Here is a 72,089-nt window from a genome sequence, read left to right as displayed (position 1 = left end):
CAACAATGGAAATCATGTGAAGGAAGTGCACGGGGGTGTAGACATTATTCAGCATAACCTTGATATCATCTGACTATAGGAGTACATTATATATTGGTGGTGTGGTGGAGATACATCTCTGCCAAAGGAGAATTGTGACCCAATATATCAATGCAGCTGCAAAGAAAGCACAACAGCGGATATATTTCATTACGGATCTGGTGTGTATTCTAAAGCAAATTTCTACAGATGTACCATGGAGGAGAGTATTCTAGCTGGTTGCATCACCATCTGGTATGGGGGGAGCGGTGTTGAGAGGCTACTGTACAGGATCAAAGTAAGCTGCAGAGCATTGTAAACTTAGTCAGCTCTGTCCTGGGCTCTCGCCTCTATAGTGTCCAGGACATCTTCAAAGAGCAATGCCTCAGAAAGGCAGTGTCAATCAGTAAGGACCTCATCACCCAGGCCGTGCTCTCTTCTCAGGAAGGAGGTATAGAAGCCTGAAGGTACACACTCAGTAATTCTGAAACAGCTTCTACTCCTCTGCCATCCGATTTCTGAACGGACATTGAACCTGAGAACACTAACTCATAACTTTTTTTGTCCTACTTATTTAATTTAACTATTTAATACTTACTGTAATTCACGGGTTTTATTACTGTACTGCTGCCACAAAAACAACAAATTTCACAACATGCATTATGCCAGTGATATTAAACCTGATTCTGACTCTGAATATAATGAAATACCCTCCCTGAAACAACTCCAAAGATGTTTTGGTGATGCTCTGTCATGATGTTATTAAGAGACCAGGAGAGCTGAGGTTGCGAGGTCTCCATCGGTCAGGGTTAACCATGGATATTGCACCCTAGCTGTCTAGGTACACGAGCCAGGGCAGCACAATATGGAGAGCAAGCTGTTGCCCATGTGGGAAGCTCCCCCTCTCCGTGCATCTGATGAATCCAAGGGAACAGCATGGACCGATACAGATTGGCACCAGCAGCATCGCAGGAGTCACCAGTCACCATTGAACTCAGTGTGGGTCTGCCTTAGGGACTCCAGCTCCGGATTTCACCGACAATAACCTGTAGAAATCAGATGGATGGCGCAGTGAAAACTGATTAGGAGGGAGTTGTCCTATCATCATCAATTTCAAACTGCTCAGGACAACATGGACACTCTGGTGAAGCCAGTGAGGCTTTTCTATAAATCTGACATCTCTCTACAAGAAAGCCTTAGCATTGCTCTGGTCAAAAGCAAAATTTAAGAGGTAAATTGTGATAATTCTCCTATTAAAACAGTTTGCTGAATTATCTATATTCATAAGTGAAGAATGGTCATTTTGGGGGAGATTTCAAGAAGGGAGCAAACACGAGGAAATCTGCAGATGCTGGAAATTCAAACAACAACGGGTCTCGGCCCGAAACATCGACAGCGCTTCTCCCTATGGATGCTGCCTGGCCTGCTGTGTTCCACCAGCATTTTGTGTGTGTTGTTGTTTCAAGAAGGGAGTTGATTTTGTGATCGAAACATAGAAACATAGAAAACTCACAGCACAATACAGGCCCTTCGGCCCACAAAGCTGTGCCAAACATGTCCTTACCTTAGAAATTACCTAGGGTTACCCATAGCCCTCTATTTTTCTAAGCTCCAGGTGCCTGTCCAGGAGTCTCTTAAAAGACCCTATCGTATCCGCCTCCACCACCGTCACCAGCAGCCCATTCCACACACTCACTACTCTATGTCTCAGCATAAACCAGAATAAAGGGAACTGAAAGACAGCATTTTAAGTTTGCAGAGTGATCCTATAAAAAGTAGTGGATACAGACCAGTGCAGCACAGGTAAAGCTCTCCCCACCATTGAGCGCATCTACATGAAATGCCATAACAGGGAAGCGGCACCCATCATCAGAGATCCTCTCCACCCAATTCATGCTCCTTTCTCACTGCTGCCATCAGGAAAAGGGTACGGGAGCCTCAGGACCCACACCACCAGGTTGAGGAACAGTTACTACTCCTCACAAACATCAAGCTCTTCAAACAAAGATGATAATTTCAGTCAACTTCACTTGCCCATCTTTGAAATGTACCCACAATGGCTTGCACTCAAGGACTTTTCATCACATGTTCTCAATATTTATTGTTTGTTTATTTATATTATTGTTTTTTATTTTTGTATTTGCACAGTTTGTTGTCTTCTGCACACTGGTTGTACACCCAAGCTTGGCAGTCTTTCATTGATTCTGAATTGAATTGAATTGACTTTATTACTTACATCCTTCATATACATGAGGGGTAAAAATCTTTATGTTATGTCTCCATCTAAAGGTACAATGTGCAATTTACAGTAATTTTTAATAAATAGTATATACAACAATATAACATAGAAGTACAGCTGTGTCAGCATGAATTAATCAGTCTGATGGCCTGGTGGAAGAAGCTGTTTTGGAGCCTGTTGGTCCTGGATTTTATTCTGCAGTACCATTGCCCGGATGGTAGCAACTGGAACAGTTTGTGGTTGGGGTGACTTGGGTGCCCGATGATCTTTCAGGCCCTTTTTACAAAGACAGATGTGTAAATGTCCTGAATAGTGGGAAGATCACATCTACAGATGCACTGGGCTGTCCGCACCACTCTCTGCAGAGTCCTGCGATTGAGGGAAGTACATTTCTCATACCAGGCAGTGATGCAGCCAGTCAGGATGCTCTGAATTGTGCTTCTGTAGAATGTTCTTAGAACTTGGGGGCCCACACCAAACTTCTTCAACCATCTGAGGTGAAAGAGGTACTGTTGTGCCTTTTTCACCACACAGCTGTGTCCAGTGTGGGTGGTAGCATGCTGCAGATGTAATTCTGTTATAAATATTATTCTATAGATTTGTTGAGAATGCCCACAGGTAAATGAAACTCAGCATTGTATATTGTGACATACATATATGCTGATAATAAAATTTACTTTGGACTCTGATAGGCGATTTTGCACCAGGTCTCTGCAGGGCCATGATAGAGCTCGAAATATAGCCCTGCATTGCCCTCTGGTGTTTCTATTAGGGAGTAGCCCTTCCACAACTCTGACAGCGAAGGAAAATGTACCTTCATGGATTTCTGCAGCTGACGTATAACCACTTCAAGGTCTGATATGCTGTGCATTCAGAGTTGCTTTTCTACACACCACTATTGTAACGCCTGATTATTTGAGTTACTGACTCTTTCCTGTCATCTTGAAGCGGTCTGGCCATTCTCCTCTGACCTCCCTCATTAACAAGGTGTTTTCTCCCACAGGACAGCTGCTCGGTGTTTTTTACATACCATTCTCTATAAACTCTAAGGACCGTATTGTAGTCAGCAGTTTCTGCGATGTTCAAACCATCCTGTCTGGCACCAATGATCAAGGTCGCCGAGATCACATTTCTTCTCCTTCCTAATGTTGGTCTGAACCTCTTGACCATGTCTGCATGCTTTCATGCCTGGAGTTGCTGTCACATGATTTGCGAATTAGATATTTGAATTAATGAGTAGGTGTACAGGTCTGCCTGATTAAGTGGCCACTGAGTGTACGTGATGTGAGTGTAATTAACCTGGAAATTTTGCCACATGCATTCATTTTTGAGATACTTGTCAGCCTACAAAGATCCAGATTTGCCAGTCAGGAAGCAAGAACCCAAAATGCTTACCAGAAATGTATCAAACACTATTTTAAGTGAACTGAATGTACCTATAGGGTACTGGGAGATCACATCAGGAATATTCAAATATAATGATAATGTAGGCGGTGAGCTACACGCAGCGCTGCAATAACGACACGGAGTCGGTGAGCTGCAGTTACAAAAGAGGTTTATTCAAACTTCGCAGCCTCGCTTTAAAGCCTTCCTGATCCCGCCCTCCCTGGGCGGGAATGCTGTAGGGGGCGCGTATTCACAGTCCCATCAGTTAGTCTTTTATCAATTATGGTATTGTCTGCACTGTTGTAACTAAATGTTAACTATAACTATGTGGTTTTGTGTAGGTTTTCGGTTTGTTGGGTGGTAGTGCTGGTCTCTTGACTTAGTGTGTCTGGGTAGTCTTGTTTTGTCTGATGGTTTTGGAGCTCCTTTCCGGGGAACGTGCTAAGACGGTAACGCGATATTGATACGCAGCAGCCTTTCCGGACTCTGGATTGGGGAATACCAAACATTATGTGGTTTTTCTTGTGTGGTCTGTTTTGTTGCGTGCTTTTTTGTGATATCATTCCGGAGAATGTTGGATCATTTTTTAACTGCATTGCATTTGTGGTTTCTAAATGACAATAAACTGAATCTGAATCTGAATTTGCTACCCTGAGGTGTGAATAAATCCCCAGGGTCTGTCAAGGTCCTTCCTCGGACCCTGTGGGAGGCAAGTGCAGAAATTGCCAGGGCCCTGGCAGAGTGAGTTATTTAAAATATTCTTAACGACAGGAGAGGTATCGGAGGATTGGAGGATAGCCAATGTTATTCCGCTGTTTAAAAAAGGCTCTAAACATAAACCAGGGAATTATAGGCAAGTGATTCTGGCATCAGTTGTGGGGAAGTTATTCTATGGGACTGGATATACTGTATAAGTATTTGGATAGACACGGACTGATTAAGAATAGTCAGCATGGCTTCATGCATGGTAGGTCAGGTCTAACTAGTTTTACAGAGTTGTTTGAAGAAGTTACCAGGAAACTGGATGAAGGCACGGCAGTGGATGTTGTCTACTATTGACTTTAGTAAAGCATTTGATGAGGTACCCCATGGGAGGCTGGTCAAGAAGGTTCAGTCGCTCGGCATTCAGGATGAGGTAGTAAATTGGATTAGGCATTAGCTTTGTGGGAGAAGCCACAGAGTGGTAGTAGAGGATTGCCTCTCTGACTGGAGGCCTGTGACTAGTGGGGTGCTGCAGAGATCGGTGCTGGGTCCATTGTTGTTTGTCATCTATCTCAATGATCTTGATGATAATGTGGTTAACTGGATCAGCAAATTTGTAGATGACTCCGAGATTGGGGGTGTAGTGGGGTGGGGGCACAGTAAGGGCGACTTTCAAAGTTTGCAGAGGGATCTGCATCAGCTGAAAAATTGGCTGTTCAAATTTAATGCAGACCGGTGTGAGGTTTTGCACTTCAGTAGGACCAACCAGGGGAGGTCTTACACAGTGAACAATAGGACACTGAGGAGTGTGGTAGACAAAGGAATCTGGGAATACCGGTCCATAATTTGTTGAAAGTAATGTCACAGGTACATAGGGTCATAAAGAAAGTTTTTGGCCCAGAGCCCTTCAAGAATGAATGAACAGAGATGGGATGTTATGTTGAAGTTGTGTAAGATGTTGGTGAGGCCTAATTTGGAGTATTGAGTGCAGTTTTCGTCACCTACCTACAGGAAAGATGTAAACAAGGTTGAAAGAGTACAGAGAAAATATACAAGGATGTTGCTGGGACTGGAGGACCTGAGTTATAAGGAAAGATTGAATGAATAGGTTAGGATTTTATTCCTTGGAATGTAGAATATTGAGTGGAGATTTGATAGAGGTATACAAAATTATGAGGGGTATAGATAGGGTAAATGCAAGCAGGCTCTTTCCACATAAAATGTGCAGTGGTGGCTGAAAATTAAGAGGATCATGAACTTTATCTGCCATACACACTTATAGCCCGCCAAAGACATATATACAGGAAGGTGCTGGAAAAAGGCCAGCAATATCATGAAGGATCCCACCACCCTGCTCATGGACTCTTTGTCCCACTCCCATCAGGGAAGAGGCTTCGCAGCATCCACATCGGGGCCACCAGACTCAAAAACAGTTATTTCCCCCAAGCAGGAAGGCCGATCAACACCCACACCCAGTGAACCACCCCACCACCACTACTTTACCATTTCCTGTCAGAGACACCTTATGTACAGACACTCCTTTACCGAGTGTCACTTTATAGACGGAAAATCAGTCTGTGAGTAAATCTGATGTGTTTTAAAATTAATTCTGTCTTTATTGTGTGCTTAATGCTGCAATGGATCCAGAGTGACAATCATTTTGTTTTCCTTTACACTCATCTACTGAAGAATGATAATAAATAATTCTGAATCTTGAATGTTTTAGGAAGTTTTTGTGGTGCTTTGGCACCACATGCAGTAAAAACAACAATGTTCAACAATGATAAAAAATGATATAAAATAAGGTTGAGGTTGAGATATGGAATAAAATGTACATAAACACACAAATACCAGTGTGTATTTATCAAGTTCAAGTTTATTGTCATCTGACTGTATGTATCTACAACCAAACAAAACAATGTTCTACCCACAAAACATAGTGCACCCACAAAATATACACTGTATCACATACAGCACGTAAACCAAAATATTACCATAATTAAGATATAAAGTCCCTCATGCACCCATTGGGACAAAGCACCTGCATCAATGTTCCAGCTCCCCGGCCGGTACTTCAGGCTGAAATCTTTGTCAGCCTCACTCATCAGGATCTGGTAATATCCACTCCTCAAGTCCAGCACACTGAACCACTTCGCACTGTTACGAACCCCGTGACTGGGTCACTTACCAGCAAAGATAGAGAGGTCCGTTGAAGTCTGACGGTGCTATTTTTAAACGATTTTATTTATAAAGGGACACAAAAGTAAGGTTAATACAAACATTCAGATAATATACGTCGTCAATACTCAATCTAAAGCGCGGGTATAGTAATAATCATCAATAAGAAGTAGCTCTATCGTTTTGTCTAGGGGTAAAAATATTGTCCGATGGAAATATAAAAGTCTTTCGAGTTCATGCAGGATTTTAGCCGTTTGGGGACCGCTGGGTTTCACTTGTTGGAGAGAGAGAGATTTTTGGTGAGAAAAGAAACTTGCCAGTCTGTGGGACACAAACTGTTGAATCGGGAACGTGGGTTCCCCGTTGTCAGTTCGAAGTCCTTTTCGGTGTTATCAGCCACCCGTTCCCCAAGCAAGGGGAAATGAACCACACGTGGCTTCCGAATAGCTTCCCGTTACCACAGGAGCGATGAGCGATGGTGTCTCCTTCTGGTGTGTCGCTAAGGTACTGCCTCCTGCAGCCTCTTTTTATCTTGACTTGCAGAGTTGTAGATGTCAATCAAGGTGGGGTGATACAATCCCCACCCCACATTGCCCAAGGGTGTCCACGTAGCCCTGATAGCTGGTACATAGCATAGGGTCGCAATCCACAAAGGTGTCTCCAAGAAACAATGGTCAAAATCCGTTGCATTGTCTTTCTGAGGATTCTCTCTCATTTCCTGGGTCCAAGACCCGAATTAATAGCGATCTTGCGATTCTCAGGAAGGAGGGGGCTGGGATCATAACAGCACCACTCAGGCAGGCCAGGGCATCTTCAATCCTCGGGACAGTATACTGGTCAGGGATGGTACGCCTGTTCAGAGTCCTATAGTCCACACACATCTGTACATTCACATTCTTCTTTTAGGTCACTACTTTTGAGGATGCATAGGGGCTTTGGGACTTGTGATGATCCCAGCTTCCTTTCTCCTTTACCATAGCATTGGAGAGGGATAGGTACAGACAAGTTAGGATAGTGTTTAATTGGAGTAAGGGGAAATATGAGGCAATCAGGCAGGAACTTGGAAGCATAAATTGGGAAAAGATGTTCTCAGAGAATATGTATGGAAGAAATGTGGCAAATGTTCTGGGGATATTTGTATGGAGTTCTGCACAGGTACATTGCAATGAGACAGGGAAAGGATGGTAGGGTACAGGAATCATGGTGTACAAAGGATGTTGTAAATCTAGTCAAGAAGAAAAGAAGAGCTTACAAAAGGTTCAAAAAGCTAGGTAATGATAGAGAGTTAGAAGATTATAAGCCTAGCAGGAAGGAGCTCATGAAAGAAATTAGGAGAGCCAGGAGGGGCCATGAGAAAGCCACGGTGGACAGGATTAGGGAAAACCCCAAGGCATTCTACAAGAATGTGAAGAGCAAGAGGATAAGACATGAGAGAATAGGACCAATCAAGTGTGACAGTGGAAAAGTGTGTATGGAACCAGAGGAGATAGCAGAGGTACTTAATGAGTACTTTGCTTCAGTATTCACTATGGAAAAGGATCTTGGCGATTGCAGGGATAGCTTAACAGCAGGTTGAAAAGTTTGAGCATGTAGATATTAAGAAAGAGGATGTGCTGGAGCTTTTGGAAAGCATCATATTGGATAAGTTACCGGGACCGAATGAGATGTACCCCAGGCTACTGTGGGAGGCGAGATAGGAGGTTGCTGAGCCTCTGGCAATGATCTTTGCATCATCAATGGAGATGGGAGAGGTTCCAGAGGATCAGAGGATTGCAGATGTTGTTCCCTTATTCAAGAAAGGGAGTAGAGATAGCCCAGGAAATTATAGACAAGTGAGTCTTACTTCAGTGGTTGGTAAGTTGATGGAGAAGATCCTGAGAGGCAGGATTTATGATCATTTGGAGAGGCATAATATGATTAGGAATAGTCAGCATGGCTTTGTCAAAGGCAGGTCATGCCTTATGAGCCTGATTGAATTTTTTGAGGATGTGATTAAACACATTGATGAAGATAGAGCACTACATGGAGTGTATCTGGATTTCAGTAAGGCATTTGATAAGGTACCCCATGCTAGGCCTTATTAAGAAAGACAGGAGGCATGGGAACCAAGGGGACCTTCCTTTGTGGATCTAGAACTGGCTTGCCTTCAGAAGACAAAGAGTGGTTGTAGACGGGTCATATTCTGCATGGAGGTTGGTCACCAGTGGTGTGCCTCAGGGATCTGTTCTGGGACCCCCACTCTTCGTGATTTTTATAAATGACCTGGATGAAGAAGTGGAGGGATGGGTTCATAAATTTGCTGATGACACAAAGGTTGGAGGTGTTGTGGATAGTGTGGAGGACTGTCAGAGGTTACAGCAGAACATTTGGTAGGATGCAAAACTGGGCTGAGAAGTGGCATATGGAGTTCAACCTAGATAACTGTGAAGTGGTTCATTTTGGTAGGTCAAATATGATGGCAGAATATAGTATTAATGGTAATGGAGCCTCACCTCGCCTTGCCTGGAGCCTCGCCTCGCCTTGCCTGGAGCCTCACCTCACCTGGAGTCTTGCCTTCACTGCTGTCAAGTTCAACCACCGGAGCAAGATAAGGAACTGTCTTTTGTTGTTTTGAACTGTCTCTGTGTCCACGTCTTTGCTAGGTAGGTCTGGCCGTTTGACGCTACCTAGTGTTGGGAATTGTCTGCGTCCACGCCTTCGCTATGTAGGTCCGGCTGTCTGCCACTACCTTGTGTTGGGAACCGTCTCGTTGTATTCTGCATTCTGTGTATGAGTCCCGGCGCTACATCCTGTTTCCAACAAGGGGTCCCAGCTCTGTGTTCCATGTTCCCGTCTCTTGCTCGACTAAGGCTCTGCGTTCCTGTCTCTTCCTCAACCAAGTCAAGGCTTTGGGGTCTTGTCCAGTCCTAGCCACATCCAAGAACCTTGTCCTGTCCAAGCCACGGCTTTGTGTTCTCGTCTTGTCCATTTGCCTTGCCCAGCCCAGTGCTGGGGTTTCCTCGTCCTGTGCTGGGGCTCACTTGTCCTGTCCAGGAGTCTCACGTCCAGTCTTGTTGCCTCTCCTTGTCCTGTGGCCACCTCTTGTCCTCGCCTGGATCCGGAGTCTGAGCCCGAGTTAAGACCCAGGTTCTGGGTCCTTGTCCAGTCTCTGGCTCAGAGTCCAAGCCCAGGCTTCTAGATCCCAGTTCCTTGTCCTGGTTCCGCTATCCTAGTCAAGTCCTAGCCCAGGCCCGGAATCCTTGTCTCGTCCAGGGCTTGTGTCATGTCCAGTGTCCTTTCTTCTCCACTTTCCTTGCTTCCTTCTCGTGCCTAGTCCTGTTCCTGGTCGTTCAGTGTCTGTGTCTTGCATTTGGGTCCACTCCTAACACCCCCTGTATGACAGCTGCACAGGTTGACTCTGTGGTTAAGAAAGCATACGGTGCATTGGCCTTCATCAGTCATGGGATTGAGTTTAGGAGTCGAGAAGTAATGTTGCAGCTATATAGGACCTTGGTCAGACCCCACTTGGAGTATTGTACTCAGTGCTGGTCGCTTCACTATAGGAAGGATGTGGAAACCATAGAAAAGGTGCAGAGGAGATTTACAAGGATGTTGCCTGGATTGGGGAGCGTGCCTTATGAGAATAGGTTGAGTGAACTTGGCCTTTTTTCCTTGGAGTGATGGAGGATGAGAGGTGACATGATAGAGGAGTATAAGATGAGGAGGGGCATTGATCGTGTGGATAGTCAGAGGCATTTTCCCAGGGTGGAAATGGCTAGCATGAGAGGGCACAGTTTTAAAGTGCTTGGAAGTAGGTACAGAGGAGATACCAGGGGTAAGTTTTTTACGCAGAGTGGTGAGTGCGTGGAATGGGCTGCCGGAGACGATGGCGGAGGCGGGTACGATAGGGTCTTTTAAGAGACTCCTGGACAGGTATATGGAGCTCAGAAAAATAGAGGGCTATGGGTAACCCTAGGTAATTTCTAAGGTAAGGACATGTTTGGCACAGCTTTGTGGGCCGAAGGGCCTGTATTGAGCTGTAGGTTTTCTATGTTTCTAATTTACACAAATGTTGCCAAATGTCTTCCACCTCTGCAGGGGTCAGCCTCCGTGATCCCTTTCTAAACGGGATGTCCTCGGTCACCTGGATAGTGTGACGAGTGCTCTTGGAACAACCCACATTAAACTTGTCAGTGGAAAAGACACCTTCCAGCTTCAACAGCCTCTCTACCAACCTCCTCTTCAAAACTGCAGGAACCGGGGAGTCCCCGAAGTTGAATGACTCAGCGGTCAACTTTCCCCCTTTTTCCAATAGTTTCTCCCCGGCTTGTCTCCCAGTGACACTAGACATTACCGTCACCAGGAACAGATGCACCAGGGGCACCCCCCACTTGAAGGTGACCTCACTCTTCGTGGTGTTCCTGACAATCAGTGCCATCCTGCTCGCCTGAACAACTGAGGGCTTCTGCAGTTTGAGCCTCACCAGTACCCCAGCAGGAAATCCCAACTCCCCCTTGTGGCCTTCTGTTGTGTCCACTAATAGAGCCTCACCCTCAGGCACTCCGGAAATCTGGTGATCCCCATCACTCTTGCTACTTCCCCTGACCGTACCACCATTGGCTTTGACTGGGTGAACCACACAGTCCCTTGTCTAAATTCGGTGTCTGCCCAATGCAGCCAGCATTCCCTCAAAAGCTGCTCGAAACACCGAATGCACAGACAATGTTCCCAGAAAGCTCTTGCCAGCCTTCTCCTTGCAGGCTCCCATGAGCCTCCTCACAAGAGGGGTGTTGGTCCCCACCAGAATTGAAACGCTGCCCTTCTCAACACCGTCCGTCACTAATGAATCAAGGAAGTCAGACACTCCCACATTGGCCTACAAGAACTCCAGCTTCACTGACAAATGACCATCGTATAGATAATCACCAGCATTAAGGCCCCAGATCTCCAGTGCCCTGAATGGGGTCAACGGTAAATACTTCAGTTGTAAAATGAACAGTACAACATGACCTGTGACCTGGTGTCGAGTATGGCTTTAGCATAAAGACCCTCTATCCGTAGTGACACACTGGAGCGTGGTCCCACTAAGCCTTCAGGAACAGGGTCTTTCGCTTTCGGGGATTCCTTGGTACATTGCTGGGAACGTGCTCCCCCGGAGACACCAGACCGTTCCTTCACTGGGTCTCTTCTAAGTTTTCTCAACAACTCTCTCTGCTCGGGTACCAGGGGGCTCACTCTCCTTCTGATGTGACACCAGCAGCCAGCAGCTCTCCGCATTGTTCATTCCCTTAGGGGATTCGCACCCCACATCTGCTCCACCATATTTTGGGGGGTCAAACCCACCGATAACATCTGAAACACCTCAGTTCTCAACTCTGCCACAATCTCCTCTACCACTCCCTGGGGTAGGCTATCTGTGGTCACTTCACCGCAGGGGACCACTACCGAGGACTGTACCCTGCAGACGGCTTCTCGCACCTCTGACGCATTCTCCTCTTCCCATACCTCTCTGATCAGCTCAACAAAAGAGGGAGGGGGACTGTTGGAGACCCCAAGCGATCAGGTTCTGGGACTGGGTACCCCTGGCTATCTGGTCCATTCTTAACTAATCCACCTCAGCCGCCCGAATGACCCCTCTGCACTGCAAGCAATTTAGCTGCCTCTCTAGCCGAAAAATATAAGCAGAAAGTTTCTCCCCCTTCTCCTGATGCATGTTCAGAAACCCCGCCATGAGCTCCATTGGGCTTCCAAAAGCATTGTCCAGTGCTCGCATGTAATCACTCGTTGCTAAGGGATACGGCAACCTGATGGCTCTCACGTCAGCAGCCGACCCACGCAAATCCTCAACCAATGTCTGTCGCTTTACGTCATCAGAGCACTGAGAGGTCTGCTCTGCCCAAGCCTCATACTCCTCTTACCCTTTAGGGGTGGGTGTAATTCCAGAGAATAGGCGGAACCTACCATAGCTGGGACTTTGAACCTGAGCATTTTCCATTTATTCACCAGAGAGGTAAGGGCGATACTAACTCAGAATTCTCACTCTCCCCTGGGGAACAGGGACTAATTAGACATTTCAAATCCAACCACTCCTTCCCCTCAGACCTCAGAAAAGACAAAATTCTGTCTTTGAAATCGCCACCTCCAGCCACATTAGCGTTGGACTGCATTAAAACGAGAGCTGCACCCGCCATTTTATCAAACCTCTGCCCACATTGCAACTTCAACAGTACTTAACAAGCAAATTAACAATTCATCTGGAGTACGAATATCTACCCCACTGGTTCAATGCTCAGGGTAATCACACAGCATCCAACGGAATCAGTCCCAGATGAGCCCTCACAATTGTAACACTCCAGCCCGGCCAAACTTGAGAAATCTTGTTTGGGTGGATGCTGTGTGATGTGTTCCCCTTTTACAAATCAGTACCATGAAATTACAAACAGTACACAATATGCAATTAAATGATGGAGCTTTATAATTCTTAATTTGACTATAGGTTAGTAAAGAAACAAAAAAAGAAAAAGGGCCCTTTCTCATGAAACAGTCTAATGCATGTTGGAGCTCACTGTTAGTTCTCCATCGATTTTCCCCTCGTGTGTTGACTCCCGATCCCATTCCAAGTCCACTCCGTCCTGCAGACTACGACTTCCCTGGTCTGGCATCTTCTCTCTCCATCTTCCACCGATCAAAAGATCCCAAAACCTTCGTTCAGGCACACAAGAAAGAAAACATCTCCCATCATTGGCCAGTGCACATTCCACAGTGACATTATCTCTAGTCATAAGCGAGACACTGCTGCTACAGGGAAACCATTACATTAGCATGAAACATTACAGCGCATTACACTTGTAACAAATATGTAATTTGATAATAAATTTCCTTTGAATTTGAAACTTTGATCTGTGGGAGGAAACAAATTGTCTGGACTGGTGCAGCAATTCCCGCCGCTGTCTGTATGTTCTTCCTGTGACCACATGGGTTTCATCTGAGTGCTCCAGTTTCCTCCCAGTGCAAAGCCATACCAGTTGGTAAGTGAAGGGGATTGCTGGGCAGCACAGCTTCCATTTGGCCTGTACCCCATCCTTCATGCTCTTCCACACTCTTAGTGACAGCCCTGCCACCTCACCTTGCCTCAGTTCTGCACAAAAAATGTGGTTAACTAAGTATTTAGCTGTTTTCCTTGTTTCTTTAGCCACCAGCCAGAAGTCCCTGAGACTCACCAGCGCCATTAATATGTTGTAACCAGGTTAGATCCTCAGAGATATTGACACCCAGAAACCTGAAATTGCTCACTCTCTTCACTTCAGATCTCTCTATAAGGATTGGTCTGTGTTCCCTCATTTTACCTTTTCTTAAGTCCACAATCAGTTCTTTGGTCTTACTAACATTGAAGTTGGGGTAGATTCAACTACTTAACTATACAACAGAGCAATTAGCCACAATAAGTTGCTCCTTGGGTGGCAGTGTGAAGATACGTCTCTACCAAAGGAGGTGTAAGGCTCTCCTTCCCTTCGCTAGCCTGCAGGTCTCCCTTGGGCAAGGTGTAGCTCCTGCTCAACTACCCCTCCTCCCCTCCAGATCAGGGTCCGGTGAAGTCATGGGAGCAGGCGGTGGATGGTCATAATGGCAGCTGGTGCATATCACAAGTCCTGGTTATGTGACCACTGACGCCGGGCAGACAGTCTCTGAAGAGTAATGGCTGGGGTCACTGTCTTGTGAAGACACTGCCCAGAAGAAGGCAAACCACTTCTGTAGAAAAATTTGCCAAGAACAAAGTCACGGGACTTTGATCGCCTACATCACAGGACTAGGCACATAATGATGATGAAGGAATGGTGAAATCCAGGTGTGGTTGATGAGAATGTGGGGAGAATAAAAACAAAAGATTAATGTAGCTTAAAAACTAATGATTAGATAGCTGCTCTATGAACTTTGAAGATTAGTGAAATGCTAGTTGACGAACTGAACTGCCTTTCTCCAAACCAGAACCCTCTCGTGACCTCTGATCACAGTACTGATATAATCAGCCTTTATCTTGCTGCCACATGACTCGTCTGTATTGCAACAGCCAAACTGTAAACATCACAGGAGCGGACAGCGGAGAGTTTTACAGACTGTCAGCCAATCAAAGTACAAACCAGCTTTGCAAATTTTTTCAAGTAACACACACAAAATGCTGGTGAAACACAGCAGGCCAGGCAGCATCTATAGGAAGAAGCACTGTCAACATTTCAGGCCGAGACCCTTCGTCAGGACTAACTGAAAGGAAAGATAGTAAGAGATTTGAAAGTAGGAGGGGGAGGGGAAAATGCAAAAATGATAGAAGACCGGAGGGGGTGGGGTGAAGCTGAGAGCCAGAAAGGTGATTGGCAAAAGGGATACAGAGCTAGAGAAGGGAAAGGATCATGGGACGGGAGGCCTAGGGAGAAAGAAAGGGGGAGGGGAGCACCGGAGGGAGATGGAGAACAGGCTGAGTGATGGGCAGAGAGGGAGAGAGGGATCCTGGCACTTATCCTTGTAAGTGGAACAAGTGCTACACCTGCCCTTACACTTCCTCACTCACCACCATTCAGGGCCCTAGACAGTCCTTCCAGGTGAGGCGACACTTCACCTGTGAGTTGGCTGGTGTGGTATACTGTGTCTGGTGCTCCCGTTGTGGCCTTTTATATATTGGTAAGACCCGACGCCGACTGGGAGACCGTTTCGCTGAACACCTACGCTCGGTCCACCAGAGAAAGCAGGATCTCCCAGTGGCCACACATTTTAATTCCACGTCCCATTCCCATTCTGATATGTCTATCCATGGCCTCCTCTACTGTCAAAATGGATCCAAACTCAGGTTGGAGGAACAACATCTTATATTCTGTCTGGGTAGCCTCCAACCTGATGACATGAACATTGACTTCTCTAACTTCTGTTAATGCCCCCCTCCCCTTCTTACCCCATCCCTGATATATTTAGTTTTTCTCCCCCTTCCCCTTTTTGTTCTCTCTCTCTGCCCATCACTCTGCCTGTTCTCCATCTCCCTCTGGTGCTCCCCTCCCATCCCATGATCCTTTCCCTTCTCTAGCTCTGTATCCCTTTTGCCAATCACCTTTCCGGCTCTCAGCTTCACTCCACCCCCTCTGGTCTTCTCCTATCATTTCGCATTTCCCCCTCCTCCTCCTATTTTCAAACCTCTTACTATCTTTCCTTTCAGTTAGTCCTGACGAAGGGTCTCTGCCTGAAATGTCGACAGTGCTTCTCCCTATAGATGCTGCCTGGCCTGCTGCGTTCCACCAGCATTTTGTGTGTGTTGTTTGAATTTCCAGCATCTGTAGATTTCCTCATGTTTGCAAATTTTTTCCTCGCGTTTCTCTTAAACAATATAACCGCACAGAGGAACTTCAGGGTAAACGATGAAGGCTGGACATATTTTGTTTTCCCGTGCCGATTCAACATAAAATTCATCACAATCTTTTAATAAAAAGGGTTAATAAACAATAGTGCCAAACTAAATCAGGATAGAAGCCGTTCAGAATAAACACATCTAGATACTCATTAACTCTCTTACACTGAACTATTCTAAGAAAAGATTTGTGCACATTAAATATTAATCTATCTTACTCCTTACACCGTGCCGGTATTTCCAGTTCACTTTCACAGGACAAGTGGAAGACAAATGTTCCTGGTTCTGAACTGTTGATTGACACGCCGCCATTACTAGACTGGGCGGTCTGTCCTGTTTACAGGGATTGATATAAAGCGGCGCTGTTATTAGGACTTAATTGAATTCGAGTAAGATTTTTCCCCCCGCCTGGGAGGTTCTTTTTGGACGAACACGGAGAATGCTGCAATCGGTAGTTAGTCGCTTGTTCAGGATCTCGCGAGTGAGGAGATACTCCGCTGCTGCGGCGATTCCAGCTCCGACTACCCACCCGGATATTTACTTCAACAAGGTAATGGAGGGCAGTCCTGGGCATAGCAGTAAGGGAATATTGTTTGTACTCGTTTAAAAATCAATGTGACGTGTTAAAACTTGGGTGGAATGTTATAAAATGATTACAACGTATTATGCGGTAATAATATATTGTCACAAAACAAATACAGAGCATGTGCTCGTGTGGGTGAATTTCAAATTGTTATGTCTTCTTGAAGATTCTGGCCAGCTATTACTGTATCAAAAAGGGATGTTGTTGGTTTTGAACTGAAATAGAGATGGATAAATCCTGAAGGAAGCAGCGAGAACGTAGGGAAGAAATGGCGGGTCTCATGGCAACGAGTTTATTTACCCGTGGGTGAAGTATTGGAACGCTAGAGATGGCTAATGTGCGTTTATTCCAAAAAAGCTGCATAAACAAACAATCCAGAGAAATATAGGTGGGTGAACTTTGCATCCGTGTTGAGATAGTTACAGGAAAGCATACTGGGAGACTAGATTTATTTTGAAAGGCAAGAAGAGATTAAGGAAAAGTTCAATATTTACTTTTAGTATCAGAGAATGTAAACATAGAAACACTACAGCACAAGGCAGGCCCTTAGGCCCACAATGCTGTGCCAAACATGTACTTACTTTAGAAATTACCTAGGGTTACCCATAGCCCTCTATTTTTCTAAGCTCCTTGTACCTATCCCGGAGTCTCTTAAAAGACCCTATCGTATCCACCTCACCACCATTGCCAGCAGCCCATTCCACGCACTGACCACTCTCTGCGTAAAAACCTTAACCCTGACATCTCCTCTGTACCTACTTCCAAGCACCTTAAAACTGTGCCCTGTTGTGATTGCCATTTTAGCCCTGGGAAAAAGCCTCTGACTATCCACACAATCAATGCCTCTCATCATCTTATACACCTCTATCAGGTCACCTCCCATCCTCTGTTGCTCCAAGGAGAAAAAAGCCAAGTTCACTCAACCTATTCTCGTAAGGCATGCTCCCCAATCCAGGCAACATCCTTGTAAATCTCATCTGCACCCTTTCTATAGTTTCCACATCCTTCCTGTAGTGAGGTGACCAAAACTGAGGACAATACCCCAAGTGGGGTCTGACCAGGGGCCTATACAGCTGTAACATTACCTCTTGGCTCTTAAACTCACTCTCACGGTTGATGAAGGCCAATGCACATATGTGGCTTTCTTAACCACGGAGTCAACCTGCACAGCAGCTTTGAATGTCATATGGTCTTGGACCCCAAGACCCCTCTGATCCTCCACACTGCCAAGAGTCTTACCATTAATACTATATTCTGCCATCATATTTGACCTACCAAAATGAACCACCTCACACTTATCTGGGTTGAACTCCATCTGCCACATTTCAGCCCAGTTTTGCATCCTATCAATGTCCCACTGTAAGCTCTAACAGCCCTCCACACTATCCACAACACCCCCAACCTTTGTGTCATCAGCAAATTTACTAACCCATCCCTCCACTTCCTCATCCAGGTCATTTATAAGAATCACAAAGAGAAGCGGTCCCAGAACAGATCCCTGAGGCAAGCCACTGGTCACCGACCTCCATGCAGAATATGACCCATCTACAACCACTGCTTGCCTTCTGTGGGCAAGCCAGTTCTGGATCCACAAAGCAATATCCTCTTGTATCCCATGCCTCCTTACTTTTCTCAATAAGCCTTGCATGGGGTGCCTTATCGAATGCCTTGCTGAAATCCATATACACTACATCTAGTGCTCTATCTTCATCAATGTGTTTAGTCACATCCTCAAAAAATTAAATCAGGCTCATAAGGCACGACCTGCCTTTGACAAAGCCATGCTGACTATTCCTAATCATATTATGCCTCTCCAAATATTCATAAATCCTGCCTCTCAGGATCTTCTCCATCAACTTACCAACCACTGAGGTAAGGCTCACTGGTCTATAATTTCCTGGGCTATCTCTACTCCCTTTCTTGAATAAGGGAACAACATCTGCAATCCTCCAATCCTCCAGAACCTCTCCCATCCCCACTGATGATGCAAAGATCATTGCCAGAGGCTCAGCAATCTCCTCCCTCACCTTCCATGCATCTCATCTCATCTTGCCCCAGAGACTTATCCAACTTGATGCTTTCCAAAAGCTTCAGTGCATCCTCTTTCTTAATGTCTATTTGCTCAAGCTTTTCATTCTGCTGTAAATCATCCCTACAATCGCCAAGGTCCTTTTCTGTAGTGGATACTTTTATTGTCACCAGACAATTGATACTAGAGTGTACAATCATCACAGCGATATTTGATTCTGCGCTTCGCACTCCCTGAAGTACAAATCGAAGTAAATATAATAAGAATTTAAATTATAAATCATAATTGGAAAATTGAAAAGGGAAAGTAAGGTAGTGCAAGTTAGGTCCAGATATTTGGAAGGTACAGCCCAGATCCAGGTCAGGATCTGTTCAGCAGTCTTATCACAGTTGGAAAGAAGCTGTTCCCAAATCTGGCCGTACGAATCTTCAAGCTCCTGAACCTTCTCCCGGAGGGAAGAGGGACAAAAAGTGTGTTGTCTGGGTGGGTCATGTCCTTGATTATCCTGGCAGCACTGCTCCAACAGCGTGTGGTGTAAAGTGAGTCCAAGGATGGAAGATTGGTTTGTGTGATGTGCTGGGCTATGTTCACGATCTTCTGTAGCTTCTTCCGGTTTTGGACAGGACAACTTCCATACCAGGTTGTGATGCACACTAGTAGAATGCTTTCTACGGTGCATCTATAAAAATTAGTGAGGGTTTTGGGGGACAGGCCAAATTTCTTCAGCTTTCTCAGGAAGTAAAGGCGCTGGTGGGCCTTCTTGGCAGTGGACTCTGCTTGGTTAGACCAAGTCAGGTCATTTGTGATGTTCACCCCGAGGAACTTAAAGTCTTTGACCTGTTCCACCTGCACACCACTGATGTAGATGGGGTCGCGCAGTCCGCTACTCCTTCTGAAGTCAACGACCAATTCCTTCATCTTGCTGACATTCAGGGATAGGTTATTGTCTTCGCACCATGCCACCAGGTTCTTAATTTCCTCTCTGTACTCAGACTCATCATTACCGAAGATACGGCCTACAATTGTGGTGTCATCAGCAAACTTATATATTGAGTTCGATGGAAACTTGGCTACACAATCATGGGTGTACAGTGAGTACAGCAGGGCGCTGAGTACACAGCCTTGTGGGGTACGGTGCTCAGAGTGATTGTAGAGGAGAGCTTGTCCCCTATTTTTACAGCCTGGGTCCTGTCTGTGAGGAAGTTGAAGATCCAGCTGCAGATCTGAGTGCTAAGACCCAGGTTCCAGAGCTTAGGAATCAGTTTATTTGGAATGATGGTATTAAAGTCAGAGCTGTAGTCAATGAAAAGGGGCCTGATACTGAAGCAAAGTACTCATTAAGTACCTCTGCTAATTCCTCCAGTTCCATACACACTTTCCACTGTCACGTTTGATTGGTCCTATTCTCTCACGTTTTATCCTCTTGCTCTTCACATACTTGTAGAATGCCTTGGGGATTTCCTTAATCCTGCCAAGGCCTTTTCATGGCCCCTTCTGGCTCTCCTTATTTCTTTCTTAAGCTCCTTCCTGCTAGCCATATAATCTTCTAGATCTCTATAAATACCTAGTTTTTTGAAACTTTCATAAGCTTTTCTTCTTGACTAAATTTTCAACAGCCTTTGTACACAATTGTTCTTGTACCCTACCATCCTTTCCCTTCTCATTGGAACGTACCTATGCAGAACGCCACGCAAATATCCCCAGAACATTTGCCACATTTCTGCTGTACATTTCCCTGAGAACATCTGTTTCTAATTTATGCTTCCAAGTTCCTGCCTGTTAGGTTCATTTCTGGATGCAGCGACGGACTGTGTTAAGTGACAATGGTTTTCCGAAGTACTCCCGAGCCCAGGTGGCTATAATTGTCACAGTAGCATGTCGGTTTCTTAGGCAGTGCCGCCTGAGGGCTCGAAGATCACGCGCATTCAACAGTGGTTTCCGACCTTGCCCTTTACGCACTGAGATGTCTCTGAATCTTTTCACAATATTATGTACTATAGATGTTGAAAGACCTAAATTCTCTGCAATCTTGCGTTGGGAAATGTTCCTTTTGAACTGACTAACAATTCTCTCATGAATTTTGGCACAAAGGGGTGAGCCATGACCCATCCTTGCTTGCAAAGACTGAGCCTTTGATGGACGCTACTTTTATACCCAGTCATGATACCTCACCTGCTACCAATTAGCCGGCTTAATGTGGAGTCTTCCAGACCGGTGTTACTTGAATATTCTGTGCACTTTTCAATCTTATTTTAACTCTGTCCCAACTTTTGTTGAGTGTGTTGCAGCCATCAAATTCTAAATTTGTGTATATTTACAAAATACAATTAAGTTGGTCAGTAAAACTATTGAAAATCCTTTCTTTGTACTTTTGTCAGTTAAATAAAGGTTCACGTGAATTAACATATCACAGATTTTTGTTTTTATTGCATTTTGGAAAATATCCCAACTTTTCTGGAAATGGGGTTTGTAAATACGGGTCCAGGTAGCAACTAAAGTCACCCCCAATCAATATGTGGCTTGAATCGTTATCTGGGATAAGTCAAACACCTTATGGAAAAAACCTGGATCGTCTGAGTTCCATTGTAACGGGAAGTGAATTGATATGCCCAGTTAAAATTATAAACCTGCCATTTGGATCGATTGTGGATGAGTGAAAATGAAAAGACAGTCTTACGGAAGAAAATGGCAACGCCTCTGGCTTTGGAACTGAAAGGTGCCTGATAGACCTGTGAAATCCAATTAGCCCTGAATTTCCCATGCTGAGTGGCTTTAATGTGAGTTTCTTGTAAGAATATAATGTCAGATTTCAGTGACTTCAAATGTGCAAAAACTTTACCTTGCTTTATTGGGTGACCTAAACTGTGCACATTCCAAGATACCAAGGATATGGAGTCAAGAATATTATTTGTGGTACCTTTTGCATTATAATGAAACGCAAACTTAACATTCAGTCTGGCAGCCAGCAAAAACCAACAAAAAATAACATGAACAGTTAAAGAATATATGAACAAAACCCCCACTCATTGCTTCCCCAAATGAAGCAGAGTTGCCCTCATCCTAATCTGGGACCACTGGATAAAAGTAGAGGAAAACACCTCCAACTAACAGCCCCTCATTAGCACACATAGTAAAGAACAAATTGAGGATAGAAAAAAGAACTGCCATAATTAAAGTCTGCTCAGAGCACGTTTAGACTCTCTTCATTTATGTTGTGAAAAAGTCTACAAAAGTCTTGGTTTCAGCCGGGTTGCTGAATACTTTTACTTGCCCTTGGTGATGAACATGGCTGGGAAACGTGGCAAATGCCGGACCTCCTTCTCCCTCCGCAGTTGCAGCACCTCACAGAAACTCCGCCGTTGCTCCATAACCTCTGCGGTGTAGTCGGGGTAGATTAAGATTCGATGACCTCCGTAATCCATTGAGTGTTGCCTCCCAAGCCACAGAATCTTTTCTTTCTCCTGTGCGAAATGCACCCATGCAATTATCGTACGGGGCCTTGAGCCTTCTGGTGATTTGGGCTGTTGTGTGCGGTGTGCTCTATCGATAACGACCGGCTTGGTGAAGTTATCATCCCCCAGCAGCTTGGGGATCAGGTTAGCGACAAATGCAGTTGGCCTCCCTTTCTCCTCACCTTCTGGGACGCCAACAATCTTTGTTATTGCGTCTGGATCTCCCTTCCAGATCTGAAAGCTTGGCCCGCAGTCTTTTATTTTCTTGCTGCAGCTCAGTGACTGAAGTTTCCACGACGTGGATTCGCTGCTGGTGCTCAGCGGTCTGATTTTCGGTGTTCAACACTCTCTCAGTGAGCGCTTGCTGGGCGGACAACAGACTCTGGAAACTGTGCTCAAACTTGTCAAACCGCTCATTGAAGGACTGCAAGAGCTTGTTTAACACTTTCTGCCAAGTAAGAGGAAGCTCGTCTTCCTTTTCGGCTGACGACATTTCTGGAGGGTTCTTGCTAGCTTGGACCCGGCTAACATTAGCTGCAGCATTGCCTCGCAGGTGAGCGGCTCCCTTCCCACCTTCTGCTGTTTTACTGGACATGTTCATGTTACACTTTTTGGTGGCGTAAAAGAGAAACAAACAACGGAGATCTTGCAACAAAAACTGAGAGTCAAGCATTCAAAAAGGCAGTTTTAACTGGTAAAGTTTGGTGTGCCATGGGGAGCCGGAAAAAACACGTCTCTACTGCACTCATCTCACTAGCACCCCCCAAGTTGTGGAGAAATTGAATGTTTTCCCCAGAGTGAAGGAGGTTGATGGATGACCATAGAGATTTATAAAATTATAAAGTTGCAGTCTATTTCTCATGGTAGGCAAGTTTAGGTGGAGGGGTGGAGATACGTCTCTACCAAGGAGTGTAAGGTGCCCTTTCCCTCCGCAAGTCTTCAGGTCACCCTTGGGTGTAATCAAGCACTGTATTTACAATATTACTTAAATATTAAATACTGATATATTAAATACACAACACCTTGATTTATTGGTTAGCACTATGTATGAGGTAGAGAAAGGAAGCTGGTTCCCAGCCATTCCATTGGAAGTGTTCTTCTAGATGTCTGGTCATCAAAATTGTGGTTGATTCTCTCCTTCAGTTCTAGATAACTTGAATATATTAAAGTTCATGTTCATTATCATGGGGACATATACAGGACATGAATGCCATGAAAATTAACTTTTATTTTACAGTGTAAATGAAGCAGATATAAATAAAACTCTATTTGGTAAGATCATAGTTCATCTGGTCTTGACCTTGGCATCCAAAATTTTACCAGAATTTAGTGTTGAGTATACTAAATAACTGAGTCTGCTCGAATAATACAATGCCACAAACTGTTCCAGCTGCTATCATCCGGGAAACGGTACCACACCATTAAAGCTAGGACCAAAAGGCTCCAGGACAGCTTCTTCCACCAGGTCATCAGACAGATTAATTCACACTGACACAATTGTATTTCTAAGCTATATTGTTTCTATTGCATATCTTACTGTACATACAATTTATTACAAATTAATTTAGACATTGCACATTCAGATGGAGATATAACATAAAGATTTTTACTCCTCTATGTGAAGGATGTAAGAAATGAAGTCAATTCAATTCAGTTCAATAGGGAATTTGATCTTTACAATCCTTGTCTGAGGCCTAGTTCATCACAAGTAAAGCTCTCCCCACCATTGAGTACATCTACATGAAATGCAGTCACAAAAATCCATTATCAGGGACCCCCATCACCCAGGACATGCTCTCTTCTCGCTGCTGCCATCAGGAACAAGGTACAGTAGCCTCAGGACTCAAACCACCGGGTTCAGCATCAGTTATTGCCCCCTGATCATCAGGCTCTTGAATCAAAGGGAATGATTTCACTGGCCCCGTCATTGAAATGTTTCAAGGATCTTCACCTCATGTTCTTGATATTTTCTTTTTCTTTCTTTCCTTCTTTCCTTAAGTTGGTGCGGTCATTCATTGATCCTGTTATGGTTATTATTCTGTAGATTTATTGTGTATACCTATAAGGATATGAATCTCAGAGTGACATATACGTACTTTCAGAATAAATTTACTTTGAACTTTGAAATTGCCAATCTCTTTACTTTTGTTCTTGGTTCACAGATTCAAAGGAATATTTTTGACTAAACAAACAATGATCCAATACAGTATATTTCTAACTCTTTTGTTGGAATCTTGTTTCCACCAAGAAGTTTGTATAAATTCGCCAAAAGAATTTGAAGATGAATCAAAGCCTGTCACCTCCATATAAACTTACATTTGGTTAGAATATTTAACTCTTTACTGGAGAAACAGCACAATTTTGTCTTTTTCTGCACTTGTCTTCAGCGCACAAGAACACACTAAAAAGTTGTAGCATCTGACTGGTTCTGAAGAGTTATTTAGCTGTTCAGCTGATTTTTACATAATTTGTTAAGTATAGGTTAAAAAGGTGTAAAATAATCGAACACCAACTTGACCTTTTTCAATTGGCTTCCTCTCGATGTCCTGAAGAAGTTTTTGAGTATATTCGAAGATTCATGAGGAGGTTGTTTTCTGCATTCTATGTTTTATTTTAAACTGCGTGATAAAAGTTGTTCTGGAGCAATCGAACTGTCATAGATTTGGCATTCGCGGTAATGTTTGATCGCATACCAAATGTCAAATTTGTTCTTTGTCTAGCACATACTATACTGGAGACAGAAATGATAAATTTAGGAAACTCTTCCAAGTTTTGTGCTGTTTGGTTTCTGTATCCCATGCTCAACAAGAGGTGTGTATCCTTTTTTTCCTCTATTGCAGATCTTCATTAACAATGAGTGGCATGATGCAGTCAGTAAGAAAACGTTCCCAACCATCAATCCCTCCACAGGAGAAATCATCTGTCAAGTTGCTGAAGGAGATAAGGTAATTTGTTTTTTATATATATTTGACATTGAAGATCGAACATAAAAATGTACAGCACAGGAGCAGATCATGCGGCCCACGATGTTGTGTGAACCAGCTAAAAAGCAAATGAAAACATCCAAACACTAATCTTTCCTGCACCCACAATGTCCATATGTCTCATCTTTCCTATATCCATGTGCCAATCCAAGCATCTCTTAAAAGCCTCTAAATGTACTTTCCTCTACCACTATACCAGGCAGCATATTCCAGGCATCCATCACTCAGGGTAATAAACTTACTACTCGCGTCCCCCTTGAACCTGCCCCCTCTCACCTTCAATGCATGTCCTCTGGTATTAGACATTTTAGCTGTGGGAAACAGATACTCTCTGTCCATTCTATCTCTGCCTCTCATAATCTTGTAAACCTCTATCAGATCTTCCCTCAGCTTCTGACACTCCAGAGCAAATAACCTGAGTTTATCCAGCCTCCCTTGTTAGCACATGCCCTCTAAACCGGGCAGCGTCCTGGTAAACCGTTTCTGCACCCTCTCCGAAGACTCAACATCCCTCCTGTAGTGGTACGACCATCTGTATACAGTACTCCATTGTGTCCAAACCAGAGTTTTATAAAGTTGCAAATAGCTTAAGCCTTTCATTTAAACCAGGGGTCCCTAACTATATCATTAACCAAGGGGTCCTTGGTCCCTAGTTTGGGAACACCTGATTTAAACTGAACGCTTCCTATGTCCTTTGCATATTGAATTCTGTTAAGAAAGTACAGAATTATGGAAAAAATGATTATTCCTACCAAATACTAGTTGAATCCAGCAAATTCCCTCTGATGCCTTACATTGTAATAGTGAGATATATGAAACACAGGGGAACCTACAGGAGAGCCTAATGAATTTGAGTACCGAGCTAAACAGACCAGTAGTTTTTGAAAGCATCTCTCATAAGATGCTGGTGGAACTCAGCAGGACAGGTAGAATCTATGGAAAAGAGTATAGTGGATGTTTTGGGTCAAGACCATTTAACAATATGATGAATTTGGAAGCTTTGCTGGAACAACATACCCTGATAATTAGATATATCTAGAAGCTGGTAGTGCTATGAACACTGCTTTTCTTCCCTTCCTGTTTGTTTAGAAGTTTGAGGCAGCATTGAATTGAGATTTGACCTACAAATTGTGGTATGTTGATTTGAACAGGAATGAATACAATGTTCACCTGGACTGGGGTTCCTACTGTTTGTTGTATCCACTGACCTCGACGTTCATGCAGGAGCTGTAGATGTCAGCCCCTACAAATCAGCACAGCCATTTGTCACCCAGTCTGAGCCAGGTGATTTGCTGCTCACATCAAAATGGCGTATGAAGTTACTGGGAGACCCTAGTCGGTTACAAAACAGTCAGGCTGTACAGTGAAGCTGTTAATTGAGAATTAAGAACTTTAATCTGTGGTCATCATTCATCTTCTATTTATGGCTCCAGATGCAATTAAGAAACCATTGCCATCTTCTCGCAGTTCTGTTACTGAGATAAATCTGCAGATGTTCTGCTGAACACTGAAGTTCCCTTTGTTCTCTGCAACTTAAAAGCATGTTTGTTTTCTAACTTCTCCTTGTTCTGTTAAAATGTTGTTTCTCTCTCCACAGTTGCTGAGGGGAAACTACAGGTCTAAGCTTGCCATCACTTATTGGGTAACTGTTGGAATTCGTTATTGAATGGCAATGGGACTTTGGAAACATAGGCAGAGTCAAGCAAGCAGTGAAATAGTCATGTCTGGATCATCAAAAGTCATTAAGGTCCCATTCAAAAAAAGAAGTATGGAGGTGTGGGTCACGTGATCCTTGGGTCTGTTCAAATCTATTCCACACTGGGTAGAATGGTGGTTGATCTTGTGTCTCATATCCCCCTTGTTGCTTAGTCTCTGATTCCAGAATTATCCAAAGTTCTGGTCATTCCCAACCAAACTCAATTGTGGTCATTGACATTCCTCTGTTGCTGACAGTTCCAAAGATGTATAACTCTCTGGTGAAGGGGTCTTCTATCCTAAATGTAGGGAGGAGGTCCTGACAACAAGACGACAGGGAGTTAGAAAGGAAGTTGAGAAGCAGGACCACAAAGGGATTGGAGCAGGGGGCAGGGATTCAGATTTCTGGAGCATTGGGACCTCTTTTGGGGCAGGTGTGACCTGTACAAAAAGGACAGGTTGCATTTGAATCCCAGGGGGACCAATATCCTGGCAGGGAGATTTGCAAAGGCTATTGGGGAAAGTTTAAACTAGAATTGCTGGGGGGTGGGAACCAAACTGAAGAGACGGAGAAAGAGGCAGTTGGCTCACAAATAGAGAAAGCTTGGAGTCAGTGCAAAAGGGATAAGCAGGTGATAGAGAGGAGATGCACTCAGGTCGATGGTTTGAGATGTGTCTATTTTAATGCAAGGAGTATTATGAACAAAGCGGATGAGCTTAGAGCGTGGATCAGTACTTAGAGCTATAATGTTGTGGCCATTACGGAGACTTGGATGGCTTAGGGGCAGGAATGGTTACTTTGAGTGCCAGGCTTTAGATGTTTCAGAAAGGACAGGGAAGGAGGCAAAAGAGGTGGGGGCGTGGCACTCTCGATCAGAGAAGGTGTCACGGCTGCAGAAAAGGAGGAAGTCATGGAGGGATTGTCTACGGAGTCTCTGTGGGTGGAAATTAGGAACAGAAAGGGGTCAATAACTCTACAGGGTGTTTCTTATAGACCACCCAATAGTAACAGGGACATCGAAGAGCAGATAGGGAGGCTGTACTTAATCTACTTAATCTCTCAGTGGGAGAGCATTTTGGAAATAGTGATCACAATTCTATCTCCTTTGCCATAGCATTGGAGAGGGATAGGAACAGACAAGTTAGGAAAGTGTTTAATTGGAGTAAGGGGAAACATGAGGCTATCAGACAGGAACTTAGAAGCATAAATTGGAAACAGATGTTCTCAGGGTTGTACGGAAGAAATCTGGCAAATGTTCAGAGGATATTTTCATGGAGTTCTGCATAGGTACATTCCAATGAGACAGGGAAAGGATGGTGGGGTACAGGAACCATGGTGTACAAAGGCTGTTGTAAATCCAGTCAAGAAGAAAAGAAGAGCTTGTGAAAGGTTCAGAAAACTAGGTAATGGTAGAGATATAGAAGATTATAAGGCTAGCAGGAAGGAGCTTAAGAATGAAATTAGGAGAGCCAGAAGGGGCCATGAGAAGGCCTTGGCGGACAGGATTAAGGAAAACCCCAAGGCATTCTCCAAGGATGTGAAGAGCAAGAGCATAAGACGTGAAAGAATAAGACCAGTCAAGTGTGACAGTGGAAAAGTGTGTATGGAACCGGAGGAGATAGCAAAGGTACTTAATGAATACTTTGCTTCAGAAAAGGATCTTGGCGATTGTAGGGATGACTTACAGCGGACTGAAAAGCTTGAGCATGTAGATACTAAGGAAGAGGATGTGCTGGAGCTTTTGGACAGCATCAAGTTGGATAAGTCGCCAGGACCAAACCAGATGTACCCCAGGCTACTGTGGGAGGTGAGGGAAGAGATTGCTGAGCCTCTAGCAATGATCTTTGCATCATCAATGGGGATGGGAGAGATTCCGGAGGATTGAAGGGTTGCGGATGTTGTTCCCTTATTCAAGAAAGAGAGTAGAGATCGCCCAGGAAATTATAGACCAGCGAGTCTTACTTTAGTGGTTGGTAAGTTGATGGACAAGATCCTGAGAGGCAGGATTTATGAACATTTGGAGAGGCATAATATGATGAGGAACAGTCAGCATGGCTTTGTGAAAGGCAGGTCATGCCTTACGAGCCTGATTGAATTTTTTGAGGATATAATTAAACATATTGATGAAGGTAGAGCAGTAGATGGAGTGTATATGGATTTCATCAAGGCATTTGACAAGGTACCCCATGCAAGGCTTATTGAGAGAATAAGGAGGCATGGGATCCAAGGGGACATTGCTTTGTGGATCCAGAAGTGGTTTGCCTACAGAAGGCCAAGAGTGGTTGTAGACAGGTCTTATTCTACATGGAGATCGGTGACCAGTGGTGTGCCTCAGGGATCTGTCCTGGGACCACTTCTCTTCGTGATTTTTATAAATGACCTGGATGAGGAAGTGGAGGATTGGGCTAGTAAATTTGCTGATGACACAAAGGTTGGGGGTGTTATGGATAGTGTGGAGGGCTGTCAGAGGTTACAGCAGGACATTTGGTAGGATGCAAAACTGGGCTGAGAAGTGGCAGATAGAGCTCAACCCAGATAAGTGTGAAGTGGTTCATTTTGGTAGGTCAAATATGATGGCAGCATGTAGTATTAATGGTAAGACTCTTTGCAGTATGGAGGATCAGAGGGATCTTGGGGTCTGAGTCCATAGGACACTCAAAACTGCTGTGCAGGTTGACTCTGTGGTTAAAAAGGCATACGGTGCATTGGCCTTCATCAACCATAGGATTGAGTTCAAGAGCTGAGAGATAATGTTGCAGCTATATAGGTCCCTGGTCAGACCCCACTTGGAGTACTGTATTCAGTTCTGGTCACCTCACTACAGGAAGGATGTGGAAGCCATAGAAAGGATGCAGAGGAGATTTACAAGGATGTTGCCTGGATTGGGTAGCACACCTTTTGAGAATAGGTTGGGTGAACTTGGCCTTTTCTCCTTGGAGCAACAGAGGATGAGAGGTGACCTGAAAGAGGTGTATAATATGATGAGAGGCATTGATCGTGTGGATCGTCGGAGGCTTTTTCCCCGGGGCTGAAATGGCTAACACGAGAGGGCATAGTTTTAATGTGCTTGGAAGTAGGTACAGAGGAGAAACCAGGGGTAAGTTTTTACGCAGAGAATGGTGAGTGTGTGGAATGGGCTGCCGGTGATGGTGGTGGAGGCAGATACGATAGGGTCTTTTAAAAGACTCCGGGATAGGTACATGGAGCTTCGAAAAATAGAGGGCTATGGGTAACCCTAGGTAATTTCTAATGTAAGGACATGTTTGGCACAGCTTTGTGGGCCAAAGGGCCGCTGTAGGTTTACTATGTTTCTATCCCTTATTTAAGACTATGATCTCCCCTAGTTCTGCCCTTCCAGATGAAGAAAACAGCTTCTTGGCATCTACTTTGTCTATTCCTTCCAGAATCTCTGAGAGGAGATCTAATCTATCATTCTTTTAAATTTAAGTGGATAAAGGCCAAGTTATCCAATCATTATTCATTGGAGAATTCCCATGCTCCAAGAAGCAGTTTTCTAAAAGTTCACAGCACTGATTCCAATCCTTGTCCAAGTTAGCCTGTATAATGTTAGCAATGTTTCCATATTTTAGGCTGAAGGGCAATAGACTATGATGAAATAATCATATTAAGTCCCTTTTTAGCCAAAGTTAACATATTAGGTTGATTTTAAGATCTCAACTGTTTCCAACCTATATGAAAGATTTTGCATAAAAGACTGAGTATTTTTATCTGTTTAAGCACTATCTATGGTTGTCGGGTGGCGGGGTGGAGATGCGTCTTTACGAAAGGAGATGCAACGTGCTCCTTCTCTCCACTAGTCTGCAGGTCACCCTGGGGTAAGGTGTATCACCTGCTCAGCCACCCCCCCCCCCCCCCCACCCCAGTCAGGGTCACGTGAAGGCATGGGAGCAGGTGGTGGATGGTCGTATGAGCCACTGGTGCACATCACAAGTCCTGGTTATGCGACCACTGACACCAGGCAGACCATCTCTGAAGAGTATTGATAATGGCTGGAGTCACCCTTCTTGTAAAGACACTGCCCAGAAAAAGGCAATGGCAAACCACTTCTGCAGAAAAATTTGCCGAGAATAATTGTGGTCTGAGGCTATGATTGCCCACATCATACAACATAACACATATTGATGAGGGCGATATGGGTTTTTAAGAGAATTGAGGACAAGAAGAATTAGTGATACGGTGGTGAGGCTTGATGGATCTCAATGGTAAGTGGCGTTAGGAGTGGCAAGAAAGAATGAACACAACTGTGTCTGTGACTATCGCTAGAAAATTACTTTGCATTTTCAGTTTTGATTAACTGTGGGTATTTGTATTGAATATTGTCAGACGTTGTGATTAATCTGCCCACAGGCTGACGTGGATAAAGCAGTGAAGGCAGCGAAAGATGCATTTAAATTTGGATCACCGTGGCGATTAATGGATGCATCACACAGAGGGCTGCTTTTACACCGCTTAGCTGACCTCATTGAACGTGATAAAGCATACTTAGCTGTAAGTACTTTGCATAGGACCCACGTTGTATTCTTTATGCTGTCATGTTTAGAAGCTTTGTCCATACATCTAATGCTACTTTAATGTCACTTCAGGTGCATTAACCTGTCTTGGTTTTGTGTAGCTTCCTGAATTCATCAATACCATCTGATTTTTGAGAGTAGCTTTTGTTTGTGGGGAATGATTTTTTATTTGTTTTCTTTATATCTCTATATAGAGGAAGACCAGGAGAACTGAATGTGTTTAGTAATATTATAATTGCATAAATGGACAGCAAATAAGAGGCCTTTTGACGGATTCATCCATCATGGTGCTTGTTTTACCCACAACATCAGCATAGTCTTTTTTTTCTTTCTTCCTCATTAGTTCCTCATAAATGTCCTCCATGCTGATAGATTCAAAGTACATTTATTATCCAAGTATGCATACAGAAACCTGTGAATGTGTGGGTTTCCTCCACATGTTCCGGTTTCCCCCCACAGTCCAAAGACCTATTGCTTGGTTGATAATGGGTCATTGAAAATTGTCCCGCGATTAGGCTAGGAGGAAATTGGGGGATTGATGAGTGGCACGACTCTTAAGTTCCGGAAGGGCCTGTTCCACACTGTATCTCAATATAGTAATTTAAATTAAATTAAATTTAAAATACAGCTCCGAGATCTGTCCTCCTGCAAGCAGCCACGAAACAAAGAAAAGACTGAACACCCAACACGTGAGAAGAAGAATGTAACAATAAAAGGAGTGGCACCAAGCGTGTAACAATATTAATGCTCTTGTCAGATAATCAAGCCAGGTATTTAGCAATGATATCTCAGCTCCGCACAACCAGCACCACTGGCATCGTCGTTGCTGTCACCAGGTTACTCTTCATCCACAGACCAGAATTCTCTTTCCACTGGATGCACAAATACATCCCAAAAGCAAAAAGAAAAATGCCAATCTTGGAAATATGAAGCTAAATCACAGGATGCCTAAAGCATTCGCAAGATGAGTGCAATCTATGAGGAAACAGTCAATGTTTTGTCAAGGACTTTTCATCAGAACTAGAAAAGCTATAAAACGACCATGTTTTTCACTGAAGGTAGGGGTGGGAAAAACGGGGGGCCAGGGATTTGATAGGGTGCACATCAAGTTGTTAACGTAATAATTACTTCTTAAAAACTTGCAACAGAAAAGGAAACTCTAACACTTAAACACAGGTACGGTTATATCAGGGGAGAGAAACTACAAGGATGATGACCTAGGTAATAAGTTTGGAGGACTGCACTGTGCTCAGATGGGTAATGAGGTAGAATTCCACTTCCTTGCCTAGGACGGTATTGGAGCAAGAGAGAAGGCTGAAGTGTAATCAAAAATAAATGGCAAGGTGACTGGAGGAGCTCTGCAAAACATTATTTTTCCCAATGTAGAGAGGATTGAGCAGCTGGTGCACATCACAAGTCCTGGTTATGTGACCACTGACTAAAGATGACTTAGCCAATGTAAATTGTCCCGTGATTATGTTAGGGTTGATCATGTTTGTTGGGGGTTGTTAGGGTGGCTTGGCTCAAAGGGCCACTAAAATAAAAACTGTTTGCTGTTCTCTGTCATACCTCCATCTCTCCATGCTCTTAAATGCTCTTCAAAGCCAGTGTCCAACATTTGGTTTTCTGTAGTAATAATTTCCACAACTCAGTGTCAAACTTTCTAAATCTTTGTTTAATGGAAGATCTGTTAAGTAACAATTCATAATGTTGGAGGTGCTAAATACACACATGTTAATATTGACTGAAGTTGAGTTACTGATCCCACCAACTCTGTCACAGAGATACTCTTGTACTCATTTCAGTTCATTCGTGATTTCATTGCTCCAATCACTCTTTAAATATCTGCATCTTTCAGGACTTCTCAAAACCACTGCTGCCCATGTTCTAAGTTGTACCAGCCCATTCTCTCGTTGTGCGACTTGTTCTTTTTTTTCTTTCCCATGTTGGGTGTTTGATGTTTTCTTCGAACTGGTTCTTTGTATCATAGTTGTCTGGGGAAATCTTAGGGTTGTATACTGCATACATATTTTGATAATAAATGTACTTTGAATCTTTGTCAATTCCTATTGACTCCAAATCATACAAAGGCTCAAATTGAAAAAAAATTCGAATCCATCTTTGCAAATTCTTAAATAACCTTAGAACCATAGAACACTACAGCACAGTACAGGCCCTTCAGCCCTCCAAGTTGTGCCGACCCATATAAGCCTTAAAAAAAAGTACTAAACCCACTCTACCCCATAACCCTCCATTTTTCTTTCATCCATGTGCCTGTCCAAGAGGCTCTTAAATACCCCTAATGTTTTAGCCTCCACCACCATCCCTGGCAAGTCATTCCAGGCACTCACAACCCTCTATGTTTATTTAAAAAAAACTTACCCTTGATGTCTCCCCTAAACTTCCCTCCCTTAATTTTGTACATATGCCCTCTGGTGTTTGCTATTGGTATCCTGGGAAACAGGTATTGACTATCCACCCTATTTATGCCTCTTATAATCTTGTAGGCCTCTCTCTGGCCAAGCTGTACTAAACTTTCCTCGTGTGGTGGAGAGTCAAAATATTTTAGTGACATTTACACGTGAAGCATCCCCCTAAATGCAATTTTGCTGCAAGATTCAGGAAGGTATTAAAGTCAAAGCTGGTCTAATTCAATTCCCATTTGAGTAGTTTACATATATTAATAAGATGATTTCATTCCTCATGTCTGGGCTGAGTAAAGTAAAAGATTGTAATGCAAAGAGCATGAACTCATTGCACAATCAGAAGTACAACATTTAATGATTAATGATTTAATCTACCTTTGATAAATCAGTAACAGTAATCAAATTTTGATAAATTACAAAGCAGTTTAAAACTACAAGCACTTTAAAATTGCTTTTCAATTATAGTTCAGTTACTTGAGAAGAGCATGTAATATTAATAAAGATGCAGAATGTGCTGTATGTAGTTGCCAGCATAGAGACATTCACAGGAAAGCTATGCAAATACTTAAATATCAATTTATGGGACATGGCATCACAGGAAAGACGAGTGCTTCTCACCCATCCTTAACGTCTTTGAAAAGACTGTGGCAAGTTGTCTTCTTCAACAGCTGCTTCTCTTTAGGTGACGGCATTCCCGTGGAGTTTGGGGCAGGGTGTTACAGGATTGAGGCCCACATGATAAAGAAATAGCAATATATCTCCAAGTCAGATGGTCTGGGATTTGGAGGAACCCGCCAAGTGATGGTGTTTCAGTATGTCTGCAGCCAAGATTCTTCTTCGTGGTGGAGATGAAAGGCTAGGGGTTGTTGTTCAGAGTAACTAAGGTTAGTAATTGGCGACTGATTAGATCTGTAGGAAAGTGACAGTAGAAGCAAAAGGTGAATTGATGAGCATGTAGAACAGAATAAGCTGCAGAGCTGCAGGGAAATTATTCTGATGGGATTGTTCTGCTAGTACTAATATTGCCCTGTCAGTATTAGATAGTATCCTCACATCAACCATTACTGTCTAGTTTGGAGCAGCATCCTCTCACAATGAATGAAAACTACGGCGAGTCGTCAGGTCAGCAGAAAAGGTCACTGGCTGCAGTCCACCACTTGCAACTTCCAGTGAGGGTAGTACATCTAAGCTGTCAAGGAAAAGCATTAGTATGGGATATGAAATTCCTAGGATTTCACGGAACTAGTCATCCAAAACTTCATTGAACTGGCTAGTGAAGCAGGATTAGAGGATGTTAATGATGGGGATGTTGAAGAGTTCCTGCATACTCATGATGAGACCCTTAACAACGAAGAGCTTCGAGAATTGGCAGAGCAATTCATCCTCACTGAATCTTGAGGACACAGATGGAGAGGAGGAAACTCCAGCAAGAAACCTCACCACAGAATTCCTCAGCACTGCATCACTACGATCACACAAATCATTCACCAGTTCATCAATAATGACCCTGACTGGGAGCCAAGCAATGAGGCAGAGATGTTCTTGACACAATTTCCTGCTGTTGAGAACTACTTCATGAAAGGAAACAGACAGACATACTTTATTGATCCCGAGGGAAATTGGGTTTCCTTACAGTCACACCAACCAAGGCAGGTAAATCTTGACACCTACTTGAAGAGGAAGCCAAAATTGGAGGAGGACCTACAGCCTGGTCGCTCCTGTAAGATGCAACCACCGCCCACTTCCCTCTGCAGCTGCTGCGATGTGTTGCTGCTCCACTATGTACAGGTTAGGCCTGTTTGCCTGTTGTTACTCCACGAATTACTGTGCATACATAAAATGTATCTCAGGTTTGATTTTTGTAATCAGTCACACATGTCTATTTAAATAATATTATAATGACCCCACATAGCGCTCCACCTCCGAGGAAGGCATCCTCCGCATTAAGTGGAGTGAGGTCTCGTCCACACTGAAACAGCATTTTCCTCCCCCGAAAATGGAGCTTTTCTAAAATGCTCTCCAGAGTATGTAGATCTGAAAAATCACCAGCTGGGCGGTGTGGTGTGTACGGGATAACCGGAGCTTTTTAAAAACGCCGTCACGACGTGCCAGAACAGATGGTGGCGGCAGCACGGCATTTCATTGTTTTCTTGAACTAAGAGGAGGAAACGGAAATAGTATACAGTTCCTTCTTCGCTGTTTTCTGTAGTTGTGTCCTGCGTGCGTGCCCAGTAGGAGGAGATTTGCCCAAGTACCCGTTTTAATGTGGACGGAGGTATTTTCAGAAACACCTGGTGTGGACACCTATCTTTTGTTCGCGACACTGGCATTTTCAAAATTCACCGGCTCAATGTGGATGTAGCCTAAGTGTACAAATATTGCAGAACAAAGAAAGAATATTGGAGGCTGCCGGCAAAGTAAGCCAAACCTGTCCAAAGTCAACATTTCACACTAAATCCACTTCATGAGAACTGGAAAAAGTGTATTGAAGCAATGGGGGGGGGTTAATGAAAATAAAGGAAGTAACTAAAAAGGCCGACGTTATCAATGCTTGCACAGTCATCTTGGGAAGAGATGAGAGAACCTAGAGAAAACCCACTCATTCCACAGGGTGGACATACAGAGACGCCTTACAGAGCACCACCAGAATTGAACTCCAAACTCCGGAACGCCCCGATCTGGAATAGTACCACTATGTTACTATGGCACTATCTTGTTAATGTGGATAAACAAACTATGGTGATATTAAAAAACAATGAGCCATTAGCTAGACAAATGGTGGTGTAGTGATTTAAGAGGCATGTAGAGACTGAAGTGATTGCAACGATGGCAGCTTTGTTGGAGGCCTGAAGGTTTTTTGGAAATTAGAAGTTGAGATGTTGTTAGGGCATACGAGTAATAACAAATGTGATAGTGGAATCACACTTCATGTGAGTTAGGATAGCGAGCACTGAAGACAATGACTGTTCTTCCTGGGGTGGATATGTGAGCAGTAACAAATTAAATCAGAAAAGGTGATAGAGATACAAGAGAGCTGGTTGCTGTTAACACACATCTGGAACCTGGTGTAGTTTTCTGTTGATGTCAGCAAGGAGCAGCTCGTGGGAGAAAGCATGATCTCCAAAATAAAGGTGGGGAAGAGTGAGGAGAAACACAGAAGTTGAACTTGCTGAGATGCCTTTGACATACGTATGCTCCCCTAATTTTTGATACGTACCATTGAGGAGCATTTTATTGTTTTTATGGTGCTTGGTATTTTTATTGAACGTCTATATTGTTTATATTATTTCCTTTCTCATTTATATTTTTTAGTCATTGGAGACATTGGATAATGGGAAGCCATACCACATAGCCTACATGACAGACTTAGATTTGGTTGTTAAATGTTTCAGGTATGAGCATTATGTTTCTATTCTACTTTGTTCCTCTTGCTAGAAAAGTTTGCCTGTATAAAAGATTAATATTCCTAATACATAATGCAAAAGGAAGAATTACAAATGCTGGTAATAATCAGTAAGTCAGGCAGCATATGTGGGGGGGTGGGGGGTTGGTAGAGAGGAAAACTTAACTTTTCATCAGCTGTAAACTAGGCATGAGAACTTGATGTGATGGCCATAACATGCCTATCAATAATCTAGGTGTGCTAACTCGGGTCACTGCTGCTGAGATCAGTGGTGGTGAAGGTTATTAGTGATACAAAAACTATATGGACACGATTGATGTCACAGCAAAGGCCCCTGCTAGGTCAGTAGAGAGAAGCAGGAAAGATAAATAAATGGCTCCCATGCCCAATTGTCACCACTTGTGAGAGAAAGCTTATAAGTGGTCGCTGTACTCTGGGAAAACTTCACCATTGCAGTTTAGAGCAGACTTGCATTATGAGGATGACAATCCACATACTCGGTAAGGGAACTAACTTCCTTCCTAGTTACAGATAAAATGCAATTGAACTGGCTATGCAGAAGTAATGGACTATCCATGATGCAAGACTTGGGGATTGAATACCACCATCATCATTATGTGCCATGTCTTATGACATGGGCAATCATAGTCTGTTGACCATGATTGTTCTTGGCAAAGTTTTCTAGAGAAGTGCCTTCTTCAGGGCAGTGTCTTTACAAGATGGGTGATCCAACCATCATCAATACTTTCAGAGATTGTCTGCCTGGCATCAGTGTTCGCATAACCAGGATTTGTGATCTGCACCACCTGTCCATATGACCATTCAGCACATGCTTCCATGGCTTCTCGTGCCTCTTAATGGGGGGTGGGGGGGATGCTAAGCAGGTGCTACACTTTGCCCAAGGGTGAACTCTTGCAGGTCAGTGGAGGGTAAGAGCACCAAATTGGCGGGAGGGAAGGGGCTAAGCAGGTGCTACACTTTGCCCAAGGGTGACCTGCAAGTCAGCGGAGGGAAGGATCACTGACACCTCCTTTGGTAGAGACATATCTCCATCCCGCTTATCTTTGAACTGTTCTAGTATAGCTCAAAGATAAGCTTGAGAAATGCAGCTCGACTGGGCAAAGTATTTCTCTCTTGTTTCATCAGGGTTTACAAGAATGATCCCAGAAATGAAAGTTTAATGTTTGAGAAGCATTTGATGGCTCTGGGCCTGTACTCACTGGAATTTAGAAGAATTAGGAGGGGATCTCATTGAAACCTCCCAAATATTGAAAGGCCTAGATAGTGGATGTGGAGAGGATGTTTCGTGTAGTGGGAGAGTCTAGGACCAGAGGGCACAACCTTAGAGTAGAAGGATATCCCTTTAGAATAGGGATGAGGAGGAATTTCTTCAGTCAGAGGGTGGTGAATCTATGGAATTCATTGCCACAAATGGCCGTGGAGGCTAAGGCATTGTGTTTATTTAAAACAATTTGATAGGTTGTTGCTTAGTGGGAGTGTCAAGGGTTACCAGGAGAAGGAAGGAGAATGGTATTGAGAGGGAAAATAAATCAGTCATGGCAGAGCACGCTCGATGGGTTGAGTAACCTGATTCTGTTCCTATGTGTTATAGTTTTACTAACTACTTGTCTTGAATTTTATCCCTTTTGTCACTTCCCTGTACCCATCTTTCTCCTGGCTTAAAAAGTATTCTCTTTTGCTTGGATTCTAGTGAAAGATCATTCACACAGATGGTTGTCATTATTTCTATATTGTAATTCCAATACCAGAGCAGTTGCTTTTTGGTGGAAGTTTTTCTTTATTATAAAGTTTCATAAATGCACATTACACAACTTTATCAAAGTGTAAAAGGCAAAATAATAAAGACATTTTTTACCTTGCTGAATTCTTCACAGATACTATGCAGGCTGGGCTGATAAATACCATGGTAAGACCATTCCCCTCGAAGGAAACTATTTCTGCTATACACGTCATGAACCAGTTGGTGTGTGTGGGCAAATCATCCCGGTGAGTGAGCAGCTGGAAAATAAATTTGCAAGAAAGAAATTATTACCAGGAAATTATCAACTTGTGAGCCTGACATCAGTAGGATTTGAATAGACATGGATTGATTAAGGGTAGTCAGCATGGCTTTGAGCATGGTAGGTCATGTCTAACCAATCTTAGAGTCTTTCGAGGAAGTTCCAAGAAAGTTGATGAAGGCAAGACAGTGGGTGTTGTCTACATTTGACAAGGTTGGTCAAGAAGGTTCAGTCACTCAGCATTCAAGATGAGTTAGTAAATTGGATAAAACATTGACTTTGTGATAGAAGACAGAGGGTGGTGGTAGAGGTGTGCCTCTCTAACTGGAGGCCTGTTACTTGTGGTGTGCCGCAGGGATGGGTGCTGGATCCATTGTTGTTTGCCATCTATATCAACAGTCTGGATGAAAATGTGGTTAAATTTGCGGATGGCATAAGATTGGGGATGTGCGTGCACAGTGAGGATGGCTATCATGACTTGCCGTGGGATCTGGACCAGCTGGAAAATGGCAGGTGGAACTTAATGCAGACAAGTGTAAGGTGTTGCACTTTGGTAGGATAAAAAGTGCGTATTGTGGTGGAACAAAAGGATCTGAGAATACAGGTCCATAATTCATTGAAAGTAGCATCACAGTCAATAGGGTCATTAAGAAAGCTTTTGGCACTTTGGCCTTTGTAAATCAAAGTATTGAGTATAGGAGTTGGGATGTTATGTTGAAGTTGTTTAAGACATTGGTGAGGCCTCATTTGGAGTATTGTGTTCAGTTTTGGTCACTTATCTACAGGAAAGATGTAAGTAAGGTTGAAAGAGTACAGAGAAAATTTACAAAGATTCTGCTGGGTGTGGAGGACCTGAGGAAAGATTGAATAAGTTAGGACTTTATTTCTAGGAATGTAGAAGATTGAGAGGAGATTTGATAAAGGTATACAAAATTATGAGGGACATAGATAGGTTAAATGCATTTTCCACTGAGGTTGGTTGGGACTACAACCAGAGGTCATGGGTTAAGGGTGAAAGATGAAAAGTTTAAGGGGAACCTGAGGAGAAACTTCTTCACTCAGAGAGTAGTGAGAGTGTGCAGTAAGCTGCCAGCACAAGTGGTGCATGCAAGCTCGATTTCAATGTTTAAGAGAAGTTTGGATAGGTACATGGATAGCAGGGGTATAGAGGGCTATGGTCTCGGTGCAGGTCGATGGGAGTAGGCAGATTAAATGGTTCGGCACAGACTGGATGGGCCGAAGGGCCTCGTTTTGTACTTTTCTGTGACTCTAAAGTAATAAAGAAGACTGAAGTTGCTGGAATCTGGAGCAACAAACAATTTGCTGGAGGAACTCTGTAGGTCAAAGGAACTTTCGACATTATCAAGTTGAGATCCTCCAAAAGGGCTCAACCTTGACATTTCCTCTCTCCTCCCCTCCCACAGTTGCTACTCAACCTGCTATATCTCCCTCAGAATTGGCAATAATTACATTTGTGATGCATGCTGTATCCCCAGTTTTTTTATAGATACACCTTTGTTTTTCATACATTGAAAAAACTGTTTCTAAATTGGTTCATATGCGTCTTTAATATTTAAATGGTGGTTGTCCATCAGGTCGGAAGATGACTGGAAACCTGTGCAGGAGAGTTTTAAAAGTGGAAAAGCTATTGTACTGGGGCAGTTCTAATCTTTCAGTCTCAGAAGTCTGCGTCTAGTGGTATGAACATGCGTCACAAACTGGGGTCTTCCTTGGTTGCAGTGGATGACCATGATGTTTTCTGAACCTTGTCATGCCTTTCACTCTCCATGGAGCATTCCAGTACAGCCTTCCTAGCTGTTAGATCTCACTATAGATCTCATCTGCCTAGTCTGTCGGAGCTGACTTAACATGCTAGGACAGGCATGTCCCTACTTCTCAGGGGTATGAGCCTACCTAATACCCTTAACAGGTTTAGCCAACCTGTCAAAGCAGTGTGGCTGCTGCCGCATGCAAACAACTACTTGGAACCACAGGCAAGAGCTAAGTGTTTGATGGGGACCAAAGATGAGTGAGCTGCCCCAGAATGGACATGACAAGCCCCTTCACTGGAAGTGCTACCCTTCCCTGGACACCCCATATGCTCCAATATTTGAAAAAAATTATTTTAAGTACACTCATATTGTTACCAAAGAGTGTAATCACTGTTTAAAAATTAAAAACCATGTTGGCTAATGTAGTAGTCTGAATGGCTGAAGTCACACATGATTTCTAGTTTCTGTTAATTAAAGCATTAATTACACACTTAATAGCCATCAAAGTAGTAGAATTGACCTGCTTTTCCTCAACATAGATTTGGACATTTAACAATTATCGACAGTCATGATTTATTTTATCTCCTGAAAACTCATTTGCAATTTTATTTTTCTTTCAGTGGAATTTTCCATTGACAATGCAGGCCTGGAAACTTGCACCAGCATTAGCAACGGGAAATGTGGTTGTGATGAAGGTGGCCGAGCAGACCCCACTAACAGCACTCTACGTAGCAAATTTGATTAAAGAGGTTAAGTCACATTTTTAAGTCAATGATGCTAGTTAGCCAACGTGGCAATATGACCATAAGCTCTAAGAATCGCATCTGCATGTGACATATTACAAATTGTGTTTGTATCTTCAGTTTTCTGATTTGACCTTGCACCTTGACTTTGGTACATTATTGGAAAAGAGCACTGATATATAATTACAACTAATGCTAGCTCAATAATAACCAGGCTAAATGAATGAATACCATAATATGGTACTCTCTGTGAAGTTTGTGGGATTATTTTGGACTGGAAGGAGGAATGAAGAAGGACACCAAATACTGGGTTGGTCAATCATCAGTTGGTTGTTTATAAAACTATCTGAAATGGTCTTTGAATGTTGTTTAACAAGACTCCAACACATTACATTGTTGAGAAGTGTGATTACGCTACTGGGACAACCTACTGCAGAACTACTTAATGTTAGATGCACAAAGATGGATTTTTCAGTCAAATTTGTTTGGTTTGCAGTAAATTCTATGGGAGTCAGGTGGAACAGTTTTTATGGGGAGAAAAGGCCAAGACTCAGTCACTTAACTTGGGATTTCCTGCTATGCTTTGTGAGTGTTGGCCCTTTGCAAGCTGGAGAAGGAAGCTAAACTGATAAGAGTTAAAGACAGGAGAGGATTTGACAGACCACTAATACTGGGTGTACTGAGTGTTTCTGCATCAGTTACTTTTTAAGAACTCTTGAAAGGATGAGAGGTGAGCCAGCTGTATCAAGTGAGGCATGGCAGTGTCTGATTTTTTAAAAATATTTTTTGGAAAATCCCGTTGCTGATCAAGTATTTGTTAGTTGGCCTTGAAGTTGGTGGCATACTGCCATCTTTAACTATTGAAAATTAGTGTGGTGAAAATGGCCCCAAAATGCCTTTGCTTAGCAAGCTCCAAAATTCTGAGTTGATGGTGCTCTTTCTGCCTTCTGCTTCCCTTTGTGGAGCTCATGTATTTTGCTGGCAAAGAATTCATTTCAGCTTTGCACATTGCATTATGGGGTGGGGGCTGCAAAGAGAAGAGCCACCAGGACAATCACAGAGCCTCAGATGACAATGGATCAAGAGGTGTGAGCCATGGACCAGTGCTGCTGGGACACAAGTCAGGGACTGATCAACCCTAGCAAGGGTGGCTGATGTTGAAAGACCAAAACACCCAATGACCCCAGGTGACATCAATGATGATGTGTCTCAGTGCATCTTAGGATGTATCTCAGCACCATGTTGGTATTTGTGGAATCCTCTCATAAAACCTTTCTCCCTTTTCCATATTGCTTATCTTGTGTTCCCTTAATTTAATGTACTAAATCCTCTTTCCCTTCTTATTTCCTCATGACATCCCTTGTTCTTTGCAACTCTGTACCCTCAATGTTTTTACATCTCACGAGACTCACTAATTTGTTCAAGTTTTCTGAAGAAGTACAGTTTGTTATTCTGGCATTCCGACCACGTTTTTAAATATTATTCTTTTATTTCATTGCTCTTCAAGGGTGTACATTACATTTTACATCATTTTTATTCTCAGACCCTTGATTAATATTTCTCCCATCTGTTTTTACTCTGGTTCACATATTTAATGCAATAATCAAGAAGGATTGAAATATTTTTGAATCTTTGAATCTATTTCCCTCTTCTGCTCCCCATTTAGAAAAATGGAGCCTATTCAGTCATACCTGAGGCTTTCAGGTAATGTGCAGTCTTTGGGAGTCATGTGAACCATTGTGTAGAATACATGAACTGCACCAATTTCCAGTTCATTTCAACTCTCTGAAGAAACAGTGATGTAGTTTGCCAAGAAGGTAGATTCTGCTTTGTTTGGAATCATTTCTTGTTACTTTTATTTCTACCTCAGTTCAAGTTCAAAGTAAGTCTTTTTTAAAACCAAAGTACATGCATGCCACCATATACAACCCTGATCTTCAGAGTAGGCCTTTCAGTGCATTGAAACTTTTTTGCCATTCAGCTAATGTCTCCTCCACTCCACCAATCCACTCATCTTAATATTCTGCCTGATTTAAACAATCTCAGCCTTAACATTAAGGTGACCCAGGGAAGTGAAGTGTACATTTCTACTCTATTCTGGGTTAAGAAAGTGTTTCATAAACTTCATTTATGACAGCTAACTTTCATTATTTTTAGAAGACTCACCCATTTTCTATATTTTCTCATTAGGAAAATCATTTCTCTGTATCTAATGTACACTGCTTTTCTAATTTTCAATACTTCTGCTTTCTAAGGTTTAATCATCTAAGCCTGAGGGATAATTATCCTTATAATTTAATACTTTAGATTTCCCAGAAAGCCTCTTGGCATTTACTTGCCATACCTTGATTTAAAGTCTTGATGATTGCAGATGTTTGTTCTTTCATTATCTCAGAAACAGCAAATTGAATTCCATTCTTCCATATCCACCCCTGTCGAGGAAAAACATTGGTGAAGCTACTAAAGATGATAGGGCACTGATATTGTAAAGAATTGGAAGAGAGATCCATGTCTAGAAACCCAATACGAGCAGTTTTTCCCAAAATGCTCATTATGAATTAAAAGGATGGTGTTTCTGGTAGATCGAAGCATCCTTGCATCTTGGGTGGTAGGCAATAAGATATTTCCAGAATGGGACAAATCAATAAACTTTAGTAAAGGTGTTCCTCAGGGTCCTGCCCCCAGCCCAGCCATATTCTACTGCTTCATTAATAAATTTCCTTCCATCTTAAGGGTAGATGTGGGAGTGATTGATGAACTCCATTTGCAAATGAAGTAACCCATGGGGCAGCATGGTAGCGTAGTGGTTAGCACAATGCTTTACAGTGCTGGTGACCCAGGTTCAATTCCTACCACTGTCTGTAAGGGAACCCCAATTACCTTGTGAGTTTCCTCCGGGTGCTCTGCTTTCCTCCCACAGTTCAAAGACGTAGTAGTTGGTAGGTTAATTGGTCATTATAAATTGTCCTGTGATTAGGCTAGGATTAAATCGGGTGATTGCTGGGGAACGTGGCTCAAAGGGCTTATTCCATGCTGTATCTCAACAAATAAACAAAAACAAGCAATAAATAAAGTGCACTATATTCAAGGCAATTTTTGAAATATGGCTGAAAGTAGCATCTTTACTCCACAAATACTGGGCAAAGAGAATCCCCAACAATCTCTTGACTATCTTCTTGACTTTCAAAAGCATTATCATTGGCAAGCTTAAAGCAAAACAGCAAATGCTAGAAACAAAACACTCAACAAGTCGGACAGTATCTTCAGAAAGAGTTAATGTTTCAGATTGAAGATGGCAACCATGGTGCCGCCCTTTCACAGATATCTCCTTCGTTCTATCCATTTCTCTCACTCCCACCTTCTCTGCCACATCAAACTAACTTGTTTTCTCTTCTATGCAATTCTGAAGAAGGATCTTCAACCTGTAATGTTAACTGTTTGTCTTCCTGCAGATGCTGTCAGATCTGTTGAGTGGTTCCAGCATTTTCTGTTCCTGAACATTTATGCTTCTCAATAGCATACCTTAACTCCAGTGCATATCATCTATACCAGCAGGCAGATGAAGGCAGCTCCTGTCTGAGAATGTAAGATTGTAGGAAGTTGCACATTATTCTAATACAAAAGTACAACATCATTCCATTTTTTTGTGCAGAATCCAAACCCTAAACTATCAACAGCTCTTTTGAGAGAACTTTCATTGACCTCTTAACACATTTAAGGATCCATAGATGCATAGTCCAAGGTCCCTTTGTTCATTGACACCACACTGTCAATTATTGTGTATTCACTTGTCCTAGTGTATTTCCCCAAACTGACATTAGTGATGCGAGAAGGCTCCGTCCCTAAATTAATTGGTTAAAGTTGAATTTCTTTCTGTTTTAATGCTGATGAGGAGTCTTCCCTCTTGCCTTGAAATATTCAAGAAGGTCGTCAGAGGCTTGTTGAGTATTGATCATAACCATTAAAAGTGAATCCATAGACACAGAATTTCCTGAATTTTAATGAAGCAAATACAACACATAGTAATGGATAACAGTATTTGCTGTTATGTATAGTTGGACCATTAATAAAATGGTAGTTGTTTTGTCTTAATGTCTGTGTCACCTTTTCTCTTCAATACAGGCTGGATTTCCACCAGGAGTAGTCAATATCATTCCTGGTTTTGGATCAACTGCAGGAGCAGCTATTGCCTCCCATATGGATGTAGATAAAGTTGTTTTTACTGGATCCACGGAGGTCAGTTTGAAAACACTTTCAAATTAACATAGAAGTTTAGAAATGAACCAAAGTTCAAAGTAATTACGATTTCCATTCTGATATTGGTCCATGGTCTCCTCTTGTGCCAAGATGAGGCAACCCTCAGGGTAGAGGAGCAACATCTTGTATTCTGTTTAGGTAGCCTCCAACTTGATGGCATGAGTATCAGTTTCTCCTGGTAAACCAATTTCCGCCCTATCCTTCTTCTATTCTCCATTCTGACCTTTTACCTCTTCTCACTTGCCTATTACTTCCCCCTGGGTTCCCTCTTCCTTCCCTTTCTTCAATGCTCCACTCTCTTCTCCTATCAGATTCCTTCTTCTCCAACCGTTGACCTTTTCCACCCACCTGGCTTCACTTATCACCTTTCAGCTAGCCTCTTACCCACCACCCCAACCTTTTTATTCTGGTATCTTCCCCCTTCTTTCTCAGTCCTGAAAAAGGCTCTCAGCCCAAAACATCGACTATTTATTAATTTCCATAGATGCTGCCTGACTTGCTGAGTTCCCCCAGCATTTTGGGTGTGTTGCTTTAGCTTTGCAGCATCTTCAGACTTCCTCATGTTTAAAGTAAATTTTATTATCAAAGTACATACATATTCAACCCTGAAATTAATTTGCTTGTGGGCATACTCAACAAATCTATAGAACAACAGCCATAACAGAATCAGTGAAAGACCACCCAACCTGGGGCATTTAACTAGAGTACAAAAGACAATAAACTATGCAAATGAAAAAAGAAGAAACATTAATAAATAAGCAAGCAATAAATATCAAAACAGAATTAGATATATGTTGCTTGAACCTTCGTCATTTTAAGATCCCGACAGAATATTTTTAATATCTTCACCACTTCCTTATTTCTCCGTAATGTCTCTTATCTTTGCTCTTAAGGTACACTTTTACCCACTTCATTTTTTGACATACCCGTGAAAATTGTTTAGTCTTTCATAAATTTCTTTTAAATTCTCATTACATTTTCTCTCAAAACTTATCTTTTTAAAATTCAATTCTTATTCACGTCATCTTTGCCAAGAACAATCATGGTCATGAGCCCAGGATTGCCTACATCATATGGTAGGCAGCTGTCGATCCCAGGGGATCATGGGCTTGTGCCTCTGGTGGGCTGTGTCCTTTCCAGGGCGCAACCCTGGGCGGGAAGATTTGAAGAACCAGCCCATGCAGCAGGTTCCCCCTCTCCATGTCACTGATGTAGTCCAAGGGAAGGGCAAGCTCCAATACAGCTTGGCACCAATGTTATTGCAGAGGTTGCCAGAGTGAAGTTGTAAACAACATCAAACTGCCTTAGGGACCCCGGCTCTGGATTTCTTCCTCTGGGTTTAATCCCGAAGCCTTTCCCATGGCTCAAAGCAACTAGCTTTGAAGTGCCAGTGGTCTGCCTTTGCCCCTTCGCTTGTCGGTAGAAACAGTTCCGCTGGGCTTAGTAGCTAAGCCACACGTGAAGGCCAAGAGTTAGACTTGGTTGTCAGAGGCTGTTAGAGTCACATGCCATTTGGAGTAGTTTATAGGTAGTGGGAACTTATCCCTCATTACCACCCCCGACTATGACAACCTTAGGAACCACTACATCATATAACACAGTGCATAATGATGATTGTAAGACTCTTAAATAAATAGTCATAATGAATAATTCAGTAAAATAGTTGCCACTACATTTAGAAATCCATATTTTAGAAGCACATGTTCTGCAATAAATACTTATAGATTAAACAATCCTCATCGATGGATCAGAAGTGAAAAGGGGGAGCAATTTCAAGTTCCTAGGTGTCAACATCTCTGAAGAACTATCCTGGGCCCAACGTATCTGTGCAGTTACAAAAATGACACAACAGCAGCTATGTTTTATTAGGAGTTTAAAGAGATTTGGTATGTCACCAAGGACACTTGCAATTCTCTGCAGATGTTCCAAGGACAGCATTCTAACTGGCTGCATCACCATCTGGGTTGGGAGGGGGGCTATTGCACAGGATTGAAATAAGCCACACAAAGTTGTGAAAGACAGTTCCATCATGGGCACGAGCCTCCCCAGTATCCAGGACATCTTCAAAGAGCAATGCCTCAAAAGGTAGCATCCATTATTAAGAACCCCCATTACCCAGGACATGCCTTCTTCTCATTGCTTCCATCAGGGAGGAGGTACAGGAGCCTGAAGGCACACACTCAGTGATTCAGGAACAGCTTCTTCCCCACCGCCATCTGATTTCTGAACCCATGAAGACTATCTCACTACATTTTTTCCTCTATTTTTGCACCACTAATTTAACTTGTATATACAAACATTTTAATTTACAGTTTTTATTATTATGTATTGCAGTGTTGGGAGGTGGGTTGAGATATGAGTCTATCAATGGAGGTGTAAGACACTCCTTCCCTCCACTACCTTGGGCAAGGTGTAGCAGCTGCTTAAACCCTGATCAGGATTAGGAGCAGGTAGTGGATGGCTGTATGAGAAGCTGGTGCATATCATAAGACCTAGTTATGCGACCACTGACACCAAGCAGACAATCTCTGAAGAGTATTGATAATAATTGAGGTCACCCGTCTTGTAAAGACACTGCCCAGAAAAAGGCAATGGCAAGTAACTTCTGTAGGAAAACTTTGCCAAGAACAATTCTTCAGTGGTTTGATCAGGGCACAACTGTGCAAGCACGTGGATGTCAACCAGTGAGAACAGTGAGAAGAGTTTAAAGGGAGATGGTTATTTCTTCAGCGGTTTGATCGGCGCACGACTGTGCAAGCACGTAGACATCAGCCGGTGAGAACAGCGAGAAGAGTTTAAAAGGAGACAGCTTTATAGAGCAGGTGCCAGAGGAGCAGACACACAGTAGGAAGGCTTTAGCGATAATGGGTTGAGAAGAGGTAGGTTGGCTGTGCAATACACAGACACGAAGAATGTGTGTGAGGCCGGTGTTCTGTGCTTGGTGTCACATGTGGAAAGTCCGGGAGACTCCCAGCCTCCCAGACGGCCACATCTGCACCAGGTGAGTTGAGCTGCAGCTCCTTAGGGACCGTGTTAGGGAACTGGAGATGCAGCTGGATGACCTTCATCTGGTCAGGGAGAGTGAGGAGGTGGTAGAGAGGAGCTATAGGCAGGTAGTCACTTCAGGGCCTGTGGAGACAGATAAGTGGGTAACCTTCAGGAGAGGGAAGGGCAGGAATCAGACGCTAGAGAGTACCCCTGTGGCTGTTCCCCTTGACAATAAGTACTCCTGTATGAGTACTGTTGGGGGGGGGGGGGGTGGGAACCTACTTGGGGGAAGCGAAAGTGGCTGTGCCTCTGGCACAGAGTCTGGCCCTGTGGCTCAGAAGTGTAGGGAAGGGAAGAGGATGGCAGCAGTGATAGGGGACTCTATAGTTAGGGGATCAGACAGGCGGTTCTGTGGATGTAGGAAAGAAGCACAGATGGTAGTTTACCTCCTAGGTGCCAGGGTCCGGGATGTTTCTGATAGCGATCACGAAGTGGCAAGGAGAAAAGCCAAAGGTCATGGTACATATTGCTATCAATGATATAGGCAGGAAAAGGGAGGAGGTCCTGAAATCAGACTACAGAGAGTTAGGAAAGAAGTTGAGAAGCAGGACCACAAAGGTAGTAATCTCAGGATTACTGCCTGTGCCACGTGACAGTGAATATAGGAATAGAGTGGGGTGGAGGATAAATGCGTAGCTGAGGGATTGGAGTGGGGGTAGGGATTAAAATGTCTGGATTGTTGGGACCTCTTTTGGGGCAGGAGTGACCTGTACAAAAAGGATGGGTTGCACTTGAATACCAGAGGAACTAATACCCTGGCAGGCAGGTTTGTTAAGGCTACTGAGGAGAGTTTAAACTAGGATTGCTGAGGGGTGGGAACCAAACTGAAGAGATGGAGGAAGAGGTGATTGGCTGACAAATAGAGAAAGCTTGGAGACAGTACGAGAGGGAGGATAGGCAGGTGGTAGGAAAGGACGCACTCAGACCGATAGTGTGAAATGTGTCTATTTTAATGCAAGGAGTGTTGTGAACAAAGCAGATGAGCTTAGAGTGTGGATCAGCACTTGGAGCTATGATGTTGTGGCCATTACAGAGACTCGGATGGCTGAGTGGCAGGAATGCTTACTTCAAGTGCCAGGCTTTAGATGTTTCAGAAAGGACAGGGAGGTAGGCATAAGAAGTGGAGGCGTGGCACTGCTGAGCAGAGGTAGTGTCACGGCTGCAGAAAAGGGGGAAGACATGGAGGGATTGTCTACTGAGTGTGGGTGGAAGTTAGGAACAGGAAGGGGTCAATAACTCTACTGGGTATTTTTTATAAGCCACACAATAGTAACAGGGACATCAAGGAGCAGATAGGGAGACAGATTCTGGAAAGGTGTTGTGGTGGGAGATTTTAATTTCCCAAATATCTCCCTAGAGTGAGGGGTTTAGGTGGGGTGGAGTTTGTTAGGTGTGTTCAAGAAGGTTTCTTGACACAATACATAGATAAGCCTACAAGAGGAGAGGATGTACTTGATCTGGTATTGGGAAATGAACCTGGTCAGGTGTCAGATCTCTCAGTAGGTGAGCACTTTGGAGATAGTGATCACAATTCAGTCTCCTTTAGCATAGCATTGGAGAGAGATGGGAACAGACAAGTTAGGAAAGCATTTAATTGGAGTAAGGGGAAATATGAGGCTATCAGGCAGGAACTTTGAAGCATAAATTGGGAACAGATGTTCTCAGGGAAATATATGGAAGAAATGTGGCAAATGTTCAGGGGATATTTGCGTGGAGTATTGCAGAGTTATGTTCCAATGAGACAAGGAAAGGTTGGTAAGGTATGGGAACCATGGTGTACAAATGCTGTTGGAAATCTAGTCAAGAAAAGAAGAGCTTACGGAAGATTCAAAAAACTAGGTAATGATAGGGATCTAGAAGATTATAAAGCTAGCAGGAAGAATCTTAAGAAAGAAATAAGGAGAGCCAGAAGGGGCCATGAGAAGGCCTTAGCGGACAGGATTAAGGAAATCACCAAGGCATTCTACAAGTATGTGAAGAGCAAGAGGATAAGACGCGAGAGAGTAGGACCAATCAAGTGTGACATTGGAAAAGTGTGCATGGAACTGGTGAAGATAACAGAGGTATCCCTTCCCTTCAGTATTCATCACGGAAAAGGATCTTGGCGATTGTAGGGATGACTTACAGTGGACTGAAAAGCTTGAGCATGTAGATATTAAGAAAGGATGTGCTGGAGCTTTTGGAAAGCATCAAGTTGGATAAGTCACTGGGACCGGATGAGATGTAACCCAGGCTATTGTGGGAGGCGAAGGAGGAGATTGCTGAGCATCTGATGATGATCTTTGCATCATCAATGGGGATGGGTGAGGTTCTGTAAGATTGGAGGGTTGTGGATGTTGTTCCCTTTTTCAAGAAAGGGAGTAAAGATAGCCCTGGAAATTATAGACCAGTAAGTCTTACTTCAGTGGTTGGTAAATTGATGGAGAAGATCCTGAGAGGCAGGATTTATGAACATTTGGGGAGGCATAATATGATGAGGAATATTCAGCATGGCTTTGTAAAAGGCAGGTAATGCCTTATGAGCCTGATTAAATTTTTTGAGGATCAAGGTAGAGCAGTAGTTGTAATGTATATGGATTTCAGCAAGGCTTATTGAGAAAGTAAGGAGGCATGAGGTCCAAGGGGACATTGCTTTGTGGATCCAGAACTGGCTTGCCCACAGAAGGCAAAGAGTGGTTGTAGATGGGTCATATTCTGCATGGAGGTCAGTCACCAGTGGTGTGCCTCGGGGATCTGTTCTGGGATCTTGGACACTCAAATCTGCTGCGCAGGTTGACTCTGTGGTTAAGAAAGCATACAATGCATTGGCCTTCATCAACCATGGCATTAAGCTTAGGAGCCGAGTGGTAATGTTGCAGTTGTATAGGACCCTGGTCAGATCCCACTTGGAGTACTGTGCTCAGTTCTGGTCGCTTCACTATAGGAAGGATGTGGAAACCATAGAAAGGGTATTGAAGAGATTTACAAGGATGTTGCCTGGATTGGGGAGCATGCCTTATGAGAATAGGTTGAGTGAACATGGCCTTTTTTCCTTGAAGCGACAGAGGATGAGAGGTGACCTGATAGAGGTGTATAAGATGATGAGAGGCATTGATCATGTGGATAGTCAGAGGCTTTTTCCCCAGGGCTGAAATGGCTAGCACGAGAGGGCATAGTTTTAATGTGCTTGGAAGTAGGTACAGAGGAGATGTCAGGGTTAAGTTTTTACACAGGGAGTAGTGAGTGCATAGAATGGGCTCCCAGCATCAGTGATGGAGGTGGACACGATAGGGTCTTTTAAGAGACTCCTGGATGGCTACGTGGAGCTCAGAAAAATAGAGGGCTATGAGTAATCCTATGTAATTTCTAAAGTAAGTACATGTTCGGCACAGCTTTGTGGGTCAAAGGGCCTGCATTGTGCTGTACGTTTTCTTTGTTTCTGTGGTTCTATGTTAACAATCATGGTTATGAGACCATGATCACCTGAGTCATATAACACGATGCATAATGATGATTGCAATATACTGCTGCAGCATAATAACAAATGTTATGACATATACCAGTGGTATTAAACCTGATTCTGAATCACAGAGTAACAGCCACACTGCAAAACACTTTGGAAGATAAATGCAAAACATCCTGAAATTGTCCAGATGGGCACAGGGTGTTGATGAAGATTTAAGCCATGCTGGTAGTACCTCTACTCTACAAGCTAATTAACATTAATCTGTGCAGCCAACACGAACAGTACATTTGAGTACTTGCCATCTCATCTCGGAGCTTCAAATATCAAAAGCCAGTACCACTTTAAAATTAGCCTGTGCTACTTGAAACTCATTTACACTTTTTAAAGGAGTACACGCACCAACAACAGATAAATTACAATCAGTTTGTGCCAAAGCCTTGAATCAAGATAGTTTCTTCACCTGCCAACTATCCCCTGGTGATTCCAGTAATTTCAGTGAGCTCTAGAAACACAAAATGTTTCTAGAATTGTAGCCGTCAGGTTGACTATGGTTAATCCTCTCATCGTGCTGGTGTGCTGCTTCTGTCACCAGGAGTAACAGGGTTTAAACTGAACTGTTGACAGCCAAGTGAATACATTGTTATCAAAATAGCATGATATACTGATACAATATAATCTGTCTGTGTATTTCTATTCAAATGCTTTTTGTATATTAATGTTAAGAGATTTCAAGTATTACACTAGTTCAGAAGCTGATACAATCCTGAGGTAATTTAGAACATTTATAAATACATTTGCTAGAAGGAAAGAAAGTGATAACTGTAGTCTTGTATTGCTCAATATGTAATATATTGTTTCTTGAACAATTATTATACTTTTTTTTTAATCCCCTTTAGGCAGAAGTTTAAATCTTTTTTTGTGATCTCTTGTAGGTAGGCCATCTGATCCAGCAGGCTGCAGGAAAAAGTAATTTGAAAAAGGTGACATTGGAGCTGGGAGGAAAAAGTCCTAACATTATATTTTCTGATGCTGATGGTAAGAATTGCTACTTAACTTGCAAATTGAACAATTTCACATTAGTGATTACATTGGATCAGTGTGTAGGAAGGAGGGAGAAAAATCCACGTTCAGTCTCATTCTGCTTTTTTTTAGTGTTAAAGCCAAACAAGTTTACAATAAACTTTGTCAGGGTAAAAACTGTAACAGTAAGTCTGCTATAAAGGGAAAAATGCTCAATATTTAGCTGGTCAGTAGCTTCTGTGAAGGCAGAAACAGTGTTTCATGGCCTTTGAAATAAAAACTGATCAATCTGACATGTTAACAAAACTTTGTGTACAAATACATTTTAAAATATTTAATGTTGTATTTTTCAAATGAAAAATAAAATGAAAATTTCTCTTTGCTTTCTCTTCTAAAAATTTCTGAGCTCCTAATACTATTAATTCAAAGTGGTCCTAAGTAAAGATCCATTATGAAAAGTGGTATTTATTCCCCGCTTTTGTAAGGTGTTAGCATTGTGAAGGACAATTGGAAGGTTATTGATCTTGGAAAAGGTCTTGCTAATTCTGAAAACTAAAAAATCTTACTTGTTTTGTGTTTCATTCTTTCAGTGGAAAATGACAATTGTTTTCAGTTTTCTTCCCTCCTAGCAAATGCTTATTTAAAAATATTCAAACTGATTTTACTCCATTCTCCAGTGAACTATGCAGTTGAGGAGGCCCATTCAGCTCTGTTCTTCAACCAAGGGCAATGCTGCTGTGCTGGATCACGCACTTACGTTCAAGAATCTGTGTACGATGAATTTGTAGAGAAGAGCGTGGAAAGAGCAAAACTTCGTACTGTGGGAAATCCATTTGACGCCAGGAATGAGCAAGGACCACAGGTAACACAAGAGGTTCTGCAGATACTGGAAATCCAAAGTAACTCACACAACATGCTGGAGGAATTCAGCAGGTCAGGCAACGTCTATGGAAATGAATAGACATCGATGTTTTGGGCAGAGATCGTTCTTCTTTATAGGAAATCAATAACGTGTTCCATCAATCTGCTATGTTTTCCTCTATTTTATTTTTTTATAAAATGATTGGTTCCTTAAGGCTGTTACAGTCAATGCTCCCAATGGCGTGCACTCAATTAGCCTCCAACAACCAAGTCCAGCTCTTGTGCTTCACGTGTGACTTAGCTACTAAGCCCAGTGGAACCATTTCTACTAACAAGAGAAGGGGCAAAGGCAGGTTACTGGAGCCATAAAACCAGTCATTCCGGGGAGATGGAGCTTGTCAGTCATGGTTGGCAGCTCATCTAGAAGGAAAACTCTGATCTCAAACCTCTGCTGCCCTGCAGCTATGCCCACTCATGGGAAAGGCTTTGGGAGTAAACCCCAAGGGAAAAATCCAGAGCTGGAATCCCTAAGGTAGTCCTACATTGAACTCAGTGCTGACTGGTAACTCCTGCGACGCTGCTGGTACCAAACTGCATCCGTCCCTTTAGATTCATCAGATACATGGAGCAGAGCAGCTTGCTACATGGGCCACAGCTTACTGTCCATATGGTACTGCCTGGGCTTGCATATCTACACAGCTGGGATGCAATATTTATGGTCAAATCTGACCGATGGAGGCTGTCAAATCAAAAATGAATACAACCACAAAATGCTTTATGCTGTGAAAAGATCATATACCAGTAAACTTTCTGATGTTAACCCTTCTGAAACCTGGAAGAAGTTCATACCAAAGTATAGGCCACCTCCAGTCACTGCCCTGCATACCTAGTTCACACAGGTGTTTACACCAGCCTCAGCCATGCTGTTGTGTGAATTATTGTCCTTGGGTGTGTTAACGATGAAGCCATAATAGAGAAATGTATTTATGAGGAGGAAATTCAGTGGAATAATTTGTGTTTGATGTGACTGATGGTTATCATTTGCAAACTGGCAAAATTCTTAATCAGGAAGAAAAGATATTTAAAAGCTTGGTGCCTCAGGAAGGAAGGATACATCATTAAAGACTCTCATCATCCAGGACAAGCCCTCTTTTCATTACTTCCTTCTTGTAACTTTTAAAGTCTTGCACTGTACTGTTGCCACAGAATAACAAAGTTCACACATATGTCAAACATTCTGATTATGAGATACCTTTATTGCTGGAATTACCAGCTAACTCTTGCCATCTGAATTTGCAAGTGAATTTGTACATTCTCCCTGTGACCACGTGCGTTTCCTCTGGTTTCCTCCCACAGCCCAGAGACGTACTGGTTGGCAGGTTAATTAGTCATTGTAAATTGTCCTGTGATTAATTTAAGATTAAATTGGGGGATTGCAGGGTGACGTGGCTCAGAGGGCTGGCAGGCCTATTTCGCGCTGTATCTCAATAAATAAAAGTTTAAAAATAAATTAAAAGTCTTTGTTTAGAAACAAACTTAGTGCCAAAGGAATTTAACTCTGTCTACATTTGAGATGAGATGAGAAAATACAGGGAAAGAAGATGTTAAATTAAAAATAATCATTGTACCCACATAAAAAAACTTATTAATTTCACTTGGACATTAAAATGTAAATAGTTCAATATTCTTAATTAAGATTATTTGCCATAAACCTTTACATATATTAGGAATTTGCTGTCGGTGTGTTAGCGTGACTTGCAACAAAGCATTTAGTTTTGGCCATTCGCGTTGGTCACTGGAACCCTTGAGTAAAACAACTATTAGCACCAAATTATGTTTGTTATAGGTGGACGAAGAACAATTCAACAAGATTCTGGGATATATTACCACTGGAAAGAAAGAAGGAGCAAAGTTACTTTGTGGAGGTGGAGTGGCAGCAGATCGTGGGTATTTTATCCAGCCAACTGTGTTTGGAGATGTGAAAGACGAAATGATCATTGCTAGAGAGGAGGTAAGGCTATACTCCCAGCTGTTATGTTTCACTAACCAGCAAATTTTACTTAAGTGTTATGTTTCCAGTTTTAGTCAGTTGTAGCATTATTTGAGTTGAAAGACTGCTTTCAATCTGATGTGTCCTCTTCTTTTGTTGTATCCTTACACAAACTATATTACCTGCTTTAGGCACCACATTTCCCTCTTCATCTTCATAGTGGTGCGAGGGCGAAGGGGAGTTGTCACTTATTATTCACTTCTTTGGTTCAGATTTCCATATCAGATGACAAACATGTAATCTCTGTTGGCTGTAGTTTGATGAGATAATTTAGGATGAGATGTTAAAACTGAGGTAACTTTTGGCTCTGTAAAAAGAGTCCTAAGCACTACAGAGATAAACAGGTCTTCCAAACTGTGTAATATTTCAATTTTCCAAGTTTTTTACATGTATTTTTTGAGATTTAGGTGCTTTGAGATATAACTAAAAATAATTTTGTGGTTTATTTGGATTTTTGAAAGATTGTTCTATTTGAGCTAGAGCAGGAGGAGTTGAGAACTCCACCATGGATGGTCCCAAGCTTAGCTGCAAAAGGAAGAGGATTGGGCATGGGGCTAGCATCCCATCCGACAAAAAAACAGAACTACAGAAACCAACAGAAGCTCCAAACACCTCATCCCTGAGAGAGGAAGGATCTTGGCCTAGAAGATAAATAGATGGGCTACAACTGGACTTGAAAGATTGGCCTAGGAGACAGGACTCTGGCGAGCTGCTGTTGGTGGCTCATGCCCCAGTACTGGTGTCAGGCTTAAGAAGGAGGAGGAATAGTTGGGGCAAATTGTGAATTGGTTGTTGGACAGAGATTGAGGGAACAAACAGACTGTTTACAAGTTGGTGACTGTGAGTAGGGGTGTACTGTAGGGATCGGCTTTTGAGCTAAATGTGATCCATATCAACAATGTTGCTCCGGGCCAAATATCATCTGTCAAAGTTTATTAGAACAAAGCAAATGGAATTTGGATCAGGAAGAATATAAAGAGGCTGCAAAGGGATATAGGTAAGTTGAACAACTGGGCAGGAATGGAGCAGATACAGTTTAATGTGGAAAAATGTGAAATCATCCACATTTTTCATTATCCTCATTTTACTCTGAGATTGACAGAGTACGTTCAAATGGACCCACGTGTGCTTTGGAACAAGTCATTGGAAACTATTTGGTGGCAGCAATTGATTATGAAACCAGATGGTATGTTGGCCTTTACAAGAGAATTTGAGTACAGGAGTAAAGACGTCTTCGTGCAGTTATACAGGGTAAGAATAAATATGATGTATTATGTACAGCTTAGGTCACCTTGCATTCAAAAGAATAAATGCAATGTGGGCAGTGCACTGAAAATGCACTAAACTGACTCCAGGGATAGTAAATTTGCCAGATGAAGAAAGAGTGACCAGACTAGTCTTGTAAGAATTAAGAGTTTAAAAGAATGCGAGGAGATTTCAATGAAAGCGACCAAATGCCGGTGGATCTAGGAGGTAAGAATCAGAGGTCATCTCGGAATAAGAGGTAGGCCATATAGGACAGATCCTGTGGAAGCTCAGGACAAAGTTTGGTAGGTTTCTGAGTATTAGGGGACTTTGAAGATACAGGATTGCTGAAAGCGACACTGAGGAAGATCACCTTTGGTTTGGACTTGGAATGGTGGAGCAAGGTTGAAAGGCCAAATAATCTATTCCTGATGTTTTTTGTAATCAAACATCACTCTGCCAGCTTGCTAGTGACTATTGATTTCTCTGTGGTAGGGGTTCATGGTATAAAAAAGATTGGGAACTCTAGCCCTATGTTAACAATTTCTGGGCTGTGGAGAGCTGTGCATGCAACAAATAGAGACAGATAACAGCCTGCATCGTATCCAATAGGCAGTGATGAGAGAGACCATAAGATCAGTGCCATATGCCAAAATGTAGTATGGGTGCTTCCAGATTCAGTAATGGCCTGTACTCATCATATCAGCCATGGTATAGCTGTGAGCCCTAGCCCTAGCTCACACCGATTCATACAGTTAACAGTTTCCCCTCTCATAGAGTCATAGAACACTACAGCACAGATGGCACCATTTGGCCCAGCTAGTCTGTGCCAAACCATTAATCTGCTTTGTCCCATCCATAGCCTTCCATACCTCTGCCTTCCATGTACCTGTCCAAATTTCTCTTGGTTGTTCAAATGACCCCGCATCCACCACTTGCCCTGGCAGCTCATTCCACACTCTCACCACCCTCTGAGTGAAGAAGCTCCCTCTCATGTTCCCCTTAAATATATTACATTTCACCTTTCACCTATAACCTATTGCCTCTAGTTGTAGTTTCAGCAAACCTAGTGGGAAAAAAGCCTACTTGCATTTACTCTATCTGTACCCCTCATAATTTTGTATACCTCTATCAAATCGCCCCTCAATCTTCCATGTTCTAGGGGAAAAAACCTATATTCCAACACCTTTTACAACTTTAACATAAGATTCTAAGTCCTGTACTGATTACATTGATTTATGAAGGCCAATGTGCCAAAAGCTTTCTTTACAACCCTGTGATGACACTTTCAAGGAATTAATGGACCTGTATTCCCAGATCCCTCTGTTCTACCACACTTCTCTGTGCCTATTATTTACCATATAAGACCTACCCTGGTTAATCCTTCCAAAGTTCAGCTCCTCACATTAGTCTGCATCAAATTCCATCTGCCATTTTTCAGCTTATTTTTCCAGCTGGTCCAGAGCCTGCTGCAAACTTTGATAGCCTTCCTCGCTCTCCACTATACCCACAATCCTGGTGTCATCTGCACATTTGCTGATCCGGATGAGCACATTATCATCCAGTTCATTAATGTAGATGACAAACAACACCGATCCCTGCAGCACACCACTAGTCACAGGCTTACAATCAGAGAGGCAGCCATCTACAACCACTCTCTTGCTTCTGCCACAAAGCCAATTTACCATTTCGTCTCAAATGCCAAGCGACTGAATCTTCTTGACCTACCTTCCACTTGGGACTTTGTCAAAGGCCTTACTAAAGTCAATGTAGACAATATCCACTACATTTACTTCATCAACTTTTCAGGTAACTCAAAAACTCTTAAGACTGAACAAACTCGACTTACCATGCACAAAGCCATGTTGACTACTCCTAATAAGTCCCTATCTATCCAAATACCGTAGATGTCGGATTATAAGCCGCTACTTTTTTCCCACATTTTGAACAGCTTTGAACACTGCGGCCTTTACTACGGTGCGGCTAATGCATGATTTTTTTTCATGCCGCCAAAAACATTTTGCCTCGTAACAGTAGACCAATAAAATTGATGAGTAGTTCACAGAGGTCCAATGAAATTGTACGATAAATCAAGCGCACTTTCACAATTAAATTATTGTAAATCAGTCATTTGTACTCACCTTCATCAACATGGAAAACACTCGAAGAAAAGCATTGTGCTGCCTTTATGGCAGTTATTTAGTTTATAATATTTTCGCTTAGTAATTCATTTGTTAGTAATTTCTAAGTTGGAAGTGTTTTAACTATATTTGTTTTCTGTACTACATCCCGGGATGCTATGACGTCACACCCGGTTTCGCCGCGTCTTGTGGGAAATACCGGTTTGCAATAAACGGGAAGGTGGGGGGCGAGCGGCATTGGATCCGAGCGAACGCTGCTTTTAAGTTAAAGACGATCAATAACTTTTCCTGGTAGGCTGCAGTATATATATTTTTTACCAGTCGTTAGGAGATATTGGAATGTTGTTCAGTAAAAAAGTATACGCAATGTAATTTGTGTTACCGATACGTATGTATATTTAAAAGTAGCCGCGTTACAGGCACGGTTCGAAAAAAGCATTTGCAATATGTATTTGTTTATGTTACCATATGGATTTAATTAAAAGTTTAAAAAATCCTCACGTGTAATATCTTTCTGTGTAAATATCTCATATTACAACGTGGGACACCTGCGGCCGAAAATCCGGTGCGGCCTAAAATCCGGTGCGGCCTGTACAAGTACAAAATTGATTTTCTTTCTAAAATTAGAGCCAGCGGCTTTTAATCAGGTGCGCTCTGTAGTGCGAAATCTACGGTACTATATATCTGCTCCTTTAGAATACCTTACAATAACTTTCCCACTACTGAGTCAGGCTCACCAGCCTATAATTTCCTCAGTTATTCTTAAAGAACAAAAAACATTAGCTATCATCTAATCCTCTGGCACATCACCCATGGCTAAGGGTGTTTTAAATATTTTTGCTAGGGCCCCTGCAATTTCTACACTAGCCTCCTACAGGGTCCAAGGGAACACATTTCAGGCCCTGGTAATTTATCCACGTTAATTTGCCTCAAGACAGCAATCTGTCTGGGGTCTATGAAATCTGAATCAGGTCCATGACCTCACTGCTACATTGCCTCACACCTGTAGAAACTTGGTCCGCCTCCTTCAAGTAAATATAAATAGAAAAAATCCATTCAAGATCTCCTCCATCTTTTTTAGCTCCAGGCATAGATTACCACTCTGATCCTCCAGAGGACCAGTTTTGTCCCTCTCGCTCATTTTGCTCTTAATATACCTGTAAAAAAAGCTCAGAGCTTCATTTTATTGTCAAAGTATGCATGTACAATGCAACTCTAATATTCATCTTCTCCAGATTATATGAAATACAGAAAAAAACACGTGAATTGTTGAAAGAAAATACATCAACTCCCTTCATCTCATGAAAAGGAAAAAGAAACAAAATTCGCAAACCCCCAAACCCACCACCCCCTCCGTCATGCAAAAGAACTTAACAGATTGCCCACACCAAAAACTGCAGCTGAAACACCAAACACTAAACTCCAAATCCCCCAACCCATTCCTCGCATAAAAACCAACAGATCACCCACCCAGAAGATGGCAATCAGAACATCAAAAACCCCAAACCCCAACCCCCACCCTCACAAAAAGGACAACAGCAAACCCCAATTCCCTCCCTCGCAAATAAGAACAGTGCCAACAGCACCAAAACCCTGCCAACTCTCTCTCATACATGCAAAAGGTAAGAGAAGAGCCACACAGAAAAAATTCACAGAAACATCAGACCCCAATCCCCAACCTGTCCCTCGCACAAAAAAAACATGTCACCCGCCTGGAACCCCAACCCGCCAATTGACAACTAGAAAGAAAACACAGAAAACTGAAGGAGAGCAATACAAACTACAGTCCAATAATCACATAAATCTCAGAATTTTGAAAATATCCTCCCATCAAAACTGAGGAGAGCTGCTACTGAACGTAATCATTCCGCAAAGAACAACCGCTGGCCTGTGGCCTTCCAATAGCAGCCGATCCGGCTACAAACCACCATCGGCCCGTGGCCTCCATGGAAAGCGACCACTGGCCTGATCCGCATTCGCGTTGATACTTCATCCTTCCTCGATGGTTTGAAATGGAGTCAATCAGGGCCCCAACTCTGTTCTTCTTCATAAGGCAGCTCGTGCTCTTGCTCTTGGTTCTTTCTGGGGATAGCAGAGTGTCAGATCACTCGATCAAACTCCAAACTGCATGTCACAGGCTCCAATAGTCTCTGAAACACAAACATACTAAAAGAACAAGCAGAAGGTAAATAAGGAGTGAAATAATTGGAGTTTGGTGATCTGGAAGATTCACCTGAGAAATCGTTGTTTGTTGGCACCATCTTAGGATTCTCCTTCACCATTTCTGCTAGAGCAACCTCATGTCTTCTTTTGTCCTTCCTGATTTCCTCCTTAAGAGTTCTCTTACATTTCTTATACTCAAGTACTTCATTTGTTCCTACCTGCCGATACTTGCTGTTCACCTCCTCCTTTTTCTTAACCACAGTCTCAATATCTGCTGATAGGAACATACAAATACTGTACTCTCAAAATTTCACTTTTGAAGGCCTCCCATTTACCAAGTACACCTTTGCCAGAAAACAGTTTGTCTCAATCCACACTTCAATTGAATAGGTTTGGAATTTAATCCTTGGAACTTAGAAGATTGAGGGGAGATTTGATAGAGATGCACAAAACTATCAGGGGTATAGACAGGGTAAATACAAGCAGGCTTTTTCCACAGAGGTTGAGTGGGACTACAACTAGAGGTCATGGGTTAAGTGTGAAAGGTGGAATGTTTAATGGAACTTCTTCACTTAGAGTGTTTTGAGAGTGTGAAATGAGCTGCCAGTGCAAATGGTGCATGCAAGCTCGATTTCAGCATTTAAGAGAAGTTTGGGTGGGCACATGGACAGTAGAGGTATGGAGGCCTATGGTCCAGGTGCAGGTCAATGGCAGTATGCACTTTAAATGGTTTGGTACAGACTACATGGGCCGAAGTGCCTGTTTCTGTGTTGCATTTATCTATGACTATGACCTGCCAGATCCTTTCTGATACCATCAAAGCTGGCCCTTCTCCAACTTAGAATTTCAAATCAAAGACCAGACCTATCATTTTCCATCATCACCTTGAAACTAATGGCATTGCAGTCACTAAATGCAAAGTAATCTCTCTTATATACAAAGTTTCTTAAAAATCTATAAAATTATTAATTCAATTAATGTAAGTTTTTTTTTGTTTACTTGGAGATTTTTGGACCAGTGATGCAGATCCTGAAGTTTAAGACATTGGAAGAGGTAATCGAACGAGCAAACGATACCAAATATGGACTTGCAGCAGCAGTTTTCACCAATGATCTCAATAAGGCCAATTACGTCTCTCATGGTTTACGTGCAGGAACTGTCTGGTGAGTTTCCCTGTGTAAGCCCGAGACATCCCACTCTTCTTTTGGATTTTTTCCCTTTTCTAAAATCAAATTGAATTTATTATTATGTGCAGCAGTACATGCATGCACAGGTCAATGAAAAACTTACTTGCAGCAGCATTGTGGGCACAATTAGATACACAATATTCAGAAGAAAAACATTATTTTCCTGAATGCCAAGGTAACCTAGAACAGCTGACTGTAAAATACCATCAAGAGCAGCTGTTCTTTAGATAGTGTCTATTTTACTCAATTGTGGCCATGAGTTTTAAAAAGCTATTGAGGTACATGACTACTGAGTCTTTTCTAATATCTGTGCCTGCTTTTCATTTGAACCTGAATTCTGTGAGACAGAAATGCCATTGCCTAGTTCTTCACAAAATGCTGGTGGAACGCAGCAGGCCAGGCAGCATCTATAGGGAGAAGCGCTGTCAACGTTTTGGGCCGAAACCCTTCGTCAAGACGTCTCGGCCCGAAACAGCGACAGCGCTTCTCCCTATAGATGCTGTCTGACCTGCTGCATTCCACCAGCATTTTGTGTGTGTTGCTTGAATTTCCAGCATCTGCAGATTTCCTCGTGATTGTCTAGTTCTTGTTGGTTATGGGAATGGTGTTGCAGGATAAGACCATGTGACCTCTCCAACCTGCCATGCCATTCAATAAGGGCATAGCTGGTCTAATCTTTGACCTCAGTTTGATTTTTCTAACCCATTCCTGTTTTATTAACATTTGTCTACTATTGTTTTAAATATACTTACTGACGCACGGTATTCTGGGGAGAGAATTCCAGAGAAGAAATTCCTCCTCATCTGTAAGTTGTCTAATACTTGTCTCTCCCAGAACAACAAACATCCTCATCACCACCACCCTTTTAAACCTGCTAGAATCTTATGAGTTTCAATCAGACCATTCAACCTTCTAATTTTCAGACAGTATGGCCAATTCCAATCAATCGTTATTGGAATGCCAGGAATCAATCCAGTGTATTTTCAGTGCACCACCTCAGATATATCTGCTTCAAAGTTCAAAGTACGTTTATTATCAAAGTATATAAGCAGTATACAATCCCAAGATTCATCTTCCCACAGTCTTTGAGGCAGTGACTCAAATTCTGCATGAAACTCTAGGTTGCAATCTCAACAAACACTATAGTTATAGGAAAACTTATTTTCTTCTCTATCTGCTTTGTAATTAGGTTTCCAATTGTATTCTCGATTACATATACCTAAAGTACGTAGTACATTTGTATTTCTTGTCAGGGCATTATTATGATTGCTTTGAAAACCAATCTTTAATTGTCTCACACCATTTATGAAATACTCTTACCTTTCTAATCTCCCTACTGAGTTAAATACTTTTCAATTCCCTCATCTTATAATAAAGGATTGTTTAGTTTGCAGTCTCCTTGAAAACTAATTAATTGCATTTTCTTTTATAAAAAAAAGATTTTAAAATAATAATTTAATGTGCATTTCATCATATCATCGGCCAGGGAGTATTCAAACTTACAGCATTCCATAAACATTACATTCCTCTGTTATCTTCATCCTTGTCTCATTCTCACATTTGAACTTTGTAAGTTCCATCCTGTTGCCCCTGTTATCAAACATCCCCTCTGGCCATATAACACAAACACACTAGTAAGTTTTCTCACCCAAGCCAGCAAAGCACCTTAGGATTTCATAGACCCCATTTTGTTACATTACATTTTACAAAAGTTACAAATTCACAAAGACTTCAGGGTTACAGATATATTTCCACATGATCACTTTCTTCTTACCTGCCTGGCTTTTTTTTTAAAGAGAGAATATATTTGCTGTTTGCAAAATATTATGCACAGTTGTTTGGATTGGAAAATTCACTACTTTTCTGCAATTGTTAGAATAAAACAGGCGTCCCCCGTTTTTCAAACGTTCACTTTACAACACCTCGCTGTTACGAAAGACCTACATTAGTTACCTGTTTTCACTAACAGAAGGTGTTTTCACTGTTACAAAAAAAGGCAACGCACAAAAAAATGCAGCGTGCACCGAGCAGCCAGTCTCCTCGCCAGGAACCGCATTCTAGCCACCATAGCTTAAACACATGCTCGTGAGCATCTGTGCTTTATCTCGATTTATTTTGTGCATCCATTAGCAAGATGAGTTCTAAGGTATCGGAAAAGCCTAAGAGAGCGAGTAAGGGTGTTACACTTAGCGTAAAACTGGGCGTAATTAAGCGTTTCGATCGTGGTGAACAAAGTAAGGACATAGTGAGTTTGGCTAAGGAGGCTGGGTTTGTGGAAGTTGATGAAGATGATGTTGAAGAGGTTTTGGCATCCCATGATCAAGAACTGACAGATGAAGAGCTGATGAAGAAGAAAGGATAACAATTGAAACCGAACGCAGTAGCGAATGGCCCAAAAGTGAAGTCATCCAGGAACTTAACATGAAGCAATTGCATGAGATTTTCGCTGCGATTGACAACGCTGAAATGATTGCAGAAAAGTATGACTTTCATTTTGAAAGGGTACGTAGGTTTAGGGCATACTTGCAGGATGGTTTGAGTGCTTACAAAGAACTGTATGATAGAAAAATGCGCAAGGCTAAGTAGTCAAGCATACTGTCGTTTTTCAAGCCTTCCACAGCAGACAACGAACCTCGACTTTCGACATCAAGGCAGGCAGACATAGAGGAAGATGACCTGCCTACCCTGATGGAAACAGACGACGATGAGATGACACCCCACTCTCCCACCATCCCAACTCAGCCTAACATACCATCATCAGTGTGCTCGCTGTCTTCCCGATTCCAATAAGTGAAACTACACTGTACATACATTATTTCTACTTTATATAGGCTGTGTATTTTTATGTGTTATTTGGTATGATTGGCAGCTTCATAGCTTAAAGGTTATTGGAGAGACTGCTTCTGCCGAGAGTGCTTGCGCCAAGTGATTCTGCCAAGAGCGCTTCAGTTCAGTTCAGTTTCAGTTTACTGGCATTTAGAAACCACAAATGCAATGCAGTTAAAAATTGAGACAACGTTCTCTAGAATGATATCACAAAAGCACACGACAAAACAGACTACACCAGAAAATCCACATAACATTTGGCAATCCCCAGTCCAGAGTCTGGAGAGGCTGCTGCGTATTAATATCGCGCTACCATCTTAGCCCATACCCCAGAAAGGAGCTCCAAATCCACCAGACAAAACAAGACTACCCAGACACACCAAGTCAAGAGACCAACTCTACCACCCAACAATCCAAAAACTAAAGCTACAAGACCTACACAAAACCACATAGTTACATATAGTTATAGTTAACAAATAGTTACAACAGTGCAGACAATACCATAATTGATAAGAAACAGACCATGAGCACAGTAAAAATAGTCCAAAGATGTTAAAAGACTATAAGTTCAAGGGAAACCACCACACAGTTTCCACAAGTCCTCAGGGTCCTGACAGACTCACCATCCCACGCAGGCGGCAGAAGGGAATACTCGCTATGGACTTCCAAGCCGCCGCTGGATTCAGCCTCGCAGATGCATCAAACAATGAAAGCTCCGTTGGACCCAGCCTCGCAGACGCAGCACACGGTGAAAGCGCCCCGACTGCAGCGGACTCCGAGTCCATCGAGCCTCCGACCATCCCCTCTCTGAGCACCATCCTCTGCCGAGCGCACTGCGACACCCCCGCCACCGGCAATGCGACCCCGAGGACTGGGGGCCTGTTCTTCTCAGCAGACTCCCAGACCTCACAACAGCAGCAGCAACGAAGAAGGCCTTCCTGGAGATTTCCAGATGCTCCTCCGTGCTCCCACGTCTGTTTTTCATCAGATTAGGACTGTGCACCGCACCTCGCTTAACAAATAACAGATACCAGCTCCGGAATGGCCACTGCAAACTGCGTTGTGCCGCCATCTTGCCTTGGGCTTGCGTGCGATTTTCGCTATGGTGGACTGTGCTGCAATGATTGTAGAAAAGTATTCCTACTTTATATAGGCTGTATATTTATCAGATCATTCCTGCTTTTACTATGTATTACTATTATTTTGGGTTTTATGTGTTATTTGGCATGATTTGGTATTTTTTGGGTCTGCAAACACTCACAAATTTTTCCCATATAAATAAATGGTAATTGCTTCTTCACTTTATGACATTCCGGCTTATGAACCATTTCATAGGAACGTTCTACCTTCAGATAGCGGGGGAAACCTGGATTGCAGAAATAATTTAATTACCTAGTATGGAAAAAAAATCCACATAGTATAAATAATCAAGTTTATTTGTACTTCTGACATAGTCCAACAAAGTTTTGTTCATTAGAAAAGCACCAATTGGCAATAAAATATTGTTATTTTAAAGTTGATTTCCTAATTTGTACCTCTATTAACCACATCACCCTGCCACAGGATAAACTGCTATAATGTGTTTGGAGCTCAGGCTCCATTTGGTGGATACAAAGCTTCTGGCATTGGGCGGGAACTTGGAGAGGACGGAATAGCAGCCTACACTGAAGTAAAGACTGTGAGTAATAAGTGTTAACAATGTAACCCCAGATTAGAATTTAATGAATATCAGTGCAGTTTATGAAGTTTTTGATTTCCTTTTACATTTTTACCCAAAATCTTCTAGAATGTGCATGTTTATCTTTTTATATTTGATTATTCAGATTTTAAAGGTAACTGCTACTCTCCACTTCCTCAGTAATTTTCAACACATTAGTCTAATTACTTAACCTGTCAAGATATTTTTATATTCAATCCCTTAGTTTTGACAGTTACACAGTTAATCAACAGGAAAGCTGATAGCAAGGTTTTTTTCCCATCACTTTGCAGTCACCTGGACTGCTCTATTATCAATGAAATTAAGATCGCTTATGTTACCATAAACTAGAAATGAAGCCTGACATTTATCCTCATTAGACAACATTTGTCACTTTTGCCTTAAACACCATAATTTTTTTGTTATGTACCGTGTTGTATGATGTAGGTGATCATGGTTTTTCCATGACCATGATTTCTCTTGGCAAAAATCTCTACAGTAATGGTTTGCCATTGCCTTCTTCTGGGTAGTGTTTTCACAAGCCGGGTGACCCCAGCCACATCTATACTCTTCAGAGATTGTCTGCTGGCATCAGTGGTCGCATAACCAGGACTTGTTATATGACCATCCACCACCTACTCCCATGGCTTCATGTGACCCTGATCGGGTGGCTAAGCAGGTGCTATACCTCACCCAAGGGTGAAGTGCAGGGTAGTGGAGGGTAGGAGCACCTTTACACCTCCTTTGGAATATGAATTTTTTATATTTCAGAGACAAATACAAATAATGGGAGCAACATACAAGATGTTGTAGGAACTCAGCAGGTTAGGCAGTGTCTCTGAGTCTGAGGCCCCCCCTCAGTCAGAGTTGACTGTTGCTTCCTAGCTGTCTAGATGTGCAAGCCTGGGCAGTATGATATTGAGAGCAAGCTGTTGGCCATGTAGTAAGGTCCCCCTCTCCACGCATCTGATGAACCCAGAGGAACAGCAGAGACCAATACAGTTTGGTTCCAGCAGCGTTTCAGGAGTTGCCAGTCAACATTGAACTCAATGTAGGACTGCATTAGGGATTGCAGCTCCGGATTTTTCCCTTGGGGGTTGCCACTAAAGACTTCCTCATGAGTGGGTATAGCTGAAAGGCAGCGGAGTTTGAGATCAGAGTTTTCCTTCTCCAAGATGAGCTGCCAACCACACCTGATGAGCCCCATCTGCCCAAAGTGACTGGTTTTAAGGTGCCAGTAACCTGCCCCTTCTCCTATCAGTAGCAATTGTTCTGCTGGGTTTAGCAACTAAGCCACACGTGAAGGCCAGGAGCTGGACTTGGTTATCAGAGGCTATTTGAGGTGCACACCATTGGGAGCATTTAATGAGTAGTGGGAGCTTGTCACCATAACCTCCCTAGTTATAACAACCTGAAGGAACCGAGGCAGCTTCTATGGAAATAAATAGACAGTCAACAATTCAGGTCGAGACCTTCCTTCAGGACTAATAATGGGAAATGGGTTTAAGGATGAATGCTGAGAGCTCTTTTCTCATAAATTAATATTTTCTTATTATTCAGGTGACAACCAAGGTTCCTCAGAAGAATTCTTAAACCCGCCTGCCGACTAACCCGCCTGTCGACTAACTTGAGTTGAGCTTGTCGGCTTTTTAAGTACAGAATTCAAAAGGAAGTGCTGCATTTAAATTGTAACTTTAATCAAAGCCTGATTGTATACTCATCACATTAATTTTGATCTTAATCAATATAATTTTTTTCCTTAGCTAAGAGAAATGACATGGGATTTCTTCAAATATCTGGCAGTGAGTTTTGATTTTGCTTACAGATAATATTTCATATATGGGAATAAACAATTAGTGGGTGGTGAGCACATAATTCAGGATATTTTGTTGGAATTTGTTTGAGAGGATTACTACTAGATTCAAAATACTTGTGCAGTAAGGATGCTTCTGTTTTTCTTCTCTCTTGAAAATAATGTTAACATTAATGCTAATGTTAATATTCCATCAGTATTTCAGATGTATAACGGATTATAACCCTCCAGGGGTACCTTACATTTTGCATGTAATGACTAGATTGAATACACATTTTTCCTTTTCTACTCACTAATTTTCTGCAGTGACTTACTGCTGTTTAGAAATTTGATTTCGATTTGAATATCAGAATCACTGTACAAAGTTAAATAAACCAAGTTTATTACTAATTTATTGACTTTTTACTCTGAATTAATGCTTTCCAGAGATGTTTCTTTATTTTTCTGATTTATTTCTCTTGTCACTACAGAGGATGGATGAATGATTGGGGATCCTCCATTGTGGCTTTGTAACACTGTCATTTCCCAATCAGATTGTGTGTTCTAGTCCCACTTCACAGCTGGGATTTATTCTGCCACCCAGGTTTAGAAAAAAGGGAATATTATCCAAACTTGTTTGTGAGACATTAGATAAGAATGGTACAGTGCATTTAGGTTAATTTGGCCATTGGTTAATCAGGGCAGACGCTTATTTGGGACAACACTTAAAGAACAAAAACATATTGAGAAAATAGGCAGGATACTCTTTATTTATGTGGGACACCATGCCGCTTAATTGGGGCAGGAGACAGTCAGTCACATGCACTGGTTTAGCTGTTAGATAGACACTGCACCATGCTTAAAGGGAACAGTTCTATCAGGAAAAGATGTGCTTGTGTTACGTGATCCATTTGGGCCAACAGAGCCAATTCAAAAAGCAGTGATTTTGATCTTTATTTAATTTTGACTTCAAAAAACATTTTGAGACCCTTGCCAGGATGTCATGAAAAGATTTTGAATTAGCTGAAAAAAATTACCCTACTGGGCCAAATCTAACTAACACCCCTCATAGTCAGCTGGCAGAGATAACTGGAGTACCAAAATCTACACAAACAAGAGAAAATCTGCAGATGCTGGAAATCAAGCAACACACACAAAATGCTGGAGGAACTCAGCAGGCCAGGCAGCATCTATGGAAAAGAGTACAGTTGAGTTTTGGGCTGGGACCCTTAGCCAGGACTGGAGAAAAAGGATGAGTAGATTTTAAAGGTGGGAGGAGGGGAAGGAGATACACAAGGTGATAGGTGAAACCTGAAGGGGGAAGGATGAAGTAAAGAGCTGGAAAGTTGATTGGTGAAAGAGATACAGGACTGGAGAAGGGGGTGTCTGATAGAAGAGGTCAGAAGGTCATGGGAGAAAGAAAAGGGGGAGAAGCATCAGAGGGTGGACGAGGAGATAAGGTGAGAAAGAGAAAAGGGGATGGGAATGATGAAGCAGAGGGTCAGCATTACCAGAAGTTTGAGAAATCGATGTTCATGCCATCAGGTTGGAGGCTACCCAGACAGAATATAAGATGTTGTTCCTCCAACTTGAGTGTGGCCTCATCATGACGGTGGAGGAGGCCATGGATAGACATGGCCACTGGGAGATCCCGCTTTTTCTGGCAGAGGGAGCATAGGTGCTCGGTGAAGTGGTCCCCCAATCTATGATGGGTCTCACCAATATACAGGAGACCACACCAGGAGCACTGGACACAGTATATGAGCCCAATAGACTCACAGGTGAAGTGTTGCCTCACCTGGAAGGACTATTTGGGCCCTGAATGGTAGTGAGGGAGGATGTGTAGAGGCAGGTATAGCACTTGTTCCACTTGCAAGGGTAAGTGTCAGGAGGGAGATCAGTGGGGAGGGACGAATGGACAAAGGAGTCGTGTAGGGAGCGATCCCTGTGGAAAGCAGAAAGTCTGTGGGAGGGAAGGATGTACTTGGTGAGGGGGATCCCACTGAAGATGGTGAAAGTTGTGGAGAATTATGTGCTGAATGCAAAGGCTAGTGGAGTGGTAGGTGAGGACAAGAGGAACCCTTTCCCTGGTAGGATGGCAGAAGGATTGGGTAAGAGCAGATGTGTGTGAAATGAAAGAGATGAGGTTGAGGGCAGCGTTGATGGTAGAGGAAAGGAAGCCCTTTCTTTGAAAAAGGAGGACATCCCCTTCGTTTTGGAATGAAAAGCCTCATCCTGAGAGCAGATGTGGCAGAGACAGAGGAATTAAGAGAAGAGGATGGTGTTTTTTCAAGTAACAGGGTGGGAAGAGGTATAGTCCAGATAGCTGTGAGAGTCCGTGGGTTTACAATAGACATCAGTAGATAAGCTGTCTCCAGCGGTAGAGACAATAAGTTCAAGAAAGTGGAGGGAGGTCTCGGAAATGGTCCAGGTAAATTTGAGGGCACGGTTGAAGTTGGAGGCAAAGTTGATGAAGCCGACGAGCTCGTCATGGGTGCAGGTAGCAGCACCAATGCATTTGTTGATGTAGCATAGGAAAAGTGGGAGATGGATACCAGTGTAGGCTTGGAACATGGACAGTTCCACATAGCCAACAAAAAGGCAAGCATAGCTGGGACCCATGTGAGTGCCCATGGCTACACATTTTGTTTGAAGAAAGTAGGAAGAGCCAAAGGAGAAATTAGAGTGAGGACAAGTTCCACTAGATGGAGGAGAGTGGTGGTGGAGAGGAATTGGTTGGGTCTGGTGTCCAGAAAGAAACAGAGAGCTTGAGGCCTTCCTGGTGGGGGATGGAGGTGTATAGAGACTGGACATCCATGTTGAATAA

The 72,089-nt window shown here is 42.7% G+C and overlaps 1 protein-coding gene across 3 annotated transcripts; it reads left to right on the top strand.

Annotated features, from left to right (window-relative positions):
• The first annotated feature begins 16,149 nt into the window (after window positions 1-16,149).
• Window positions 16,150-69,673, top strand: LOC140738475 (aldehyde dehydrogenase, mitochondrial-like). 3 transcript variants are annotated; one of them, XM_073065790.1, is made up of 14 exons: window positions 16,155-16,440; window positions 24,795-24,899; window positions 26,536-26,580; window positions 31,003-31,143; window positions 36,905-36,984; window positions 38,891-39,002; window positions 41,409-41,537; window positions 45,654-45,767; window positions 53,214-53,316; window positions 53,979-54,163; window positions 56,009-56,173; window positions 62,767-62,924; window positions 67,338-67,452; window positions 69,031-69,673. In XM_073065790.1, exons 1-14 carry the CDS (start codon window positions 16,330-16,332, stop codon window positions 69,061-69,063), a joined length of 1,596 nt encoding a protein of 531 aa, XP_072921891.1. In that variant the 5' UTR covers window positions 16,155-16,329; the 3' UTR covers window positions 69,064-69,673. The 3 variants fall into 3 exon arrangements, 2 of the variants coding, with proteins under 2 accessions (XP_072921891.1, XP_072921892.1); XR_012101381.1 differs by lacking the exon at window positions 62,767-62,924 and having other exon boundaries at window positions 16,150-16,440; XM_073065791.1 differs by lacking the exon at window positions 26,536-26,580 and having other exon boundaries at window positions 16,158-16,440.
• The last annotated feature ends 2,416 nt before the right edge of the window (window positions 69,674-72,089 follow it).

This window comes from Hemitrygon akajei, chromosome 14, assembly GCF_048418815.1.
Source record: "Hemitrygon akajei chromosome 14, sHemAka1.3, whole genome shotgun sequence".
Lineage (NCBI taxonomy): Eukaryota > Metazoa > Chordata > Chondrichthyes > Myliobatiformes > Dasyatidae > Hemitrygon > Hemitrygon akajei.
Note: the sequence above shows the minus strand (reverse complement) of the source record. Positions and strands in the feature narration are given on the sequence as shown.

Coding starts and splice junctions, on each gene's coding strand:
- LOC140738475 (XM_073065790.1), top strand. CDS start 16,330: ATGCTGCAATCGGTAGTTAGTCGCTTGTTCAGGATCTCGCGAGTGAGG. Junction 24,900..26,535: donor AAGTTGCTGAAGGAGATAAG/GTAATTTGTTTT, acceptor CTCTCTCCACAG/TTGCTGAGGGGAAACTACAG. Junction 36,985..38,890: donor TTGGTTGTTAAATGTTTCAG/GTATGAGCATTA, acceptor AATTCTTCACAG/ATACTATGCAGGCTGGGCTG.